This window comes from Sitophilus oryzae, unplaced genomic scaffold, assembly GCF_002938485.1.
Source record: "Sitophilus oryzae breed Bouriz unplaced genomic scaffold, Soryzae_2.0 scaffold_682_pilon_pilon, whole genome shotgun sequence".
Taxonomy (NCBI): domain Eukaryota; kingdom Metazoa; phylum Arthropoda; class Insecta; order Coleoptera; family Curculionidae; genus Sitophilus; species Sitophilus oryzae.
The window spans coordinates 2,223,033-2,295,121 of NW_022147287.1; the positions used below are offsets into that span (position 1 = coordinate 2,223,033).

Here is a 72,089-nt window from a genome sequence, read left to right on the forward strand (position 1 = left end):
GTATATTATTACATTTTTAGTTTCTACGATTAAAATAAAGGTAAATTTAATTATGGTTTACCGCACTTTATTTTTTACCGTTTTTTGAAATATTTACGATTTTGTGAAAACGCAGTAACAAAATTTTAATGCTTCATTACTCTAGACGTATTTAATTTTTTATAACCAAATATTGTACTGAAAGCTTTTCTATTTATTAAATTTTGTGTTGCAATAATAATAATAATTATTCTACCTTATACAGAGTCTCTAAAATTTTATGTTAAATAATTACTAGCTTTACACAATAATAACTTGTTTAATTTAAATGGAACACCCTGTATAATTTACGAGAATCAGATGCACAGTTTAATTGTCTATCAAATTGTATTATACCATTTTACCTATATCTTCAAGTTTTCGTAGAAAATGCATTTTCTTATAATTTAGACCTCATTTATCACTATACCCATGGAATATTGACATTTTAGATTTTCTAAAGCAACATATGTACAAAATGTACAGGGTGAGTCAAATTCGACGCTTTTAAATGGAAACACCCTTTTCTATAGGAGATAGACAGAAACTAATATCGCTGTCTGGAGCTCAATTTTTGTCAAAAACATGATGGTGAAAACCGCATATCGATATCTGTTACCGTTTCGGAGTTACGGGGTGTTTTTCAAAAATGTGCATTTTTAACAAATCGCTGTAACTTTTTTGCTATGGAAAATTTTGTATTTTTATGTAAACATTTCCAAAGCACCTTTTTACGTAGAATTTAATGGTTTAAGTATAATTTTTTTAAAATTAATAATTTAAGAATTATCAACAGAAAATTGGATTTTTTATATGGGACACCCTGTATATTTTTAATTTACTGAAAAGAATTTAAAATTATCTTTCCAAAAATATAGTACACTTGATATTTTGTTATAATCCCCTTTGATATACAGAATTTTTAAAAGTTCGCCACTTTTAACTAACAGGCTCTGGACCCCTTATTGATGATATGCCCTTAATGGAACTCGAAAACATATTTTTCCAGCAAGACGACGCACCGCCTCTGAACGCTGAAGTTATGAGCAAATTTTTGCAGCCAATTTCAAGAATAATTGAATAGCTAACCAAGATCCCAGCCGTTGGCCGTCGAGGCCGCCTGACTTAGTGCCCATGGATCTAATCTTATGGATATATTTGCGGAAGAATAAAGGTTCCTTATTCTTCCGTATAATCTAGACAAGAATTAGAAATACTTAGCAGTTATGAGAGGGTATCTTTCACCCCCACTGAGTTAATGAATTCCGCGAGAAATGTTCAAAAACTGCCCCGTCTGTCCATAACAGAATGTCGTACACCTGTAACAAAATCTCATGTCTTAGTTTGCTATTTATTTTTATTGTTATTAGATATAGTTTAAATGTGTTGATGTTGGTTAAATATATTTTAAATTGTTATAAAATGCTGCATCTCTCGCAAATATTATTTTCGTTTTAATTGATGCTCACAGTTAGATTTTTTGCATTACAGCCGGTGCCGTTCAAAGCCTACTTATTTAAAGCGGGCGAATTTTTATATACTCTATATCTCGAAGAGGAATCGAGCAAAATATCAAGTGTGTTATATTTTTGGAAAGGTAATTTTAAATTCTTTTCAATAAATTAAAAATATACAGGGTGTCCCATATAAAAAATCAAATTTTCTGTTGATAATTCTTAAATTATTAATTTTAAAACAATTATACCTAAACCATTAAATTCTACGTAAAAAGGTGCTTTGGAAATGTTTTCATAAAAATACAAAATTTTCCATAGCAAAAAAGTTAAAGCGATTTGTTAAAATTGCATATTTTTGGAAAACACCCCGTAACTCCGAAACGGTAACAGATATCGATATGCGGTTTTCACCATCATGTTTTTGACAAAAATTGAGCTCCAGACACTGATATTAGTTTTTGTCTATCTCCTATAGAAAAGGGTGTTTCCATTTAAAAGCGTCGAATTTGACCCACCCTGTACAGGTGGTAAAAATAATAATATTGCAAATTCATTTGTTTACAAAAAGAAAACTATTTAAATGTTTGTAAAAGAGTGTATGAATTAAATATACCACCATTATTTCCGCCCAAAAATTAGTTAATTACATACTAAATTGTTTTAATTAATAAATTATTCTAAATAAATATGCATTTTCACACATGCACTTTCTTATGATTTAGACCTCAATTATCAATATACCCATGGAATCCCATCATTCAAAATTTCTAAAAATATAATCATTTGGCTACAATACTTCGTCCGTGTTGAATGAGGTGAATAACCCTGTAGAAACGATCAGATCTTTACTTTTTTGTGGTATTATATATAATATATATATTTTTTTATCCTCTTATAAAAATGTCCTAAACAAGAAGGTCACACATTAACAACTAAATTATATAGTGAAAACGTTTAAATAATGAAATTTACACTATATACAAGTCTTTGCTGGATTAAACAAGTGTAGTAGTAAGCTATGAAAACATATTTTACTAGTTTATAATGTTCATGATAGGGCTAGTTGTATTGTAGTTATTCAGTTTACGGAAACAAGCATTTGAAAAATATAATTTACAGTACCTTTTTACATTCCTATACTAGTCTAAGAGCTACCAACGTTTTCGAGAAAGTATTTTAAGACGTCTGGCCCTTTGATATATCTTTTACTATGCTCTCTGGAACAGCATGCGGCCCAGACGGCTGCCGATACCCGTTGCGTTCACCAGGGGGGTGACAGTGAAATAGGAAAATTGGAAACAGTCATTAGTGTCATTCCTGTCATTCTCCTCACGACAAGTATGGCTGCCTAGACAAGGACAGCATTGTTTTTGTCTAACTATTGTCTAACTTCACAGTTTAGAATTGACAGATTTCAGTTTCAGAGACAACTTCAGATTTGTTCTAGAACAAATTCGAAAATATTCGACGCCATTTTAATTCATTCCGTTTAGTTTCGTTTTGGAAGTTCAGTTTAATATTTCGGCTGAAATTTATAAATACAAAGGTAATAAAGTATATAAAATATGTATTACATGAAGAATCCTGGAGAAAATGACGTTTATGCAGTATGTATGTCCCATGTATATGAAAAATAGGTAGTAAATAAGCACTTTTTACATTTTTTAGCAAGAAAATGGTGTTATAATCTCTTTGATCGGCGATTTTTTTGAAAATTGTAACAATTTACAGCAAGGTAAGATCAACTATAGCCAACATTAGTTATCTCCAGTATGTGCGATTTATTGTCAATAATGCAATAAATCGGACTGATAATCTGATTATGTTATCCGACTAAAAGTCTCTTTTTGCATCTTTTTGATTTATAAGCCAGGTTCTTTGGGAATAATGGACGCTTTTTTTAAACAGTATATTTATATTTTATACCTATTGATATTTTTACATTGTTAATTTTAGTATAAAAAATTGTTTTGCTGTTTTCAGGTTTTTGTATAAGGCTCCCGTTTTCATATTCCTGTGTCCGTTTTCTGTCCTTGAAGTTTGCGAATGCGTGTGTTTATTTACAAATTACTGTAAGTCATCATCAACTTAACTAATTTACGTTAAAAGTGCATATAATTAACTAATTGGTATTGAAACAATACAATCCTCTATATTTTTATATTTATTTAGTCACGTTGTTCCATATTTCAAATAAATATATGTGAATAAATTATTTTTTGGTTTTATTTATGAAAAGAAAAAATACAAAATACATTTGAACTGAAAGAGGGCCCGCCATTGAATAACCGGAAACGGAAATGAAAATTAAGCCATCATGTCCTTATCATGTCAACCTGTCAATTGGAAAGTTAGTTCTCCAGACGACAACGAAGGCTGTCGGTGGCGTATCGTGTTTCCACGATTTAACACAGAGTTGACACTTCTTTCTAGTTAATTATTTTATGGCGTTCACTACTGCGCATCGGAAGAAGATCCTATATTTTTTATTAATTTAGTCCTATACATTCTAGTATTGAATATAAATCGAACATGTCTCCAAAGGCGCAGTGCGTAGAGTTTCCGACCACGAACCGACGATTCAGAGTTCGAATCCGGGTCAGGTCAAAAACTTTTTTATTTTATTTTCGTTTATATTCTGATAGTAAAATTAGTAAAATAGTATTAAATAATTCTGGTAATTAAAAAAAAACAATATTTAATACTTTGCTATTAGAACTTAAACGAAAATAAAATAAAAAAGTCTTTGCCCGGACCCGGATTCGAACTCTGAATCATCGGTTCGTGGTCAGAGACTCTACGCACTGCGCTAAGGAGACATGTTCGATTTATATTCAATACTAGAATTTAAAGGACTAATAAAAATATAGGATCTTCTTTCAATGCGCAGTAGGGAACGCAACGTTTACCAGCAGCCAGACGGGCCGCATGCTGTTCTAGAGAGCATAGTAAAAGATATATCAAAGAGCCAGACGTCTTAAAATACTTGTTTGTCCGACGTTGCTAGCTCTTGTACTATACGAGAAGATAACAGAAATTTAGAAAGACATGAGATCAATAGCAAGTTATGATTAAAGGCAAAAATAAATAGTACCTATACATAGTATACATATCTAACGTCCAAAAGTATATTTTATCATACTATCCCTGTAATTTATTGATTGTCGTAAATAATAAAAAAAAACTATTGAAAATTAAGTCATTGTACTGTGTTATGCTATAGTCTGTCTAAGGAGAGGACACATGACAGTTGATGACAGTGAAAGTTGTTGTGTGTCATTTTAGTTCACAGATAAATTGTATTTTCTGTCATTTTTTGGATGTCGTCTTTTCCATGACTGGTTGGACAGACTTTAGTGGAGATTATGTATATAAATAACTACAAAACTGATGCCCTTTTCAGTGTCAATTTACAAAATTTATAATATTTCTAAGTTTCCAATTTGAAAAGGTGTTTTTAGTGAACAGACGTGTACATAACAAATTATAATAATATATAAATATATTTTTTGTTAAAAATTTGTTTGTCCGTTGAATTCGCCGGTATAGTCTGTCCAGCAAGAGAATATACAGGGTGTTTCAAAAAAATTGTGCCATCTCTCGTGGAGAGATTCCTCATGTAAAAATAAGATTTATTTTTCATATCAACATAGGTCCTATTCTGCTTTGTTTTCGTTTTTGTTAAATGACCTACACATTTTTGATGTCAAAAGAAAAAAGTCAGTGGCTTTCTTTATCTTTTTTTTAGAAAAATATTCCAGTAATAACCCATATGCACGTCCCTGATGCATTTATTGACACAGTTCAGAGAGAAACTAATAACTAAAGTGAGAGGGCTTGTAGAATAGGGCATTTCGTAGACAAGTTTATTTTGTCACCGCGCATCCCAGACGCGCATAGCGTTTAGGCGGTCAAAAAAGGAAGTTTTCAACTTTGCAAGTTAAACATTTGACAGGATTAATTAGATTGTCAGTAGCTTTTTCTATTTCTTAGTTCTAGAAGGAGATAACTAAAATCTGTTGATAATCGGAGCAAATCGGAGTAATAAATTGTTTTTGACTGAATGTGCCTGTTCTTTTAGCTTGTCAGAAGAGAAGATTATTGTCATTATTGATTATTTCAGATTTCACGATTATTCCGCATTTTGTAATTTTTGTTTTGTGGTTGAGACCCAGACAAAACGTTTCCTTTAAAGGTAAGTTTTATCTCGGTAATTATATTTTAACATACCTAATAGTAATAGTGAGTGCACATAATAATCGTACATTGCTAATTTATTTTTTTTAATTTAAAACATTACATTCTTTTCTGATACCTATGGAACGACTAGGTATTCTACCTGGTATTATTTCCAGTAATACAAATTATTTTCTTCAACTGCTTGGTTGCAGAAACAAAAAATCAGAAACATTGAATACCTACGGGATACCTACTGATACTCTGTGCGAGCTCCCAACCGTGCTTCCCTGTTCACTCCCAACCAAGTTAGATAAAAAAGATACTGAAGATTGCAACCTTGAGTTGGAGTATGGCAAGGAGTCTGGAGTTAAATAAATTATTATGTTCCTACACAGTATTTTATTTATAGGTTTTAATGCTTTAAAGTCTAATAATAAATTTTCGTTGTCAAGAAGATAATCTAAAAAAACTACGAAGATTTCTTATTATAAACTTGAAAGATTAAGATTCGGTTCAAATATACAAATTTTAAATTTCTGGCGCCTGTATATAGGTATGAATGCAACCTACTATATCGATAATACGCTCATAGTTCGGGTTAGACGCCAAAGGCCGCGCCACTAACACAGTCTTCAAAAATTAACGTTGATCGGTCTCTCTCACTTTAGTTATTAGTGTTCTCTCTGACACAGTTTTAGCATTAAAATTTGTAACACGTATAGTAACTTTTACCCTCAGAATTGAATTCAAATCACTAAAAGTACTTGGAAGAAAATTATAATAAATCGAAAGATTATTAAGACTTTAACACCCTGTAGCTAGGAAACAAAGCAGAATCGGACCTATGTTGATATGAAAAATAAGTCTTATTTGACTTGAGAAATCTCGCCATGCGCGATGGCACATGTTTTTTGAAACACCCTCTATAGGACAGTGACAGATGGTGTTTTTTGTAAAAAGTCGCCTATCATAATCTTATATTCTCTGGCTACACAGATTATACAGGTGCGTTAACACTATTTTTGAAGAAAATTTGAATATTTGCCATTTGGGCTCTTTTTAAATGTTCCAAAATACCGTTTAATTATTGCCATTTAATCGAAAATTGAAAAAACGACGTAAGTACGAAATAAATCTACGAATTACGTTTGAACGGTCTGCTGCTACAAGTATTAAAAGTTGGAAATATTTTATAAAATACCAACTACCCCCTCTTTTTGCAAAACCTAACTCTACGTTCGTCATCTAAAAATTATAAAAAATATTGTACTATATTCGTCAAATTTTATCTCTAACTAAACCTTTGTCAAACGAAAACTACACATGTAGGTAAATATCTTAATATAGGAAAAGTAACGGTTTCATTGCTTCTTATTTAGTTTTTAGTGATATGACTAGTTCTACGACCTAATAATTATTACATTCCTGTGGTGAAAAAACAAAAATAACGCGGATTGGAATATATTTGATAATAGAAATGACAGTTGTGTGTCATTTTCAATTCATAAGGAATAATTTTTTTTGTCATTTTTGAGAGTTTTGTCATTTTCTCGAGATTAACCTGGTAATGTCGATATTAACCGAATATCGGACCTTAACCGTAACATAATCACTTACCAGAGAAATTCCAGTTGATATAAAAATAAACTTATACAGTATGTATATACAGTATGTCCCCGGATTGTCTTTACAAGAGAAAAGACTTTTATTGTTGACATTTTGAGAAAACTGCATTCTTCATAAAAAAATTTGCTTGTTCTAAAATGATTAATCCCGTTTATACTTTTCCAAATTTTTAAAACGTTTTCGAGAAAATTAAGAAAAACATGAAAATATGGTTGAATTTTTTCCTAAAAATCAAAAGGCGTTTCTATGGTAATATCAATTCTATTTCATTCTTTGATATACTCTGTTTTTTTTCTCGGGTAAGATTTCGACAGACGATGACAGAAGAAAAGCAGATGACGTTCCATACCAATCTATTTATTTTACTAAAAAAAGTTTCTAATAATTTTTAAGTTAACTCTGGATGGGTTTAAATATAAATCCGTCATGCGTCGTCTCTTGTTGTTTTTAACCAGTTTTATTGGTTTATTTCAAAAATGACAGATCGTATTTCAATTTTATTGGTTTGACGGAACGATGAACGACAAACGGACGCCGATGCGTATGAACTCGCCTTTAGATTTTTGACGCTTGTCAAATTATAGGTTATAATTTTGTGTCAACTTTTGTCAAATACCCTGCGTTTTGGAAGATGATGCATTTTGATTCGTGTTATTACGTGTGTTTTGTGTCTTTTGAAGTCAAGTGAAGGAAAAATCGAGTGAAAATTAACTGTAGACCCAGAGCACAGTTTATGGTTAATACTTGCTGCCCAGAAAGTCTTATACACCAATAAAGTTACCATCAATAAAGTTCGTATACCATCTCGTCGTAGATAAGTGCATCTCAAATATGGTAGAAGGACCATACTAAACACATACTAAAAACTGGAGTAGCTGTAAAATATCGATATCACACGATAGGTAAATAATGGATTTTAGTACTGCAGAAAAATAATGTCAAAAGGTACTGATTTAAAAAGATTAAAGTTAATTAATCAATCTTTAAGGTATAAAATTTAGTAAGTGTTATTATTAATAAAATAATTTGTTTTATTTATGCTGTTTTATTTATTCCTGCGAAATATTACAAATTTGTATTTGTATATAAGTTACCTATATTGATAAATATAATCATAAATGCGGGTAGTTTCATAAAGCTTGAAAGTAAGAAATAGTTTCTTTTTATATTTATGTATATGGTGTCTTGTTTTTCTTTGTTTTGTATTAACACATACCGTTTTTTATTAAATAAAATAACTCGATTACATTTTTTCAGTTTTATACAGTTTGTTTCACAATATTTTGAAGTAATCACTTGTCAGTCAAATTTTAAATATATTAATTTCCTGCTATGCGTTCCAGTTGTACCAACTTATTTCTTTGTAAAATAAAATAAACTACTTTGAAATTAAAATGACAGACACATCTATCCACTTCCGTTCGGTCAGTCGTCGTGGCAACATTGAATACTGTCTGATGGTTGGTTGTTCGGGAGTCAATTTTTGTTTCTTGTTTTCTGTTAATATTCTTGTAATCGTTTTGTAAAAGCTTAATATTTTTTGGTATAAAAGTTTTAAAGTCGATTCGTGTCCCATTCAGATACATATTTTTGTGAAACATTTTTAAAGTTCGCCTACTATAAGTGCAATGAACATTTTTATACAAGTTCGCCTACTTTGAAGTGCCATGAGAAAATTTATTAAAGGACAACTCTTTTTTCACGTTGTCACGGGGTAACCAGGCCCTATGTAGCCGGATGCTACCAGCGTGGGAGAAGCTTTCGAAATGATCATATAAGGACCTTTTTTTTTTGTTTTGATTATTGTGGAATGGTAGATGGCCCCAATATGGTGTACAGCCAGACAACATTGAGGTCATCATGAAATTGAGCTGGCAATTGCCTAGTAGCAGAGCCAAAACCAGACGAGAGAGAGAGACACATCTATCACTGTCAAGGATCTTCTCGTTGGACAGACTATAGATGGTTATTATTAATTTTGATTATTGTGGTATTCGTTGCTGTTTTTAAAGTATTATATTTTCTGATAACTTATCATCGCCCTTTCCGTAGCATTGAACTAAATAAATTTTGTGCATCACATTTTGTGCACATTTTAAAACAACAAAAAACATTACGTCAATTAAAATTATATGAATAACAATCTACCAAAGAATGAAAACGAAGTTATATTACCACAGAAACGCGTTTTAATTTTTAGAGCTTCATTTTTTTCCAGGGCTTCAATTAGGACTTTAGGAAAAAATCAACCATATTTTCATGTTTTTCTTAATTTCCTCTAAAACGGTATGGAAATTTGGAAAATTATAAATGGGATTAACCATTTTAGAATAAGCAATTTTTTTATGAAGAATACATTTTTCTCAAAATGTCAATAATAAAAAAGGTTTTCCTCTTGTAAAGACAATCCGGGGATATACTGTATTTTGAAAAATTAAATACATGAAAGGATAAGGAAATTAAATAATATCCTTTACATTTTTTAAATAAATTTTGTATATGGCCACTTGTCGTTGTGGCCTGCTATAGAAAAAAAATACCTTGTCAGTATTAAGTAGTAACGTTACAGTTTTTTTTGACGTTGTGCAACTGTTACAAAATAGGAACTTTGGGTTTATATGTTAACAGGAGAAAAAAACAATAAAAAAATATTGATAGATTAAATATTTCATTCAAATGACCTATGTGACTTTGTTATAAGCATATTGCATCAGAGCCAATGTGCTTTGTCAGAGCACTGTTTTGGGTTCCTTTCTACAGAGTCTGCTGATATTCACTAAACAGGACTAATTTGTGTCTTTTTACCCATTCATGATAGAGAGTCGATGTTATTACTCGCTGTTATTTTACAACTGTTATTTCGGAATAACAGTTTGCAATACTTTCAAAAAATACGAGGGTTCCAACAGAGACTGCTCGCTATGTAGGATTTAACGATCTGTTATTTTACAACGAGTGTTACATAGAAATAACAGTTTGTTTGAAATTACAGATATAAAAATACCCGTGTTCCAACAGCAACTGCTCGCAATATAGGGATTTAACGATCTCTCGTTTTACTTAGAAATAACAGTTTGCAATAACTTTCAAAAAATAACTGCTAGCAATATGGGGATTTTGCTGTTATTTATAAACGAAATATCATCGTAACAACAGCTATTTTAGAAACGTCTTTTACTTATTTCACTGAGCTTTATGAAAAAAATGTCCTTTGCCTCGGTTACAGATACCGCTTCGTTTTGGAAATAGCTCAAAACGAAATAAAATTGAATGAGGCAACAACTCACGAGTAGTTTTCAGCCGCTTTTAAGAATCGAAAGTAGGTCGAGACTTTGAGTGGATCAAGACAACTGAAAATAAACCTAAATGCGACAAAGTTGGGCGACGAAAGGCGACCTTGACCTGCTTCGAAGAGTTCTCCGCATAGTGTGTAGCGTGTTTAATACTGGCCTAATTCCAGTGCTTATAATCCAGTCACATACATCATTTGGGTAAAATACAAGCTCTGATAATGGTTCTTAAGATATTTACCTCGAATGAAACCCCTTCTAACGTATAATTAAGTCTTCGAAACCACAACGAAAACATTCACTACAGTTATCTCTCGAGACCACTGTTCATTTGAGTTTTCGCTATCATGCCCCTACCCTGTAGGGATGATCGGAACTTTTGGACGAGCAAGGCTGCGCGTCGTCCACGTTGACAGCTGCCGGTTTTTTGGACTGGGGTTGCAGCTGATTGGCGTTGGTGGTCGCCACCGCAGCCGCCGACGCGGCCACCGGTTTGTAGTTGTGCATCGTTTGATTGGACGCTTTGTGCTCGGGACTGGGCGACGGCTGTCGCTCCTGCAGGTCGAGGTTCGGGTCCTCGCCTACGGGCTCGTAGATCCTGGACGAAGTGCCGCACCAATGGACTAGGCTGATGATGGCGGATTCTACGCAGCAGACGTAACCCAGACTCTGAAAACAGTAAACATTGTTATCTATAGAGAAATCGCAAACTGCGATTCAATCGCAGCGATTTTAAAATCGCATTCGCAACCTGCCATTGACTCTCATAGGAAACTGCGACAGCGATTTCTTCTATTTACGAGTTTCAATTTATGCAACCAATATTACTATAGTTGCGATTTTGCTGCGATTTGCGAGTTTCAATTTAGGCAACCAATATTACTATAGTTGCGAGTTGCGATTTGCGATGTTGCTGCTATTGTGATTTTGTAAACTAGGACCGTGATACCTAACCTAACCTTCTATCTGCGAGTTTGAATTTTAAGGAGTTGCGATTTGCGATTTTGTCGCGAATGTAATTTTGTGGTCCATTGAAGCATTTACTATACATTGCTTCAATTCCATTTTTTCTCTGATTTTATTTATTTATAGAAAAGTTATTATTTTCTAGAGCCAAGATCATAATATACCAGGTGTTTCTCAAGAGTGGTTCGCCCCTATAACTTTTTTATTTTTCCTGATAAAAAAACGAAATTTGGTATGTTTGTATATGACATAAATTAGGATTGATTGACGTATTAAATTGTTTATTTACGGTCACTTCCTGTTTCACCGGAAATTATTACAACTTTCGATTTTTAAATGGCACCATCGGTATTTGTTTTTCTTTATTCGATAGAAAATGACACTCTGAATAGAATAACATATCATATGTCAGCTTTTGACATTCCCGCTTGAAAAAAAAATGTATTTTAAATTTCAATCTAGAGTGTCATGGCTGTGTTAGAAAAAACTAATTTTTAATCAAGGAGCCTTGAAAAAATAGACTTGATCGTCTAATATTTTAGTGTCTTGTCCTGGCCGGTTAAAAGATGTACAAATCGTATTTTTAATCACATCTTAATTTTTTCAAATGGAACGAGGGTGGCTCATTAGCATATTTGGAAAAAGCATTTTTTGCGAATAATTTGGTACTTCCAGTCACATTGTCGCTATGAACAGCATGTTACAATTTCAAATAAACTATATGCAAAAATTTCAAAAGTTGACAAATGATATGTCATTCTATTCAGAATTTAATTTTCTCTCAAATAAAGTAAAAAAATACCAAGGGTACCATTTAAAAATGAAAATTTGTAGTAATTTCCGGTGAAACAGGAAGTGACCGAAAACAATTGAATACGTCAATGAATCCTAATTTATATCATATACTGACATACGAAATCTCGTTTTTTTATCTGAAAAAATAAAAAAGTTATAAGGCTGAGCCAACCATTTTCGAGACGCACCAGGTATACAGGGTGTTTCAAAAAGTACTCTTAACGATTCGAATGAAATTTTGAGGGTAAAAGGTACTATACGTGCAACAATGCTCAAAAAGTGTCGGCATATTTTTCTAAAAAAAAAAAAAAACACGTGCGCCACTCGCTTTTTTCTCTTGTTAGCAAAATTGTGTAGACCGTTTAATAACGATTAAAAGTTCTCTTGATATTTTGTCGATTTCGGTCTCCATGATGAAATAAATGCAATTTTATTAATCACAGTTAATAATTTTTGTTTAATCCACGTTAAACGAAATAAACGTTGATATAAGAAGTAGATGAAAGGAAAAAGTCATATTTACCCCAGTTACTAATAGTTGATGATGTGTCCATTTGGGGACCCATGCAAAGGCCTCTGATGAGAATATCATGTGGAATATCAATGATGAAGCTACGAGGAACAACACGCTAAGATTTACGTACAAATATGCATTCTGAAAAAAAGTGTATATTATTAGACAGAGACAAACAGTATAGTTGACTAATAACTGCTCTACCTATTCTTTTAATGTTACATTTTTATCTCTTTTATAGTATGCAAGGGTTGTTCACCACATACGACACGTTGTAATTGTAGCTAAACGATTAGATTTTTACAAATTGTAAGTTTTGGGTTTGTTGAAGGACTATTACTGCTACAATTTAAAAATATTTTTACAAGATACAAAGTGTCACAAATAAATAAAAAATATCAAAGTTGTATTTTTTTAAATGGAACACCCTGTATATTATTACATTTTTAGTTTCTACGATTAAAATAAAGGTAAATTTGATTAAGGTTTATCATACTTAAACCTTACCATTTTTGAAATATTTTCAATTTTGTGAAATTGCAGTAAAAAATTTAAGGCTTCATTTCTCCAAGGGTATTAAAGTTTTTAATACTAAATATTTATCAAAGTCTATTTATTGATCAGTTATTGTGTTGCAATAATAAAAATAATACTACCTGATACAGAGTGTTTAAAAATTTATTTTAAATAATTTCTAGCTTTAAACGGCAATAACTTGTTTAATTTAAATGGAACGTCCTGTATATTTTAGGAGAATCAGATGCACAATTTAATTGTCTATCAAATTGTGTAATACCTCTTTTTACCTATCCCTTCAAGTTTTCGTAGAAAATGCATTTTCTTATAATTTAGACCTCATTTATCAATATACCCATAGAATATTGATATTTTAGACTGTTTTAAAGCAACAAATGTACAAAATGTACAGGCTAGTAATTTATTTATTGATCAGTTATTGTATTGCAATAATAAAAATAATACTACCTCATACAGTGTCTAAAAATTTATTTTTCTAGCTTTAAACGGCAATAACTTGTTTAATTTAAATGGAACATCCTGTATAAAATCAGATTACAATTTAATTGTCTATCAAATTGTATTATACCATTTGTTACCTATCCCTTCTATTTTTCTTAGAAAATGAACTTTCTTATAATTTAGACCTCATTTATCAGTATACCCATGGAATATTGACATTTTAGATTGTTTTTAAAGCAACAAATGTGAAAAATGTACAGGTGCTAAAAACGATAATATCCCATTTGTATACAAAAAAACTATTTAAATCTTTATAAAAGAAAATACCATTAATTAAATATACCACCATTATTTCCGCCCAAATAATAATGAATTACATACTTAATTGTGTTCGTTAATAAGTTATTCTAAATAAATGTGGATTTGAATCAGAAACCAATATAATAATAAGTTATGAAAATGAACGTCTTTGTTGTTATAAATAAGCATTTTGTCAAATTATGAAATATAATTTTTAAGGTGTTACTTTTTACCACACTGTCTAATACACATACAAAATTCAATTTTTTAGTATTTGGAGCAATTATTACTAATCAACGCAAAGAGTCAATTAATATAGTTTGAATATTGGAATCATATTAATTGGTCCTCTTTAACAAATATTTAAACAGTTTTTTTCCTTTTTAATGAAATAAACGAACTGTATGGACAATATTAGTATCTGTACTCTTTAAAAATTTGGTATATTATGTATATTAGTATTAAAAATAATCTAAAATGTCAGTATTCCATGGATATATTGATAAAGGAGTTGTAAATTACAAGAAAATGCAATTTCCACGGAAACTTGAAGAGATAAGTAAAAAATGGTATAATACAATTTGATAGACAATTAAATTGTGCATCTGATGCTCATAAAATATACAGAGGGTTCCATTTAAATTAAACAAGTTATTGCCGTTTAAAGCTAGTAATTATTTAAAATAAATTATTAGATACTCTGTATAAGGTAGTATAATTTTTATTATTGCAACACAATAACTGATCAATAAATAAACTTCAGTATATATTTAGTATTAAAAACTTTGATACCCTTGGAGAAATGAAGCCTTAAATTTTTTACTGCAATTTCACAAAATTGAAAATATTTCAAAAATGGTAAGGTTTAAGTATGATAAACCTTAATCAAATTCACCTTTATTTTAATCGTAGAATCTAAAAATGTAATAATATACAGGGTGTTACATTTAAAAAAATACAACTTTGATATTTTTATTTACTTGGGACTCTGTATTTTGTAAAAATATTTTTAAATTGTAGCTCTAATAGTCCTTCAACGAATCCAAAACTTACAATTTCTAAAAATCTAATCGTTTAGCTACAATACTCCGTGTCGTATTTGGTGAATAACCCTGTATAACTATGACTTACCACTTTTCCCCAGTTAAAAGGAAACAAGTATACAGTGTGCGAAATATCAAGAAACAGCAATAGGCACGTGACAAATAGGCTTAACAGAGTGACGAACATCATGAATCGGATTCGTCCCACCAGAGGGAGCATGAACAGTCCCACTTTGACAGTTCCGGACGTACACAGGCATGCCAGACATGCTATAGTTGTTGCCTGAAAATTAAGAGATAACAATCTAGAATTTTTAATCACCATATTTTGTCTAATTAAAATTTTAAGCTATTTAAACCCACGGTAGGTACTCTAATATGAACAATATAATAAAAGCAACATAACGTTCATATATATATACAGGTGTGCAGGTACATAGGATACACATTTTTGTTCATTTTATTTTTGACTTGCTGTCAAAAATACAATATAAAGTTTATTATACTATAGATCTATTTTTCAATATACCTTTTGCAATGACATTTGATGTAATTACTACAGATAGATACTTTGTATATGTCCTAATTTTATATCCAACAAGTGTGTACTTCTAACCTATATTCTACCTGTCTTCGCTGTTCTCAAATATTTGTTCTGTTCATTATGACAAATGCAGGGTAAATATCATTATGTGAGTGGTCAGAACGAAAATAGATTATCTGATTTTTTAAGGCCAACATGGCGATCGATAACAGATTATCTTTCATATTTACTTTATATACAAAGAAGAACCATTTTATTTTTGATTATAGGAAAATATGTTTTGTAATAAATAATATGGAGAAAGAACCGGAGTTGTTGTCTGTCTTTTTAATGCAACAGTAGATGGCAACAATTTTTGTTTTCCGTTTGTAGCAATTCTTTACTCTCATAAATAAGTGATTATCATATATTTATGTGTTATATTGAATGTACAAGGTGTACAAGATTTGATTGTATTTAGAGGGCTGGATTTTATATTATATGCTACTAATGTATATTTTAGTGATAAAATTCAGAATTAAAGGTTTTACCGACTACCAGGTCTATACCCTACACCTTCTGCAAACTACTGTTACTTCTACAAATTTCTTTGTTATACCAATTGGGTATTTACTAGTGATGGGAATAATCGAATTATTTTCACCATCGAATAATTAGTAATAATTCATATTTCACAATCGAATTAATAATTCGAATTATTTAGTAGTATTATAAATTTAACCTAAAAATAAATTCGTCCCAGCTAGTGCTCGTCTAGGGGCTATTTTAAACAAATCTGAACCATTGCCATACCTATATTCTATCACTGAATAAAAAATTAAAAAAAATATTCTTTATTCAATGTATTCTATTAACTGTGCCGAAGCCGTTTAATAAATTAAACCATAATTTAAAGTTTTAAATTTAAAAGTGCCGAGTTTATGATTGTTTCAATTCCTATTGAAAAGCTCATATCTTAAATAAAAAGCTTCTTCTAAAACGATATAAGTATGTCCTTGTTTACGTGCGGTTCGTATTTCTTTTTATTTTATCAGTTGCAATCAATAATTATTTAGATAAAAGAAGAAAATTAATTTTAGTGTTCGGTGAAATTTGGGTGAGATGGAAATGAACCAAATAATAGTAGTATTCTTTCGTTCTGAACGAAATGAAAATTTTCACTTAAACTGATTTATTCCTACGTGGTATAGGAAATAACAATGATTTCTGGATTTTCCTATATCGGATCGTTCCTTTCTTTGCCGATTCCCTTTATAAATCAGTTTAAGTGAAAATTTTCAGTTCGTTCAGAACGAAAGAATACTACTAATAGTACTATACTAATTACTAATATTCGTATTTGTCCATAAGACTTTATGTTTTATGTTCATTTGTAATTCGGTTACCACAGATATAATATAAAATACTACTAATTTTTATCTCGATATATCGAAAAAGATAATTCGAATTAGTTAGTTTTAATTTACTATCGAATTAGTCGTATTATTTAATTCGAATTTTCCCAACACTAGTATTTACCCACCGCCCATCACTAGTTGCAGTAATCTCTATTCCAATATATCAATAATTTTTGTTTTCTGTGAGAATTCCTTACTTTATATAAATAAGTGGTCATCATATATTTATGTATTATGATAAGGCTTGTACAATGAGGATACACGACTCTGTTGCCTTTAGGGCGCTACTATCTTATTAATTTATATTGGTTGAACCAGCAATTTTTTTTTATCTGTAGCAATGTTAAAATAAGAGGAATTTTAATTTACAAAATTGAACATAAAAAACTGCCAACATATAAGCGATATCAATTAAACTTTTAGTTACATAATCGAGGGCGCGATTATTAAATTCATTGTTGCCAACCATGGAAATATTCGGCGCCGGGTCGACTAACTGGAATTTAAATTTCCTGCTGGAGATTCAGGTCGTAGCTCTACTGTAAAAAATGCCTACTTGCCACATTTATTTATTTGACCTGACATTGTCATTTCGTTTTGACACTTTAGTTTTGTATTACGAGTTTTTGGTTTAAATAAATTGCCTTGTGATACTTTAAACTTATAAATTTTACTACTAGCAGACCTTGCAGTTGAACATTGTTCTTTTTGGAACCTCTTTTTGTGCAAATTGTACTTAATGTAGTTAGCTTAATAGGTTCTGCAAAAAACTCATTGCAACCTTTAAAATAGCCCTTTATGTTCCTTAAGCGCTTAAGGAGGTCAGTTTTGTCGATATAAATAATAACTTATTATACAGGGTGTTTCAAAACAAATGCGAAAAACTTTAGGGGGTGATTCCTTGTTCAAAATAAAGGGTAGTTTGTTTTATAAACGTTGGGTCAAAAGTCAACCATTACGGAGATATCGCGGTACAAAGATGGCGGAAAAATAATGTTTTTATTTTTTATCTTGAAAACGAAAAGAGATAGACTAATGAAATTTTATGGAAGCATTACTGTTATGAAAACACACTTTCAGGTAATTTTTATACTTTTTTAAAATAAGTGGAAGGGGTTGAAATAAACTACCCCTATCATTCTTGTTAACGAAATTTAAAGAAAAATCTTATCAAACACATGCAAATGCTTTAATTTGGATAGTTTGGTTTGTTTAGAAACTTTTTTACCCCTTGTGTTTTTTTGATAAAACTCACCGATTGGAAATTAAAAAATAAAATGTAAAGCATTACATGTCAGGACAAAAAACATTTTTAGATTCAGAATCTGGTGATAATAACGATAATAATAATCATCTAGATAATAACGTATTGCAGTAGAGTAATGTCAAATAAAATAATATTAGGAACATCCTAAAAAGTAACAGCGGCCGACTAGATTTTTCCTAAAAAATTACAGCAGCCCACTAGATTCTTTATCAGAAAAATTTTTGTCCTGACATGTAATGCTTTACATTTTATTTTTTAATTTCAAATCGGTGAGTTTTATCAAAAAATACAAGAGATAAAAAGTTTCTAAACAAACTAAACTATCCAAATTAATTTTTTTGTGTGTTTGATAAAATTTTTCTTTAAATTTCGTTAACAAGAATGATAGGGGTAGTTTATTTCAACCCCTTCCACTCATTTTAAAAAGTGAAAAAATTACCAGAAAGTGTGTTTTCATAACAGTAATGCTTCCATAAAATTTTATTAGTCTATCTCTTTTCGTTTTCAAGATAAAAAATAAAAACATTATTTTTCCGCCATCTTTGTACCGCAATATCTCCCTAATGGTTGACTTTTGACCCAACGTTTATGAAGCAAACTACCCTTTATTTTGAACAAGGAATCACCCCCTGAAGTTTTTCGCATTTCTTTTTAAACACCCTGTATAAAGTAAAAATAATTTTTGTTTCCTAAAATATTTTAATTAAAAGAAAATATGTAAAAGTGGGCAACGCTGTGCCGGTCAAGCTTAATCACATGACTAAAGGTTTAATTGATATGAACTATATGTATATATTCTAGTAAGAAGAGCAACCATTTTGATCATATTGCGTGTCATAAAGTCACCATAAAAATGTCACTATTCTGCACCGCAGATTAAATTAACTTAACTCCATTAGTCGTTTTGACGTCATTTTCAAGATATACGGCTATATGTACAGTGCCTTGCCTAATGATACAGGAAAGTTCAGAAATTCAGTATTTTTAAGAGAGATTTTTTTATGCCGAATGCTTATTTTGCTACTTTTTCGGACTAGTGAAATGGACTCTTAAAATAAACCATCTTACCAACAAGAGCAGCCTCAGGAATCCCGTCGTCGTCTTCAAGTGCGCGTAGTCGCAGTACACGATCACCCCCGAGTACAGGGACAGGTCAGGCGACGCGGCTCTCCGCCTGTAGTGCGAGTGGGAATCCCAGGAGTTCACTGTGCCCAGCGGTGAGTCGAGGCACTCCTCGCAACCCTCCCCCGCCGTACACTCGGCGCTCAGCGCCCCCGTGCGGCTGCCGGCTATCTCAAAGTCCTGCAACACATAGAGCATGCCAGCCCTACTGGACGAAGCCTGAAAAACATGGAGGGCGAAGGCGTGCGTGTACAAAGCGTGTCGATGAGTGAGAAAGATATAGTGTGAGTGTGCATAGGGATGGCAAAGATATATCGATATATTCTTAGGATTTTTAAAATACCGTAAACTGGGGGGTCTTTGTGACTGCAGCATAACTTAGGTACATTCCTCATATTTCCACATAAAATCTTCTTCTTATCTCTAACTAAAATACAACCAAATAACCCAATCTGGCCATTCTGTATTATACACTGCATGTTTATTAACACTTCAAAAAGTCAACTACAAATACTTAGGTGCAGTGTATTTTACGAATTCTGTATACTTTCTACGCTACAAACAAAACTAAAGATCTATGAAAAACTAGTTAGTATTTCATAAAACACTGTTATTTCCCTCCTATTTGACGTAAAAACCGTTTTTTTAAATGACACTGGGAGAAAAATATGTTTGCTTCTAGACAAAATTTTATCTTTGCGGGTCAATTTTGCCCTACGAATTGTATAGTATGTATCCTAGCCTGAATATCAATTTGTACTAAATAAGTTGGATACGGTAATAGAAATATTCTTTTTAAAGCAGTTCTTTAGTCTATTTTATGTGTGAATTTTACTTATAAGGCTAGTGCTATATTTATATATCCTTGGGCTAGTGCTAAGCAAAGGTACATCAAATGTCAGTAACAGGATGTTTTTTAAAATATCGGCGTTTATCCAGATCACGGAATTACAAGCGATTAAAAGAGGAAACAAGGGATATTTTTATGGAGTTATTGGAACCCCAAAATTAGGGTGCACACACATTGACCTTTTTATTTAAGGATAATACATTTTTTTTTGTACCTATCTAAGAAAAATATTGTTTTATATTTATGATGGATATTTAATCGTTAGAATCTGTGAAACTATATCTATTTGCTGTCTATATTTGTTAGTTCTTTAATAAAAAAATATTGTCATCTTCTTATTCAGTTTTTTAAAAGAAACATACATCTACTGCCCTAATATTACGAAAATATATTTTCTCAAACTATTTTTTAGCTTTATTTATATATAGCTGTGTGTCCATTGGTACAAAATGCTTCTTTACGGCTATTATGGTGCGTTTAGACTTGAGCACGCACGAGCTGAGCGTGCGCGCACGGCATTCGTTCGCGCTCTCGGCTCCGTTCAAATTAAAAACTTATTTTTCGACGAATGAAGTGATCCATTTGTGCGCGCACAGCAGAGTTGTGCTGGCGAAAATAATGGACGACCAAGAAATAGTCGTCGAGGCTGCAGTCACACTATGCACAGCTTAATTATTAAAAAGAAGAAAAATCGAAAACATCGTCGCTGGTGGCAAACCCAAATTTTTATAAATCGATATAATTTACTGCAACAACTTAGTGTCTGAGGAGGGCTATGATCAGTTCAAAAACTTTACAAGAATGACCAGGCCCGACTTTGAATATTTACAAAATTTAATAACACCAAAAATTACGAACAAAAGATACAAATTTTAGAATAGCAATTTCATTAATATCGACATATTCGATATTAATTTTATTTACAAGGTTTTGCCATGCGTTATATTTTTTTTGATCTTTTAATAATACAAAGAATGTTTAACATCCCATAATATAGGCAACTTTTCATATTTTTCAATTAATAATAACGAAGATTCATATAGATCCACTCCATAATTTTAATAAAGAAAACGAAAAAAAAATCACACACGCACGCACGAACGCAGACCAAACAAATTGCCGGTGCAAATTGAGCGTTCGCGTACACATAAAATCCCTTTGAGCACGGACCAAAAACCCACACCAGACGGTTCACGTTCACGGCTGCTCGTGCACAGACAGATTCAGAGTGAGCGTGCGCGCACAGCCGTTTACACTTGAGCATTCGCGGAGGATCAGTGCGTGCGTGCTCAAGTCTAAACGCACCATTATACGTGTAAAATTTATCTGCCCTAAAGTTACCCCGACAGACGGGCAACTACTTTAGGACAGCTTTAAAGTGCAATAACTAAAGTACTGCTTAGAATTTTGATTTCATATTTTGGCTAATTTTTGTGTTATAATAAAGAGGTTAAATTAGATTGCTTAGGTTTAAATATTTCATATAACAAGGACTATATCAACGAAAAACACTAAAAATCGTACAAAAACTACCCAGTATTACGGTATGAATATTTTTACAAACCAACCCATACTAGGCTTGAGTATATCTGCGTACTATGCTCAAATAAACTGTAGGTCCTGTGTACTTAAATTTTGCCATCCCTAAGTGTACATATAATGCAAATGGTGTCTCAGAGAAATAAGTATAAACCTTGAGGATTTTTAATATCCTTGTTGGTCACGTTTTTGTTTACATCGTGTAACGTTACTTTCACATTTTACAGGAACATTATAGCTCCATCAATTTAAAAAAAAAACATAGCAGAAATTTAACTTGTAGTAATTGTTTATGACCATACTTACAAAAAACTTATAAATACCCTATATTGGCATCAGAGAGTATTGGGTCAGTATTTTACACACATTTTAATTAGTCTTTTTTATTTATAAAATATTATTACTAGACAAAGCAAAGGATAAAACTAGAAAATGTTGAATATACATATTGTGTATGCAAAATTTTTACAAATCTAGGTAAGGTTTTTAGGTTCTCCTTCATAGTCTGATGCTATCTTTCATCTCAATAAAATACACAGGTGTGTGCAATTGTTTACAAACCTATGGTTATTTATATATGTTAGGGCTGATTTATGTTTACTTATTTCTCTGAGGATTGTGTTTAATGGTAAAAAGAAATATAATAAACTGAACCAGTAGAAAACTGTAGTTGCTAGCTAATGAATGATTTTGCATGCTGTATACAAGACAAGAAATTAAAATAATTGCAATATTCCGGAAATATTATCGCAAATAAAATAAAACACTGATGAAAATGTCTGTTTTATCTGCCTTTTTAAGCCATTAGATTCAGACTTCACAGAGATATTTCTTAGTGCCTATTTTTTCATACATGTACAACTATATATATTATCTCTGTACAACACTGCAGTTAGTTTCACAGTAGTCACTACAGTGCTAAATCTGTTCAATTACAAAAAAAATATCCATCAAGAAATTTATCTGCGTGGATTATAAATCAAGTGAATCTTTATAAAAAAAACCGATACATATTTTGATTCATTATAATTGTAATGTTTCTAGGTAACTTATAACAGTTATGAATATCTGTGCCACAATTGCATATACAAACATTACTTATTTAGAATGGTTATTATTGCAGGGACTATCGATTTGAATATATTTTAACATGCAGCTAATTGTTTGGAACAATAATTACATGCATTCTATATGCGAAACAGAATGAAAATAACGAAAGGGTAGAATTAAAAATTAATTTAACTGGCAACTCAAAAAAAGACTTGTATTTTCTTTTTTTCAAAGTTTTTTTTACAAATTCCACACCTTAACTTTGACAGTTTGAGTTAGATTTACTTGAAAGTAATGTTAATTGATAGCTTTTTAATATAAAATACCGTATGATTGAATAAAGGATCGAATAAAAATGGCGTCAACGATGGCTATGAAATGCAGATCGCGGTCATTTTATATGTAAAATTATATGGGAAATGTGTCATCGACAGTCATTTCGTCATCGCTGACGTTTTTATTCGATCATACGGTATATATTTTTACTTTACGTCATAGTAGCAATAGTTATACAACATTGCAGAAGAATACTTCTTGAAATGCCAAATAAATAAGCGTCCTAAATCTGACTGGAAAGGTATAAGATTTGTGTTTTTTATAACTATAACCACTATAGGGACACTACTATACTGAATTCATTTAAAAATAATACTTATAGAAAAATATATTATTTTTATCCAGATGTTCCACACAGCGTTCTTCTTCTATATAATATTCATACCCTTCGTACCTTATAGCGAAAAATAGTTATTGGTAATATTTAAACAAATAGTAGGAATAATTCAAGTATTCATAATATAAAAATGTTATATTTTCTTGGGTTGAGGTTTGTTAATAAATAATAAATTTAGTTTTTTTTTATTAACGAACCTCAACCCAAGAAAATATGACATTTTTATAGTTAAGGAATGGTTCAAGAAAACTTACGCAAATAATATAAAAGATGTATGCATATTAACTTAGTGATGGGGATATCCCTATATAGGTATCTTCTTAAAGTACATTGGCTACCTAATTGCTGGAAATATATTTTTTGTTTTGTAATAGACTGTATGAAATCAGTTAGGTTTATTGTTTGCTCACATTAGTATTGCAAAAAATCTTTGTAAATATAAAAAAAACCTATCAACTGCAACTATACAGATACAATTGCAAGCAATAACATTGATTTTATTGTAACATTGATCTTGTGTTTAGATTGTCTCAGTTAAATTATTTTTTTATCTAGTAAAAATCACTAAAAATAAATCAAATACCTTTTCTAAATCACTTTTTGAAAATTTGTGATCTGTTATAGATTATTAATGTATTTATAGAAAATAAATCTTTACACACTGTATATAAGTATAGAAAATATAAAATAAGAAACACAACATTAAGCACTAAACTAAAAATAAAATAAAACTAAATCATATCAAATAAAACTGATTTATTTAACTGAAATAAATAAAATAAACATCAACTACATCCATGCAAAATATAGAAAGCCAAAATAAGTTTCTTTGTCCTTTTTTAGTCTACCTGAATTTCTTCAGGTTTAAAATTTGTCGGCTCCAGGTCTCTGATGTCTTCGAGCAGAAATTCGATTTCGTCTGGACTGTAGAGAAGATCTGATACCGAATTAATGTAGCGGCCTGGCTCAGACTGCATGTCACTCCAACATTAAACCTGAGGCTTTGCCCCTCTCCAGTCCATTTCTTCCTTCCTTAACAAACAAAATATGTTCAGAAAATAGCTGCTATTATCAACAAAAGAATATTAGGGGAGTCTATAAGTTTTTACTAACCTGAAAACCCTTCAAAACAATACACATCCCAATTGTAATCCAGCTTCAGTTTATACCTGAAAAAGATGGTAATTTTTTAAACTAAAGAGGAATTACGCTAGTTACTAAATTAATAACATGCCACAATATACTCTACTAATATATTTTATGCAGCTACCCTTCAAGATTTTCTTGACCTAAAAAACTACTTATACAATTTTTAATTACTACCGAAAAAATGTATTATATATCCACGTTTCACGACACACATTTAGCTTTAGTTTCGAAAAGAAACTATCCCTATTCACTTAGAAATTTAACTTTTTGAGAAATTGTTCAAAATTATGCTGAAAATAGGCGGACGCCACAAATTTACTGCCATGTTTTTATTGGAATACTGCTAAAGACATTTCAATTGGAGTACATATGGAGGGTTTCCTTTAATATATGACGTCATTGACTTTTGCACCATTCATTAAATAGAGCAGTTTTATTCTTGTTTTCTTGCAGCTGTGTAGTGTACAACAATTGTTTACTGAATCTAATAATTTAGGCATAATCTGTTCTTTTACAGACGAGTATTTTTAAGTTATAAAAATATCCTGCTGCATCCTGCTGTTTTTCGTTAGAAAGAGGTGTTTGGTTCCTTTGTTTGAACTAGCTTTGAACGTCATATGACGACAATGACTTTGACATTGACACTGACAAAATAGGTTAAGTACATCAAAATAATAATATAGTTTGTGAATTTTATAGATTATTTAATAATTATTTTATTATAATGTCGGACAAAGATTATGCACCTCTTAGTGCGGCCTGTGTTAAAGCTTTGAACGATAAAATATACGACAAGAGGAAAGCTGCAGCTTTAGAAATAGAAAAGTAGGTTTAAGTTAATCGCTTGATCATCTCCTAAAATTCATATTATTTCTAGAATGGTAAAAGATTTCGCTGCTTCAAATAATACCGGGCAGATTAAACGTCTTTTAAAGGTACTGGGACAAGATTTTGCAATGTCCCCAAATCCTCACTCGAAAAAAGGTGGACTTATAGGTTTGGCTGCGATTGCTATAGCTTTGGGAAAGGTGACTTTAACAATTTGATGATTTTTCATACAATTTATGTATTTTAAATTAATCAGGATACCGGAGGATATACTGATGGGTTAATTAAGCCTATTTTGGGTTGTCTAGCTGACCAAGACTTGCGTGTCCGTTATTATGCTTGTGAATCATTGTATAATGTTGTTAAGGTATCAAGAGGCGATGTCCTTCCCCATTTTACATCGATATTTAGTTCTTTAAGTCAGATTTCCACAGACTCTGACCAGAATATTAAAAATGCCTCTGAATTATTGGACAGGCTGTTAAAGGTAACATAATTTTTATTCTTTTGATTTTACACATTTCAAAGTACTCCTATGTTTTAGGACATTGTAGCAGAAAGTAATCTATTTGACTTAGATGGGTTCATTCCGCTTTTACGTGAAAGAATATACACCAGAAATCCGTTCACTCGCCATTTCGTTATATCCTGGATATCAGTATTAAATAGTGAACCTAGTCTTGATCTAATTAGTTACTTACCCGAAATATTAGATGGTTTATTTAAAATATTGGAGGACACGAATATAGAAATTAAGAAAATGTGTGAAACAACCCTGGGAGAGTTTCTAAGAAGTATTAAAAGTGATCCTTCCAGAGTTAATTTTGGAGCTATGATCAATATTTTGATCCATCATGCACAGGAAAAGAACGATGAATTAGTTCAAGTGAGTATATCATTTAGGGTGGGTTAAGAAAATTAACTATATATAACTGTTTAAAAGATATTCATCGTCAAACTTAAGTGCACAATAACTTTAATAGTTTTTGATTAGTAATTCGAACAATTCCCATTCAATTATACCTTAGTTGATAATAGTTAAATAAAAAAATACTTTTTTATAATTTTTTTTAATAAAAATATTTTTTTTTCTTCTAGATCAATACTTTTTATATAAAATTTGTCACAAAAACGTTATTTACTCGAAATTTAATGAATCATTGACTCTAAGTTAAGCCGCGTCCAAGCTACTCGAACAAAATGGTCGCGAACATATAAAATTAAACAGATACTAAATGAAAATTGTGAGATAGGTAGATTTATAAATAATAAAGCCAACAAGTACAGCTAGCCTAGGCCTATTAAGGAGCGCGGAGCGTCGAACGGCTAGCTTGTACGCCAGAGCGTGCGTCTGCCTATGCTAGAGCGCGCGCGTTCTTTTTCCGACGGGTGTCGGTAAATCAAAAGGAGCGAACGGCGTGCATTTCGGCGGACATTGTAGCGGACACTTGCAAGGGTCTCATTTAATTGCGGGCGTCCATCTGTGATTTTTATTTTTTACCGAGTATTCGACAATGGGAGACGCAGTTATTGAATAGGACTAGGGATCGTGAAAAACATTTACAATTAATTTGTTTACACAAAGAAAAGATTTTATAATTTTAATTTTATTGTGGGTTGAGTGTGAATAGCTAGACTTCGTCCATATAATTTCATTTTTGTTAATAAAGACCTTTATGATTATTTTTATTAAAAACCGGAATTATTATGGGATTCTGAAATTAAAAATTACTACTTAATAGGAAGTTTGACACCGGAAATGAAATTTTACCATTACATTTTTAGAAATAAATATATCGGGTGTTTCTGAAAAGTGGTTCACTTCTATAACTTTTTTATTTTTTTTAGATAAAAAACGAGATTTGGTATGTTAGTATAGGACATAAATCAGGATTGATCGACGTTTTCATTTATTTTCGGTCACTACCTATTTCACCGGAAATGACAACAACTTTTGATTTAAATGGTACCCTCGGTATTTTTTACCGTATATGATAGAAAATGACATTCTAAATAGAATGATATATTATATGTCAACTTTTGACATTTTCAATTAAAAATTGGCCATAAATAATAAACGTAACGACAATTTTACTCCAAATACCAAGTATGTGGTACCAAATTATTCGTAAAAAATGCTTTTTCCAAATATGCTGAGCCAGCCTTGTACCATTTGAAAAATTGGAGTTATCATTAAAAATACGATTTGGGCATCTTTTAAGCGGCCATGAAAGGATACGAAAAAAAATTACATGTTCAAATATATGTTTCCAAAGTTCTTTGATTACAAATTAATAGTTTTAACTCTTGGCACTCTAGATTGAAATTTAAAATGCTGTTTTTATTTAATTGGAAATGTCTAAAATTGACGTATGGCCTGTCATTCTATTCAGAATGTCATTTTCTATCAAATAAAGTAAAAAAGTACTTAGGAACACAATCTAAAAATCCAAAGTTGTAGTCATTTCCGGTGAAACAGGAAGCGACCGAAGGTAATTGAATACGTCAATCAATCCCGATTTATGTCATATACTAACAAACCAAATTTCGTTGTATTATCTGAAAAAATAAAAAAGTAAAAAAGGTGAGCCCCTTTTGAGAAACACCTGGTAGAATCGGCTGAAAATGAATACAGGTCTTAAAAATACACTATAACGAATAATCTACCAAAAGACCCCTGTAACCCCCCGCCTGCTAAATATTGATTCTTCAACGACAAAAGTTCTTAAACTGTTTACCGGTTAATTTATTTAATAAAATGCGCTAAGCGCATCCTAGATCTACAGAGCAAACTGGTTGTCGCATTCTTCCCCGCACCTCTGTCCGCGGGACCGATGCGATGGGCTGTACCGTCGTTTACGACCTGCTGCTATGTATATAGCGATAATTATAAAAGTTCGCGAACGTTTTGTTCGCTTAGCTTGGACGCGGCTTTACAAATATATGAGATATTTTTTCCAAATAGTAAATAGCGAGGTATGAATTTTTCTTTCTAATAAGAAGGAAAAAATAAAAAACTGAAAGGCGGAGTATCTTCCTATTAAAATTAAGAGCTCATACTTGGAGAGAACTTTTTTGAGGTGTTTACTAACCTTTTTTCAGAGTAAAAAGTGAAAAAAAATAGTCGATTTTTTTTGCCCATCCTAATATCACCGTGTTATTATAGTATAGCGTTTTAATGGTTTGAATTTTTAGTTTACGGCTATTACATGGATAAAAGAATTTGTACAGTTGTCTGGACCTGCCATGCTGCCTTACATGTCTGGAATATTCACGGCAATCCTGCCTTGCTTGGCTTATGAAGCGGAAGCTCGGAGAAGTATCCTTCGTTTTCTTTTTTATATGTTTGTTATGTATTTTTTTAACTTTCTGGTGATTTTTTTCTAATAAAATGGTATATAGGTAGTATATAAAAGTATGTTTGTGGTGGTATTGCATGATAACAAATTCTTATACATTTAATGTAGATTTTTCTTGGTTTAAGTTTACTATCATAATAACAAAATACTTATATGTTTCTGTCTGTTATATATTTACTTTAGATAAGAATTCTGAAAAATTGAAAATATGATAAGAATATCTTTTTTTGGTAACTCACAGAACTTACTATTACTATTACAATTTATCAATAATCTTCTTCATAGTTTATTGTATGATTGATATGAATTATACAAGATTTTCTAAAAGTAAGATATTTAAACTTGGGGGTCTTCTATTTTGTTTTTTGGTTTTACTGTATACTTAATTGTATTTCTCCTTAATTTAGCCACAGATATTAAAGAGACAGCCACTGCGGTGAATTTTACCTTAATGAAGCTTATTGCTTTGCAAGATGAGAACGAACCATCAGGTACCAATGAGGAGGTTAGGCAAAGTGGTAAGTTAACTTTAATTACTTATTTATTGTTAATTTTTAATTGAGAGTTTAAATTAAAAGTGAACATGTATGAGTAAAAAAAAATCTACTTAGTTGCTCAGAAACTGAAAATATCATTGAAGAAGGTCTGTGAATCCCAGTAAACTATAAATTAATTATCCAACAATTTTGTATATTTCATATACAGAGTAAAAGTATTTAAACGCAGAGTTCATGTGTAAAGTTTCATATATAGAGGTCAGAGTTATAAAAATAAATTTTCAAGCACAGCAGGGCTGTAAAAAGGCTTTAAACTGTGTTTAAAACAAAATTATATTAATTTAATTTATATACAGGGTGGTCCGAACTGTATTCCGGAAACTTCGGCAGTATATTCTGCAGATAAAAATAAATAAAAAGGTTTGTATAAATGTATCTTTTAAAATACTTTTTTTCGGTGATACAGGGTGTAGAAGTTTCATTTTTATTTCGATTTTTCCCAAATCATTTCTAAAGTAACGTCAATATTTAGTTGAAAATTGGTGGGAAGTTTTTTGACATGAGAAATTTGATTTTGATGTCAATATGACTCGTATTTGCAGGGGGAGCCACCTACATATGTTTTAACTTTTTTTAAGAGTAATAACTTTTCGACCGTACCTGTATAAAGCTACTGGGTGAAAAAATATACATTTCCGTGATTTTTTACGTAGAAAATATCTCTTAGTAAAAATCGCTACGAGTAATGGTTCTCGAGATATTTAGATGGAAACAGTCAATACGTCATTATTGACAAAAAATAAACATGTTGAGTAGATAGTTATTTGACTGAAATAGTAAATTCGGAAACTTTTTATTTTTTTAAATTATTCATACATTTTTCTTTGAAAAAATAGTGATAAAAAGTTTCTGTTGGACTTTTTACACAAAAACATTTCAAATTTATGATTTCAGTTTAATAACTATTTAGTCACAGGGCCTATTTTTCATCTAGTCGGGCCCTAAGGCCCAAGCAAAAATTCGGGGCCTCTTTTTCAATAAAATTCAAAAATTCTCTTGTTAGTTTGGGTTAAAAAAATAAAACAATTATTTTTATTTTTTTAATAATTTAAAAAAAAATAATTAACATTATTATATTCAACAAAATAAATAATGAAAAAAAACAATTAATTCTAATTTTAAAAAATAAACAATTTTTTTTAACAATAACAAATTTACATTTGAAATTATGAATATTTCACAACCTTTAACGGGCCCCACAGACCACCGGGCCCAAGGCCCGGGCCTTATCGGCCTTATGGTAAAATAGGCCCTGTTTAGTCAACATGTTTAATTTATGTCAATGATGACAGGTATTGATAATTTCGATTCCAAATATCTCGAGAACCATTACTCCTAGCGGTTTTTACCAAGAGATCTTTTTTCCTTAAAAACCATGTAAATGTATACTTTTTCACCCAGTAGTTTTATACAGGTACGGACGAAAAGTTATTACTCTTCAAACAAGTTAAAAAATATGTAGGTGGCGCCCTCTACTAGTAGGAGTCATATTGACATCAAAATCAAATTTGTCATGTGAAAAGGCTCCTAGACACCAATTTTCATCCAAATATTGACGTTACTGTAGAAATTATTTGGAAAAAATGAAAATAAAAACGAAACTTCTACACCCTGTATCTCCGAAATTAAGCGTTTTAGGACATAATTTATACGAACTTTTTTACTTAACTTTTCCGGACTACAGTTCGGACCACCCTGTATATTAATTTAACGTCAGTCACAACAATCTACTTGATGTTTTAAGATTTTCTTATTAAGTATGACTAAAAATAGTTTCGTTTACTACAAATGTCTAACAAATTCACCTATTTCCACATTGTTATTCAATTTGTGGTTTGATTAATCCTTATATTAATTTTTTATAGCATGTTGTTGTATAATTTTATTGATTTTATTTTGTATTGAACGTTAACAATATAAATCAGTAAATAAGTTTAAATGTAGTATAACACTTGATTTATAAATTGTATATTTTTAGACTTCGATCAAAGTATGGGTCATGATATAGATCTTCACTCCGTTGTGGACGTTTTAACACAATACCTTGCACACAACTCAATTCAAACCAAAGTAGCCGTATTAAAATGGATATATGATTTATATACGAAATTACCAAGCAAGGTAACGGTTTACTAACCATCGGTGTTTGTAAAAAACATATTTACATAAAACTATTTATATTTATACAGATGGTAGATTATATAGACGTACTGTTCCCAGCTTTACAAAGAACACTATCTGATGAAGCGGACCAAGTCGTTCAGCAGTGTTTGGTAGTGATAGCTGAAGTGATCTCTTCACCAAAGTCGACAAACTTAAGTGCCAAAAGTAATATTTTTTAAGGTTGATTCTTTTTTGGATATGCTAACAAGTAAATTTATTTTTAGAGAACAATACTTACTATAATAAATTTATTGTTAGTTTACTATCTTCATTTAGTACAGATAAACGCTTGTTAGATGAGCGGGGAGCTTTTATAATTCGGTAAGTGTATATAAAAATATTTCTTTCTACAGGGTGAGTCAGTGTTCTGAGAAAAAGTTCGATGATCAGGTTTTCTGTTTAGTTTTTTGATGACAATTTTTTTATCTGTAATAACGCCCTGTTTAAAAATATTTTCGTAGAAATACAGAGGGATTTAAGTACATTTTTACATGAAAATTGTGTTTTTATAAATGCAATGCTCTAGTATAATTTTAGGCCTAGTGGATTCTCAATAAAATTATTTTATTTATTTGATATCATTTTCTAGTTCTAGACATTTAAAGCAATCTCAAAATTATGAAGTTAATTAAAATTATGGGTTGAGCGATAACTCTGAGCGTCTGTGTAGGCCTTTATCCAGTATACAGGATGGTCCGAACTGTATTCCGGAAACTTTGGCAGCATATTCTGCAGATAAAAATAAATAAAAAACTTCATATAAATGTATGTCCTAAAATGCTTAGTTTCCGAGATACAGGGTGTAGAAGATTCATATTTATTTCGATTCTTTTCAAATAATTTATGAAGTAACGTTAATATTTGGATGAAAATTGGTGTGTGGGAGTTTTTTGACATGAGAAATTTAATTTTGATGTCAATATGACTCCTGTTTGAAGGGCGCGCCACCTACATGTGTTTTAACTGTTTTGAAGGGTAATAACTTTTCGTCCGTACCTGTATAAAACTACTAAGTGAAAAATATACATATCCGTGATTTTTTACGTAAAAAATGTTTCTTGGTAAAACTCTCTATGAGCAACCGTTCTCAAGATATTTACAATGGAAATAGTCAATACATGTCATTATTGACAAAAAATAAATATGTTGAGTAGATAGTTATTTGACTATAAAATTAATTAATTTAAATTAATTAATTTGGGAATTTTGAATTTTTTAAATTAATCATAAATTTTTCTTCAAAAAAATTAAGGAAAACAGATTTTTACGTAAAAAAACATTGTGAATGTATATTTTTTTACTCAGTGGTTTTATACAGGTACGGACAAAAAGTTATTACTCTTCAAACAAGTTAAAAAATATGTAGGTGGCGCCCTCTACATGTAGGAGTCATATTGACATCAAAATAAAATTTCTCATGTCAAAAAACTCCCAGACACTAATTTTCATCTAAATATTGACGTTAGTTCAGAGATTATTTGGAAAAAATCGAAATAAAAATAAAACTTCTACATCCTGTATCTCCGAAACTAAGCTTTTTTGACATCCATTTATACGAACTCTTTTACTTATTTTTATCTGCAGAATATGCTGCCAAAGTTTCCGGAATACAGTTCGGACCACCCTGTATTACTATTAGGGTTGTGGATTTGACCTGTCTGACCTTGTGTGTTGGTTTTTTCCTTGTTTTTTTTTCCGTCAATTGACCGGTCAATTGACCAAAATAATTTTAAAAGTACAATGAAACAAATAAAAACAAATTAATATTTTATTTCACATAATCATTTTGAAATAATTTATAAATAAAGAATATTTTCCTTTTAATATAAAAAACATAAAATTAAAAAATTAACAAAAATATGTTTCTATTTTAATTTAAAATAAACAGAGAACATTAAAAGTTATTTTAAAAATACTTTTATTCTAATTCAAAACAAACAATTAATTGACATAAGTAGACAGTGGTAAGTTCTCATTTTCATCTTCATAGTCGATGTCATGGATGTCGATGTCTGAAGACGAAGACATGTCAGCTTCAGAAGATGAACTTACATTGAGGTCAGTAACCCTTCCATTTTTGTTTAACATAAGTTTACCAGATCTTGTAGTGGTCAACCTGTTTCTTAATAATTTATTATGAACAATTCCCCAAGTTGACAAGTTTCGTTCACAAGAAGCTGAGGAGGCCGGCATTCTTAGTAATTTTGTTGCAACATTGTGAAGTACCGATTTATTCTGCCAATTGTCCCACCAAGTTGATGGTGTAATATCTAACGATGTTTTACATACTGATTTGATACTTTTTACGTCTGTCAATGTTATTCGATTATTGAATGCATTTGATGCTGTTCTAAAATTTGATATCTCTCTAAGTATTTCAATTTCAGATTCATTGATAACAAGTTGAACGATCAACGTAGTCGCGCGTTAGAGTTCTTCTGGGAATAGATTCTCTCCTTTTTATCTAGGATCGAGTCTTTTTCCGATATTTTTATTGATATTCTCCGAATCGCTAAGTATCGTATTCCTTGAAGACGGTTATAAGTAAATTGGACATTACAAACGCATAATAATTATATAATACCATATTATTATTAAATAATGATAGATAACATTCTACAATTGTAAGATGTTATTTAAGACATTTTGACCGAATTTGACTGGTCAAATAAGAAGTGGTCAATTGACCACTCAATGGACCAGCCCCAACACTAATTACTATTTATTAAAAATTTACATTTTTTAAAAGTAATATATATTAACATTATTATTTTGTTTAAGGCAATTATGTGTGTTACTTAATGCAGAAGATATTTACAAAACCCTGGCTGAAATACTTCTACACGAACCGAATTTAAAATTTTCAAGTCTGATGGTTGACCACTTAAATATGATATTACTGACATCGTCCGAACTATTGGACCTTAGAAATAGGTTAAAGGACCTCTCTGTTGAGGTAAATTATTACTAATCTTAGTATTTTTTCTACGAAGTTTTGTCATAGGATATTTAATACCCAGCTAGATATCTTGACATATTTTTTTTTAGTTTGTTCTTTTGTCTCCGATGAGAAAAGAGACGATTTCGATAGAAAACATCCAAAATTTGACAGAATAAACAATTCTCTTTCAATTAAAATGATAAATAATTGTCACTGTTAAAATCCAACCTTTGGCTGGATTATGGTGCATCTGTATATCATAGTAGTGATTAAACAAGCAAGCATATAAAAAGTGAAATGGGCTTTTTATAGTAAGCTACCACAAGATATCTAACGGGGTAGTGAACAAACTGTGAATATATTAGTGAATATATTTATTTTTATTCCAACAGGAAAATAGAACACTGTTTTTGTGTTTGTATAAAACATGGTGCCATAATCCTGTTGCAACTGTGGCGTTATGTTTACTCACTCAGAGCTACAGCCATGTGTGTGACCTGATTAAATTATTGTATCCTTTACTAGTTTTTCAAGATAGAAAATATTCAAAATTTTAATGGTTTAATTTTATTTTGAAACCTTTTGATTATGTAATAAAATAATTTTAATTGATTTCTTTGATTCACAGCTCCTGGATATTAAAAAAGAACGAAAACTAACAACATTTATAAAGCTAAAGTATATTCCTTAACTAATTTTTACAGTGGAACTGTAGAGGTAACAGTTGATTTTTTGATGGAAATAGACAAACTGGTCCAATTAATTGAATCTCCAATATTTGCGTGTAAGTACCGTTTAACATTTTTGTTAAACGTTTGTAAGCTATTTGACATTTCACGACAGATAGTTTATATTTTGCATCAAAATTTTAAACCGCACAAGTAGGCGTTTATGAAAAATATTGCATCTAGGGTTGGAACCTTATTTTGTTTCCTTTACTCCTTTTACTACAGCTGTAATAGATTATAATATTTAGCTTAGATATATTATCTTCATAAAACAAAAAAAAACAAAAAAAAAGCAAAACAAGTTGATGTCGCCCTCAATGAGACAAGCAGAATCATCACCGGATGCTTAAAGCCAACACCCCTGGACAAGATCCACCATCTAGCTGGCATCGCCCCTCCTGCCATCCGTAGAGAGGCAGCTGCACTCAAAGAACGATCCAAAGCAGCAGCAACTGAACGCCACCTACTCTACGGCATCCAATCCGCTCATCAGCTTCCTGCGATCGACAGAAGACTACGAGGAACCTAGAACCAATGTGGACCTTTGGGAGAAGACCTCAAATCAACATTGGATGGAGCCGAAGGAACAATTGGCACCAGGAAGCGACGAAAACTGGGAAACTTGGAGAGCTCTTAACAGACTGCGTACGGGCACAGCGAGATCGAGAGACATTCTTGCCAAGTGGGGCTACCATGTGGACTCCAACCTCTGCGAATGTGGAGCACTACAAACCACCCAACATATGTATACTTGCCCACTGTGCCCCGCCAAGTGCACTATAGAGGACCTTATGGCAGCAAAGTCGAACGCAATTGACCATTAAGAACAGTTTCTTAAACAAAAAAGAAATCCCGAGAGCAGTGAAGATGAGTGTATACAAGACAGTATTCATACCGACCTTGATTTTTGGCTGTGTTGGGTATTAACTAAAAGATTGAAGAGTAAGATCCAAAGAATGGAGATGTTATATCTACGAAGAGTACTTGGGGAAGCAAGGAAAGATAGACTAAGAAACAGCTTTATAAGAGAGGAACTAAAAGTAGACTCGATCCTGAATAAAATTGGGTAATGTCAGCTTAGGTGGTATGGACATTTGATCAGAATGAACAACGACATACCAGTAAAAGGCGTATGGGAAGCTAAAATGCAGGGAAAGAGACCAAGGGGAAGACCAACTAAAACATGGAATGACACTATAGAGAAGATAGTGCTATATAGTGGATAGTGGATATATGCAATAGTGGATAGAGGACTAACATTAATAGAAGCCAAAAGTTTAGCAAGAGACAAAAATAAATGGAAACAATTTGAGTATAGTGTAGCAATTAAGTGAATTTATTTTATTTAGTATACCTTACACCTTCGGGTAGAAAGGTTTTTGATTATATATACAGGGTGTTTCAAAACAAATGCGAAAAATTTTAGGGGGTGATTCCTTGTTCAAAATAAAGGGTAGTTTGCTTTATAAACGTTGGGTCAAAAGTCAACCATTAGGGAGATATCGCGGTACAAAGATTGCGGAAAAATAATGTTTTTATTTTTTATCTTGAAAACAAAAAGAGATAGACTAATGAAATTTTATGGAAGCATTGCTGTTATGAAAACACACTTTCAGGTAATTTTTTACTTTTTTAAAATGAGTAGAAGGGGTTGAAATAAACTACCCCTATCATTCTTGTTAACGAAATTTAAAGAAAAATCTTATCAAACACATGCAAATGCTTTAATTTGGATAGTTTAGTTTGTTTAGAAACTTTTTTATCTCTTGTGTTTTTTTGATAAAACTCACCGATTGGAAATTAAAAAATAAAATGTAAAGCATTACATGTCAGGACAAAAAACATTTTTAGATTAAGAATCTAGTGATAATAACGATAATAATAATCATCTAGATAATAACGTATTGCAGTAGAGTAATGTCAAATAAAATAATATTAGGAATATCCTAAAAAGTAACAGCAGCCCACTAGATTCTTTATCAGAAAATGTTTTTTGTCCTGACATGTAATGCTTTACATTTTATTTTTTAATTTCAAATCGGTGAGTTTTATCAAAAAAATACAAGAGATAAAAAAGTTTCTAAACAAACTAAACTATCCAAATTAATTTTTTTGTATGTGTTTCATAAGATTTTTCTTTAAATTTCGTTAACAAGATTGATAGGGGTAATTTATTTCAACCCCTTCCACTCATTTTAAAAAAGTGAAAAAATTACCAGAAAGTGTGTTTTCATAACAGTAATGCTTCCATAAAATTTTATTAGTCTATCTCTTTTCGTTTTCAATATAAAAAATAAAAACATTATTTTTCCGCCATATTTGGACCACAATATCTCCCTAATGGTTGACTTGTGACCCAACGTTTATGAAGCAAACTACCCTTTATTTTGAACAAGGAATCACCCCCTGAAGTTTTTCGCATTTGTTTTGAAACACCCAGTATATATATTTTTTTTTCTACAAACGTAAAATCCGGCGGCACTGTATACCGCTTTTGATTTTCTGATCTTTTTTTGATCTGACAGCCATCTGTCTTATCTGATTAGAAATCTTGTAGCTCTCCCCCTGAATTTAGTTATCTTCAAGATACCATAGAAAAATCTCATAATTCATTTTTCTCAAATAAAAACGATTTTATTTTTTTTTAGAAAATGTTAAATAATATGTGAATTGAAATATTATTATATGCTTGAATAATAGCGAATTTAAAAAAAATCTAATTAATAAAATAAATAATCTTAGTTTCCATCAAAAATAAGAATATAACAATTATTTCATGGATTTAAGAACACCGGTCATTAATATCTCATATTTTTTCTTTTTTTTTGGAAAAATTCTGATTCTGTTATTCTTTGTCTCTTTCTAGATTTGAGACTGGAATTGTTAGAGGTACCCTGTGACAGGCATTTAGTCAGGGCATTATACGGACTATTAATGCTGTTACCGCAAACTGAAGCCTTTGTTACACTGAAAACACGATTGAGTTGTATACCCAGTTTGCATCTGCAGCACACCGAATCGTGAGTACAATTATTTCATTAAGAATCTAGTCTTTCTACTTTACAGGGTATTATTATGTAACAAATTATTTTCCATTTCTTGCAGTGCAGTTTTGTTATTGAAATGATCTAGGATTGATGTCAAAATTATTTTTGTGAAAAATCTTCCAAATTTTCTTATAACTATCTTTTTTTTTATATTTTAGCACACCAGAGAAAAAAAAATCGAAATTGCCAATAGACTTTCCAAATATGCTCATCCATTTTTGTGCAGTACAAGACAAACACAAAGAGTACAAAAGACTATCTCACCTGAAAGACTTAAAGACATTTGACAGAGATACTGTCAACGAAGATACTTAGATTATTTAATGTATTATCATAGATAAAGAAAACGTTCAGATTGGAAAGTGCCCATAAGGATAATGTAAATACTATCTGGCGCTATTCTTACAACGGTCGCTCTCCAAAGCTTTTGATAATTTCGGAGCGGTTCGGCTTTTTCCGGAATTATGTCGCCAAATATTATTTACTCAAAAAGACATGTATGAAATACCTATGTAAGATTGGAAACCGACGTTTTGCCACGATCCACGATGGTTTTTGCAGTTCACAGTTCACAGTTCACAAGCCTTTTAAACGCGCCTTATCAACCGCTATAGCAGCGCCCTACAACGTATGCACCTCAAAACAATTAAAGTTTTGGCGGTAAGCCGAGCATTCCAATCTAAACTTGTTTCCTTTATCTATGTGTATTATACAGGGTGGTCCGAACTGTATTCCGGAAACTTCGGCAGCATACTCTGCCGATAAAAATAAATAAAAAAGTTCCTATAAATGTATGTGCTAAAATGCTTAGTTTCGGAGATACCTGTATCTGAGACACCCTCTGTATTTCCGAAACTAAGCATTTTAGCACATACATTTATACGAACTTTTTAACTTATTTTTATCTGCAGAATATCCTGATAAAATGTCCGGAATACAGTTCGGACCACCCTGTATATTGTTTGGTATAAATATAATATTTATTATGTCCAAGTGTACATTCCAAATAGTATTTGTTTGAATTTCTTAATAATGTTATTGTGTATATGTATTGTAATGTAAATAAGTTTAAAATTGTAAGAAACTACAAAATCTTAAGTATTTTGTATATTTATATTATCTTTGTATTGTTACCCTGACTTTTTTTTATTGTAAAAATGTGAAATATATGTTTTGAATTGTTCTTGGTTTTATTTTGAGAAGATAACAAAGTTATACAGGTTTTCTCACACAACTGGATATAATTTAAGGGTTAATGGTTTCAAGTATGGGGGTCTTGCAAGTATATTATACCTTTCAAATAATTCCACTTCCTGACAATTTTATTTTTGACGGCAAATAAACTAAAAATAAGAAAAAAAGATTTTTCCATTTAAAAAATCGACTTTTTATAGCTTTGTTTACGTAATATTTGTGAACACCTGTATAATATCTGATAAATTATTGTAAAAATTTAAATAGAGTAAAACCTTTCCTAAAAGACAGGCAACATAAATTTTTGAAAAAAATGCAACGATATTGAAAGGTATTTAATTATCTTTTGCTTTTTTTGTACATCTTGTATATTAATGTGGGTAGTTACCTCAATGTGAAATCTAGGTGTGAAATAAATATAAATAGAATCAAATAATATCACTGTCGTATATTATTTTTATTTGTTTTTAATTTTATTCCATGACAGTTTTTCTGGTTGCCTATGGTCGCATACTGTATTACTACATTTTTAAGAAAAAGTGGTTAAAGCAGTAATACAAAAGCGAATTATAATAAAACTCATTAACAGAATACACTTTTTTTATTTATTACTAAAAAAACTGTATTTACTTTTTTAAGATTTGAGTAGATTGTAAAAATACGATTTTTTTTTCATAAAAACCATAGAGCGCGGCTGGCGCGGTCTTCAGCGCGGCGTTTACACAACTGAAGGATTAAAAAAATAAATTAAGGCGGCTCTGGCTTCAAATAATACAACTTTTTTATAAATAACGCCATCATTAATTGTTTGTTACTGACTTGATGTGTTGTGTTTGTGCAAAATGGTGATAAAATTGGCCAGAAATACAGTAAAAATAGGTAGGTAAGTACCAGATATTTTCCTATATTAGGGTTTATTTGATCATTTAATTTTATATTTTTTCCGTAAATTTCGATTTTCTTGGCAAATTCATATCACTGCTTTTTTCTAAAACCTTTTCAGTAAATAAGTTTAGCTGAAGTCAACGCGATATTCAAGGCATTCATTTATGTTTGTAAAATTGAATTTTTGACGATGTGGGTAGTTAATTATTTTATAATGTTTTTATTACAAATGCAATGCAATCATTTTATATAATATATTATACCTATAACATAACATTAAACAATATTTAACCCCAATCATTGGATTCGAACAAAAGCTTTATCGAGACCTTTATATAGATTTTTGGGTTTTCTGGTAGTTCACAGGCATGTTGGGTTGAAATTAATCAAAAATAATATTATAATTTGCAAAATATTGCAAATAAATCGAATATTAAAATTTAAAATAGCACATAGCACGGCTATTTTTCTGTTTACTGGGTGTTACAAAAAAAGTAACACTGGGTTTCCTCTTTGAGGAATACCCATCGAAAAAAAAAATGGCGTCAATATGGCTGCCATTTCAAAATATGTAAAATTATAAAGTATGTCCCAAGATAGTCTTTACAAGAGGCAAAACGTATTGTAATTATGAACGCTTTGAGAACAATAATTCCTTGTTTTAAAATGGCTAATTCGGTTTATACTAATTTTCTCTAAATTTCCATATACCGTTTTAGAGGAAAATAAAAAATATGAAAATATGGGGGGCTGAATTTTATCTGAGTAAAAATCAAAACTCGTCTGGTAATGCCGTTTATTTTTTATTTTCTGAGAGATGATTATTATTAATTTTGATTATAATTGCCTGGAAACTTATATGGTGAAATTTTGATAAAATAATTAATTTAGTACTCACTAAAAACACGATATGTCGCTAGTGGTAGCAAAAATAATTTTTAGAGGTTACTAGTTTATTTGGTTGCCTGTGATATGTATATACAGGGTGTTTCCTAATTAATCTAAAAAATAAAAAATCGTTAGAAAACGGCTTAAGGCGGGCTCTTAATAAGTATATTTTTTTTCGGCAACCGTTTGATGAACAAGAAAAACTCAAAAGATCAATTTTGTTGAAAAAGGATGGCCAGTCAAGAAAAAAATATATTTTCTTTAAACAAGCAGTAGTGTACCGTTTATGTTAAGCAAAAAAATCGATTTTTTTAAATTTTTAACACCCTGTAGATCAGAAAGGAAGTACTTTAGACCTAATGGTTATATAAAAATTGTTTTAAGAACACATGAGGAATCACACCATAATTTTTTTAGACTAATTCGAAAACACCCTGTATATTGTCAACTTGACAATGACTGCTGATAAATCAACAAATACCTTTTCAGTGAAAAAAGCCTGATTTTCGCAGGAAAAATTTTGATTTTTATTGAATTTGGGCCTGCGTTTGCAAATACTTGTTTGTTTTTTAATTTTCTATCTATCTAAATTTTAAATATCATAGTCAGAAATAGTTTTATTATTTATTAACTGTAAAAATGGCGTTTTCTTGTTGTGTTGCATCTTGCAAAGAAACTAACAAAACTGCAAAAATGTACGTGTTTCCAAAAGACGATAAGGTATGTATCTTAGATAAAAGAAAATATATGGTATGTATTCGTTGTTTGATTTTTTTCGTTCGCTTTAAAATCTATAAATCCCAATCTATTCATTAGACAGCCAGTCGACTTACGATCATTTACATGAAACTCTGTAAAATAAATAAAAAAATAAATTGTAAAATATATATATTCTTATGTTTTATTAAAGTTACTCTGATATACTAATATATCAGTGTAACTTTAAAAATAAATCCTTTGAATTCAAATATAAACATAAAAAACATTTACAGCAGAAAAGGCGAAGGCGCTGGGTTAAACGTAGTCTCTACTAAAAACACGGAGGGGCGCTTTGACCCAAAATTTTACTATTAAGTTTCATATCTATCTTAATAGTAGATTATTTTCTTTTATCTATGACATAGAACTACGTATTTTTTCGAATTAAAATAAGTTAATTGCACATAATTCACCTTTATACAAAAGTGCTTAATTTGTCCGTTAGAGGGCAAAAATCAGAAATAAACCCGAACGTTAATTAATTTGAAATATTTTATTTTTTTAAAGCTTTTTATATGAAGCTTATCAAAAATACGCAGTAGTTTTATGTCCGCGGAATATTGGGACACCCTGTATATCACATATGCTTTTTATTTATAACAGTTTTATGTAAATTTGAAAAAATATATAAAGATAGTGGATGTGAAACAGTTAAGTCTAAATACATGGTTAATTTGAAATCAGGAATAAATTAAGTTTGGTAGGTATCTATATTTTATCGAATGTCGATAAGTTTTTTAAATTGGAAAAAAATGTGCTATCTAATACACTTATAATATACAGGGCGTCCCATTAAAAAATAGTTTATACCAATAACTGTGACATTTTACAGCGTAAACATTTTTGGTAATATGTTTATTTTTAATTCTTCACTTATTGAAAAAATAATATATACGGTGCGTTCTACACACACCGGAAAAATCTAGGGATATCATTTTATTAAAGTTAAAAATAAATGTTTTGAATAAACAACCACATATTACTAAACGAAGTAGTCACACTAGTTATTTCTAAATTTGGGATATTTGCAGAAGTGTTTGTGCATTTTTTGTCAAATGTATAAAAAGCACCTAGCATCAATTGTTCGAATTTAACCTGTACTGGCTATCTTTTAATGATAACTGGTCAGAATTCATTCAAATAACTCTGTTTAGTATTAAACGACATTATGGAGCGTAGACATCTTAACAGAGACGAAATGCTAAGGGCCATGGGTATGCTCGAAGCTGGAATGCGCCAAATCGACGTAGCTAGAGCATTAAATACAACGCAAAGTGTAATATCGCGATTAAGTGCACGCTACCGTGAAAGTGGTGATGTTGCTGAAAGGCACACAGGGCGACATCGCATTACTACCCCTCAGCAAGATCATTTTTGACAATTAAATGCTCGACGCCGACCGACTCTTACAGCACCAGAGCTTAGTTTAATTCTCCAGGAAACACATAATGTAACCGTTAGTACTGACACTGTTCGCAATATATTAAGAGAGGTCAACTTAAGAAGCAGACGCCCCTGGAGAGCTCAACCCTTAACGAAAGGAAATCGAGAGGTACGATATTTGTGGGCTCAATATCATGTTCAGTGGTCGAATGAACAATGGGCCAATGTTCTCTTCACGGATGAGTCATGCTTTGGAATTAATCCGGATTCGAGAAGGCTTAGGGTATGGAGAGAACCGGGAAATCTTATTCGGTTGGATCATGTTCAGGAAGTGCACCCTTATCAAGGTGGAACAGTTTTGGTCTGGGGAGGAGTCCAGTTAGGCCGAAAAACCGATCTCGTTTTTCTTGAAAGGTTTCTAATAGGAATCACATATCGTGATTTAATTCTTGAGCCTGTCGTGTTACCATATGCCAATGATTTTGGAAGAAACTTCATTCTCATGCATGACAATGCACGGCCTCATACAGCCAGAGTGGTAAGTGAGTTTACCAATGCTCATCAATTAAACATCTTACCTTGGCCGGCACAATCTCCTGACCTCAACCCCATCGAGCACGTATGGGACGCGGTCCATAGAAGAATTTTGAAAATGGGTATGCCTCGTGAAACTCGTAGGGATCTGGTTCGGGCCATGAATGCAGCGTGGCAAGCTGTACCTCAAGAAGAGATCGACAACCTGATCAGGAGCCTGGAGAGACGATGTAGGGCTGTAATGAACAGTAGAGGAGGCCATACCCTTTATTAAGTAAAAATGATTTTATCTTTTTTTTTTAATTCACAGTTTAGAATAAACAAAAATGTGTGTATTTTTTGAGTTCAATAAAAATCTATAATGTAAACTATTTGTTTATTTTAATTTTATTATATCAGAAATGCAAATAATAGAATTACTGACGATGGCTGGATAAAATTGTAATATCCCTAGACTTTTCCGGTGTGTGTATATAAAAAACGAAGAAAAATTATTTTATATTTTATAAAGTTTGGCGTAGAGTTTTGAACATTCTGCATTATTTACAATTACGATATTTAAAGTAAACTTAAAGTACAGACCATCTAAAGTAAATACCTAATATAGTTTTGATTTCAGGACAGTTCTTGTATTTTTAATATTTTTTTTAAGAAAGGCTTAAAAATATATATTTTTTATTTATTTTTTAATATATCTGAAAGTGTCAAAACATATTTAATAATATTTTAGGATTATATAAAGCGATCAGAAGGGAAGCCAAAAATGCAATAATATACAGGGTGTTCTATTTAAAAAAAATCTCTCGATCCGCTCATACTTTTTTGAGCCACCCTATAGAAGTTAAAATATTTTCCTGAAATAAATCCTAGTACATAGGTTTGCACTGAAACAAAATTCCCAGGTTTTTATTCTAGGAGCTACATATGCCCGACGCTCTATTGCCGGTCCCTGTATACAGGGTGGTCCAAATTGTATTTCGGAAACTTTGCAAACATATTCTGCACATTAAAATAAGTAAAAAAGTTCGTATAAATGTATGGCCTAAAATGCTTAGTTTCGGAGAATGGAAATAAAAATGAAACTTCTACACCCTGTATCTCCGAAACTAAGCATTTTAGGACATACATTCATATGTACTTTTTTACTTATTTTTATCTACATAATGCTGCCGAAGTTTTCGGAATACAGTTCGGACCACCCTGTATATTTAGTTTAGTGAAAAATACTTTTCTTCTGATATCTATTGTACTAAATCAATTTTACACTAATCCCAGCTACTCAAGAAAATAAATCTCGACAAATCCGTTGATAAATATTAATCAACCGAGATACTCATCTACTATAAATAATTCGTTTGTTTTTAAAAGTGCCCTTCCATAGGCTACTGATATTAAAAAAATCTCTAATACACTATTGCTTATCTTAAGGCTTTTGGTGGCGATTAATCCATAACGGTACCTAAACGAATATAGACGACAAATATTATTTATTTAAATTTTTATAATACGCATAACGTAAAATTATTTTAAACAAATATGGCCGAAGCGGGCATTCGAAGAAAAACGCAATTGTTACTTCAAACTATTTCTCCCGTTTATAACACTTATGATGAGTTAGTGAAAAAGAAATTGAAGAGGGGGAAGTTTCCACAGACGAAAACAGGGATTATAAAAATGGTTGGCATGGTAAGTATGTTAAAATATATTATTAGGCCAGTCATCTAAGACATTTAAAATGGCAAACATTGCAAACGGGATTGTATCTACCATTTTTTAATATATTGTTAGGACCCATGAGAATAAGTTATGCCCAATTTTGCAACCCTCAAAACCCTGTGCTACTCCCTTGATACTCAAAAAACCTCAAAATTTTGGTACTTATTTCAGTTTTTTTGAAAAAACTATGTTAAGGAAGCATTTTTCAAATTTAATTGTTCTATACTTTTATAAAGCCAACTAAATTTCCTACAATTTAAGCCCAACCCGAATACTCTAGGCTAATTCGTTGTCGAAATACAGCCAAACAAATATGGGCTATTTTTTGAAAAACTAAAAATGTTTGAGTACAGTCACGTTCCAAAGCATGTATCGCCTAAACTAATGGCTCTAGAGAAAAGGAGTGAGGAATGGTTGTAGAGAATTTATTCAGCTTTAATCTGATGTAAGAACAGGGCCGCTAGGTGTCGTATTTTCCTCAAAAACAAAAAGTGAAGACCTTGGCATCAGTCACCACCTCTGTGAAAGTGTTGAATAAAAAAGTTAATGTTGATCCTCTCACCATATTCCACAGGGGCATCACCAAACAATCCGATGAGCAATTGAAGCAGCATTTTGCTTATGAGCTAGCACCATATCCGTTGTCCTTGTTCACTGAAGAAGGAATGCGCAAGGGTACTAAATCTTTCTTCTATTCAGCATTTACACCGCTCGCTAAAAACATTATCCCAGGAAACAAGGCGTTTTGGTAGTCTGGCATCGAAATTATTCATCAGAGATATTGTGGCTGGATACGTCAGCTACGTTTTAAACAACTTTGGTAAAAATGTTGTAGTTGTTTTTGATGGATACCCAGAAGATGCGGCTATGAAAAACACTAAATCAGCTGAACGTCTGCGGCGATCTTCTTCTCTTTCCTGTGGTGACATTTTGTTTGATGAAGCGACACTCATCAAAGTGCCTCAAGCAAAAGTGCTCTCCTATGCAAACAAACGCCGACTGATCACCATGATGTGTACCGAATTTGAGAGACAGGGTATCGAGGTACATCAACCATCAGAATACGCCGATGCTGAGATAGTGAGAACTGCCCTCTCCAAGAGCTCATCGTACGAACAAGTTTTTATCATGGGGGAGGATATTGATTTACTGGTCTTCCTAAATGGCTTGAGCTGTGGACAAACAAACCTCCACTTCCAGAAAGGCGGTAGAAGTGGATCTGAGTGCGCTCAATATGAAGCAAATTCTTTTTAAGCGGAAAAATGCAGCTTCCAGGAGAGATGGTTTTGTTTCTGCATGCAATCAGTGGGTGTGACACCACTTCTGCTTTTTTCTGGCAAGGCAAAATGAAGTGGTGCGAATGTCTACAAAAAAAATCCCCATTGGATAGACCTCGCCACCATTTTCTTTGATCCAAACTCGACGCAGGAAGAAGTAGGAAATGCTGGCGAGGAGATTTTGTTGAACTTCTATGGAGGGGATCAGGGCACGCTGAACAGCGAGGGGGTCGAGAAAAATCCATCCGACTGGGGATGGACCACCAGTCAACAGGGTCTTATGCCAATAACTATCCGTACAGAGCCCGCCCCTCAAAACCTGCTTAAGATGGTTGCAAGCAGATGCAAGAAAGGCTGCTCCAATGCAGCCAACAGCAGTGCAAGTGCAGGATCCTTCCTGCACTTGCAGAAAAGCACAACTGAAGTGCTCCATCCTCTGTTCCTTTTACCAACGGTGAAGCTGCAACAACGTTGCTCCCATCATCTTGGATGACGAGGACGAGGAATTGAACGATTTAACATATGATGACCCATCTCCATAGTCAGAGAATGTCCTTCCTCCTCCTCTTCCCCCCTCTCCGACTGATCCGGAATGGATGGGACCCAGTCCTTCTAAGAGGACCAAGTAAAGTAGGGCTTTTATATATCTGGGGAGTTTTCCCCAGAGCCATTAGTTTAGCCGATACCTGCTTTGGAATGTGACCGTACTCACAAATTTTTAGTTTTTCAAAAAAATTGCCGATCTTTGATTGGCTGTATTTGAACAACGAATTAGCCTAGAGGGCTCGGGTTAGGCTTAATTTGTAGGAAATTTAGTTGACTTTATAAAAGTATAGAACAATTAAATTTGAAAAATGCTTTCTTAAGACAGTTTTTTCAAAAAAACTGAAATAAGTACCAAAATTTTGAGGTTTTTTGAGTATCACGGGAGTAGCACAGGGTTTTGAGGGTTGCAAAATTGGGCATAACTTAGTCTCATGGGTCCTAACAATATATAAAAAAATCATACATACAGTCCCGTTTGCAATGCGGGATGTCTTAAATGACTGGCCTATATATAGGGAAATTAAAATAACTTTGGTTGCACATCGTAATACGACCATCAGCAAACTCCATAAGACGACGCATGGTGTCATTGATGACGTCCACCCAAAGTTGTTTTAATTTCCCTTTATCGTGTGTTGCATTGCCATATTTATACAGGGTGGTCCGAACTGTATTCCGGAAACTTCGGAAGCATATTCTGCAGATAAAATAAGTAAAAAAGTTCTTAAAATGTATGCCCTAAAATGCTTAGTTTCGGAGATACAGGGTGGAGAAGTTTCATTTTTATTTCGGCTATTTCCAAAAAATTTCTGAAGTAACGTCACTATTTGGATGACAATTGATGTCTGGGAGTTTTATGACATCAGAAATTTGATTTTGATGTCAATATGACTCCTACTTGTAGAGGGCGCCTCCTACATGTTTTTAATTGGTTTGAAGAGTAATAACTTTTCATCCGTACCTGTATAAAGCCACTGAGTGAAAAAATATACCTTTCCATGATTTTTTACTTAAAAAATATATCTTTGTAAAAATCGCTACGGGCAACCCTCAAGATATTTAGAATGGAAATAGTCAATATAGGAATGTTATATCCAAAAAAATCCTTTATGGGTATTTCGCCACTGCACTGCAAGAAAAATCTACAAAATAAAATAGTTATTTTTTGCAAACACTTCTGCGTTAAACCTAAACGGACGCTGCTTGTCAGAAGTTGTGTTTACAGTAATAAAAATTTGCCTAACAAAGAAAAAAATGCTTAACGTTTCGGAAAGTTTTCTCTTTCCGATTTTTTTTTGGATAGATGAATCGGCCACATAGGTATAGACATTTTTTAGGAATGTCATTATTGACAAAAAATAAACATGTTGAGTAGAAAGTTATTTGACTGAAATAATAAATTTGGGAACTTTTTTTAAATTAATCATAAATTTTTCTTCGAAAAAATGACGATAAAACAGTTTCTGTTGAACTTTTAGCACAAAAAGATTTTAAATTTATGATTTCAGTCTAATAACTACCGTATGATCGAATAAAAATGGTGTCAACGATGGCTATAAAATGAAGATCGCTGTCATTTTATATCTAAAATTATATGGGAAATGTGTCATCGATCGTCATTTCATAGCCATCGCTGACGCCAGTTTATTCGATCATGCGGTATTTAGTCAACATGTATAATTTATGTCAATGATGACAGTTATTGATAATTTCGATTCTAAATATCTCGAGAACCATTACTAGTAGCGATTTTTATCAAGAGACCTTTTTACGTAAAAAGCATCGTAAATGTATATTTTTTACTCAGTAGTTTTATACAGGTACGGACAAAAAGTTATTACTCTTCAATCCAGTTAAAAATATGTAGGTAGCGCCCTCTACAAGTAGGAATCATATTGGTATCAAAATCATATTTTTCATATCAAAAAACTCGCAGACACCAAGTTTCATCCAAATATTGACGATACTTCAGGAATTATTTAGAATAAATCGAAATAAAAGTGAAACTTCTACACCCTGTATCTCCGAAACTAAGCATTTCAGGACACATAATATTTATACGAACTTTTTCACTTATTTTTATCTGAAGAATATGCTGCCGAAGTTTGCGGAGTACAATTCGGACCACTCTGTATGTTGGACATAGGAAATCCCATGTACATTTCCCCATTTTATTTTACAGAAAAATCTATTTGAAACTTTTTAGAGAACTCTTGAATGGTTTTTACGAATTCGTTCTTGAATTGTGAGATATACAATAATACTAAAATAGGCGGAAACTTAAAATAATGCGATCTTGATCAAACAAACATAACAATCACAAGTATACAGGGTGTCCCAGGCTGAGCGTGCATTAGAAGTTTCTAGAGAACTACAATAATATCTAGATTGGAGATTTTTTTCACATCATTGTTTTACAACAAAATCTATCAATTAAAAATGCTTATTTTCAATATGGCGGCTCTTCCGGAAAGACTGGAAGTTGACAGAAACTTTCTTATTTTAAATGGGTACCCCCATTTTTTATTACATAGTACTTAAATTCTCTGTAAAATTTTATGAATACTGATATTAAACACTCTATACCTAACATTAACCGTTTTTGAAAAAAATAATATTTAAAATTTTTGGATGAAAAAAAGTACCTGGCAAAAAAAAATGTATAGCCTATAAATCAAATATAATGATTATCATAGTCACTGTGACATAAAGAAAAGACATGTGACTATCTAATTCAAAAATTGAATTGTTTGAATGTCATATAATAATGGCGATAGCTGTCATGGAATTGAGCGAATAAAAAATTATCATAATTTTTTTTTTCAGATGGCAACCCACTTTTTTATTTCAATAGTGAAAAGGTTTTTCAATTCGTTACTTTTCGACTATACATGTTCCTATACCTAAAATAAATCGTTTTTAAGTTATTAAAGATTTAGTTTTAAAGCATACATTTTTCTTGATTTTACCCAGTAGCCTACGACTTTAAACGTCAAATGACGTAAAACAATAGATCTGGCCATGTCATATTGTGACAGTTTATTCAGAAAGCAGTATGTATAAGAAAGTTGCTGTCAACTTCCGGTATTTTCAGAAGTACCGCCATATAGAAAATATTTTTAATCGATAGATCTCGCTGTGAAACAATGATGTGCTAAAAATCTCCAATCTAGATATTGTAGTTCTCTAGAAATTTCTAATGCACGCTCAGCATGGGACATCCTGTATGTCACAATATGACAAATCTATTATGATGTTTTTTTTACAGAGATCTGTCAAAAATATTCTCAGTTTTTTTCTATGAATTGTACCTATGCGTTTACATACTTACAAAAAATACACTGTCTTTTTACTAATTATTAACTAACTGATTAATAAGCACCCTAACTAGACTTTTTATGTTTTGTATTAAACGCCAGTAATAAAACCACATAATATTTCTTCTAAATTTTACTTTTCTTTGGTATAAAACTTATATTTTAGTCTCTCGAGTTCAGTAGCCTAGCTTCTTGGATTGTGATTACACCGCAGTGTAACAACTGGACAATAGCTTACGTATTCTTGGTCAGCGACAGTATAGGATTTCTTGGTCAATTAATACTATTTTTACTATTTTCTTTGGGATTGACAATTAAAAACCCTGGACGCTGGATATCTGCGGTTTGTACTTTTGTAAAATTACTAATTTTTATTAATTTTCATTATATTTTTAGGATGTTGGTTTCAATTTCTTCGTATCGTTGTTAACGATTATAGACGCTATTTTAACACTTAAAATGTGTGTTAATAATAAGAGCCTAATATATAGATTGGCAGAGGTAAATAATAATTGTTAATAACAAATTCAGTTTTTAATTTTTACAGTTTTTGTTTTTTAGATATTAGGTATATGCGGTGCGGGAGTAGAGCTCTTAAGCTGTGTAGCTATTTTGTTGATGTACCGCTACGTAGAAGATGATGTTGAAGGAAGCACACAAACTCCCCCGAGATCTTTGGCCAATCAGAGAAAGTCTATATTCGCTTAGAATGTTTCGAAATTATACAGGGTGGTCCGAACTGTATTCCGGAAACTTCGGCAGCTTATTTTGCAGATAAAAATAAGTAAAAAAGTTCGTATAAATGTATGTCCTAAAATGCTTAGTTTCGGAGATACAGGGTGTAGAAGTTTAATTTTTTCCAAATAATTTCTGAACCAACGTCAATGTTTGGATGAAAATTGGTGTGTGGGAGTTTTTTGACATTTGATTTTGTTGTCAGTATGACTCCTACTTGTAGAGGGTGCTGCCTACATATTTTTTAACTGGTTTGAAGAGTAATAACTTTTTGTCCATGCCTGTATAAAATTACCGAGTAAAAAAATATACATTTGCGACGTTTTTTATGTAAAAAAGGTTTCTTGGTAAAAATCGCTACGAGTAATGGTTCCCGAGTTATTTTGAATTGAAATTATCAATACCTGTCATCATTGACATATAAATTAAACATATTGACTAAATAGTTATTAGACTGAAATCATAAATTTCAAAATGTTTTTGTGCTAAATGTCCAACAGAAAAACTGTTTTATCATTTTTTCGAAGAAAAATTTCCCAATTTTACAATTTCAGTCAAATAACTATATATCTACTCATCATATGCTTATTTTTTGTCAATAATAACATGTAATGACTATTACCATTCTAAATATCATGAGAACGGTTGCTCCTAGAGATTTCGACAAAGATACATTTTTTACGTAAAAAATCAGGTAAATGTATATTTTTCACTCAGTACAGGTACGGACAAAAAAAGTTATTACTCTTCAAAACAGTTAAAACACATGTCGGTGGTGCCCTCTACAAATAGGAGTCATGTTGATATCAACATCAAATTTCGAATATCAAAAAACTCACAGACACCAAATTTCGTCCAAATATTGACTTTATTTCATAAATTATTTGGAAAAAAACCGAAATAAAAATAAAACTTCTACACCCTGTATCTCCGAAACTAAGCATTTTAGGACATACATACAGTTATACGGACTTGTTTACTTATTTTTATCTGCAGAATATTCTGCCGAAGTTTCCGGAATACAGTTCGGACCATCCTGTATGCATGTATGTATAAACAAATATAAATTATTTTTATTTCATATTTTAGTTGTACCTGCAAGATATTTGTTTAAAACTCAAATAATTAGATAAATTAATATTGATTTATCATTTAAACATTTATATTTATCTAAGTTTATTATGTTTATATGGTATAAATAAATAATTTACTTGTTCTTGTACTTATTCCTTATTCTAGTATTAATGGCTAATCCACAGGGTGATCCAGTATTTCAAAAAAGGTCCATATCCGATCTCCTATTTGAGAATTACCTACACTCCAATCGTTTTGCATGTTAGCAAAAGTATCGCTCTTTTTAATGTTTTTGATCGCATATTTTAAAAACGTTCATTGAGGTGCTAGTTGTTAGAGTTTAAAATGACCAACTAATGGTTTAAGCAGCTTTTAAAACCGAAAAACCTTAACAACAATTTAAATAATTATTATTCAGTACACAAGGACTTGCTTAAGTAAGGAGAGGTTTCCAAGCTTCCCCAAGAGAAGAAAGAAACCGAAATTCTTCGTGGAATCGTTTACCGGAGCATCCATCTTCATTTGTTAGCGTCCCTATTTACAAACAAATTCTTAAACTGATATTCTTTATATAATTTAATGATGATTTATAGCCTGTTTTCTTGTCAGAGGCCTAGCGCCCTATTTAGAATCCGAACACCTGTAATTCGTGATTAATTTCCTTTTGGAAAACGCTTAGTTTTTGTTGGTCCTTTGTGAAATGATAAAGTTATAAGTTTTATAGAAAAAGCTGGATTTATCGTCAATGAAATAGAAAAATTAAAAATATATATTTACAGTAGAACTTCGGACTAGAGGTGTGTAGTTCGTGAACGAACTAGTTCCAATGAACTATTCCGGCCCCGGAATGAAAGGAACTAGTTCATCAGGACCTATTCCGGGATCGAGAGTGTGACCGATATTATATTATAATAATATGCGACGACGCCGGATCGGCCAGCGCCCCTAGCCCTATGCTAGGCCGCTAGGCAGGCGCGGGTAGTGCCAGCCGTATGTTATTGGATCCGGACCTAGAGGAACTGAATAAAATACTAGTTACGGACGGATCAACAAGCGCGATCGATGCTAGACAGGAGTGGGGAGTGCCAGCCGTATGTTATCGAATCCGAACCCAGAGGAACAAAATAAAAGACTAGTTTACGTACCGATCAACAAGCGCGATTAATGCTAGGCAGGCGTGGGGAGTGCCAACCGTATGTTATCCGATCCGGACCTAGAGGAACTAATTAAAAGACTAGTTCGCGGGAATCTCGGCAGATCCGAGACATAATACAAGGCGACGACGATGGATATACCTACAGAAAATTGTCGTGGATACTGTTTTTGATTTTTAGTTTCTTCTTTAAATATTTTATGGGAATGTTCCACTTTATGTCCCTAAAATTAAGATATATCTTATAAAACGAAGTAGATATTTTGAATTTATAGACAAAAACAAAAAGTTTGAAGTGAGGAAAAATGCAATTTTTCGTAAAGTTTTCGTAATATTTACTCCAATTGATTTGTGATATAGTTTTTTAAACTCTAATTTGAGTTTCTTTTTTTTATCTACAATAAATCTTACCTATATGTTTTTAACATACGCAATTACACGTCTCGTTATATTTCGTACATTATAAAAATTATACAGATCATACTGTGAATAGTTCTGACTGACAACGAAACCCATTAGCAAGCAACAGGGATGTCAATGTTAGTCGGGGACTATTGTGAACTAAAGACCTAGTTCAAGGAACTATTCCTCTGGAGGAACTAGAACTAAAGAACTAGTTCCTCCCAAGGAACTAGAATTCCCACCTCTAGTTCGGACACATATCGGAACAGCCACCGCCGAATTAACGAAGTATCCGGATTACTGAGGAATATTTTTATAATGTTATTGTTTCATACCTAGTTAAAAGTAGCGAACTTTTAAAGATTTTGTATTTCGAAGGGGATTATAACAAAATAACAAGTGTTTTATATTTTTGGAAAGGTAATTTTAAGTATGTTTCAGTTAATTTAAAATATATAGGGTGTCTCGAATAAAAAATCAATTTTTCTGTTGATCATTTTTAAATTATTAATTTTAAAAAAATTATACTTAAACCATTAAATTTTACGTAAAAAGGTGCTTTGGAAATGTTTTCACAAAAATACAAAATTTTCCATAGCAAAAAAGTTATAGCGATTTATTAAAAATGCATATTTTTGAAAACACCCTGTAACTCATAATCGGTAACAGATATCGATGTGCTATTTTCACCATCATGTTTTTAATAAAAATTGAGTTCCAGACACTGATATTAGTTTTCGTCGATCTCCTATAGAAAAGGGTGTTTCCCTTTAAAAGCGTCGAATTTGATCCACCCTGTATATGAACAATGCACCTGTTACCCAGTGTACAGTGAAGTCATGGTAGGCTTTGGAAAAAAGTTGCTTTTGACGTAATAGTATAAACGTCAAAATGTTATTAGATGAACATTTTGATAGTTTTAGCAGCGTTTTTTCTCTTTTGAAGAAAGGTATTTTTTAGAAAAGCAATCAAAAGATAAAAAAACGCTGCTGAGACTATCAAAATGTTGATATAATAATATTTTGATGTTTAAACTATTTCTTTAAAAGCAATTTTTTCTGGTACATTGTCGATTTTTTGAATAAAATAGTATTTTTTATCTTATTTTTTATTAGAATGGTCATAATCAAGAGGGTTACTGTTACCGCGTTCTAAAAATAAGTTAATTATGGGCATATTTTTTCGTATTTATTATAATCTTGCTAATATCTTTGGTTTGAAAGAGGATATCAAGATGCGGTTTTCGCTGACTTTTTAAGCTTTTATTACTCTTTACCATCAGCTAAAAATACATATACTATCGTATTTAACTATTTTGAAAAAACGCGAAATGTTTATTAAATTGTAAGACCGCGCCCCCTAACGTCTACATTCAAAAGCTTATTATTACTCTTTTTAAGGTATAATATAGAGTAAGAAATGCTCTTTTAAACGAGCCCTCGTTTAAAAGAGCGTTTCCAGTCCGAATATATTAATATTTAAATAAAAACAGATCGAACCTTCCCCCACCCGTTTATTTTGGCAGATAGGGGAAAATGGTTCTAACAAAAAAATTTAAAATTTTCTGAAGATTATGGAGCTATTATTTATAGTACTAGTTATCTAGGCAAAATTGTGTAAAAACTCCATTTACTTATTTTTTTATAGTAGTTGCGCCCTCTAGCGGCCGTTCTACAAACTTGAAAATAATTTCCAGCAATTTCTCATAGCCTCTTTAGTTATAAATATTTTTTTTTCCGCAAGCCCTACGGCTAATACTTTCCGAGATACAGCAGAGAGCTATTCTTAGTGGGACACCCTGTACATGAACAATGCACGTGTAACCCAGTGTATAAAAAATAATAAGTATTTTTATTGATAAATAGTGCACTAGGAGTAACCTACGTACCTCGATTTTTTATGCGAATGAAAAAGAGCGAAAATATGATAATACGAGGTTTTGCCATATTTTCGGCGGTGTGAAAATTGAAAATCAGCGACCGAACTGCGGCGTGTCGCGATTTTTCACGCGAACGCCGTTCTACTTTGTCGCTGTCAATGGCAGAGGCAAAAGGTCGTCTTCGATATATACATGAATGCGGTTGTGTTGAAAGCACTCTTGGCTTGTATGTGCATACGTAATACATCTATTTCTTCAACACTGCAGAAAGAAACCAACGTTTAAATTGTTTTACTAAATTATTGTTTCAAGGTAGAAGACTTTTTAAACTATTATGTCTTTAATTTTTAACATTTACACAATATTGAAGAATTAAGTTATCATGGAGTACATCGTCGGCTTTATGACGAAAAGGCGTATCTCGATTTTTGCTACTTTTCAATAGTATAATTTATAGAATATCATATACTTTATTTGGCCAATAAATGTAAAGTCTTTAATATTTTTATATAGTGTATTTATATTAGACACTTAAATAGTATCAAGACACTCTGTATAAGGTGGTATTATTTTTTATTATTGCAACACAATAACTGATCAATAAATAAACTTCATTAAATATTTAGTATTAAAAACATTGATACCCTTTTGGAGAAATGAAGCTTTTAAAATTTTTACTGCAATTTCACAAAATTGAAAATATTTCAAAAACGGTAAGGTTTAAGTTATAATAAACCTTAATCAAATTTTATCTTTATTTTAATCGTAGAAAACTAAAAATGTAATAATATACAGGGTGTTCCATTTAAAAAAATACAACTTTGATATTTTTTATTTATTTGGGTGGGACACTCTGTATCTTGTAAAAATATTTTTAAATTGTAGCTCTAATAGTCCTTCAACGAACCCCAAACTTACAATTTGTAAAAATCTCATCGTTTAGCTACAATACTCCGTGTCGTATGTGGTGAACAACCCTGTATATCGATCTATCGGAGTACCGTTTTCTAATATTAGGTAAGTTTGTTACTTTCAATCTGAATTTTCGAAGTCGTTTTTAAATTTTTCTAGTTGATGTGTCAAGACATGGCGTCGAACAAGCTAAGATCCGGGCAGTTGCTTGGTATTATATTTGAAACAATTATTTAGTAAAGTTGGTAGAAGACTTTTTAAACTATTATGTCTTTAATGTTTAATATTTATACAATGTTGAAGAATTAAGTTATCATGGAGTACATCGTCGGCTTTATGACGAAAAGGCGTATCTCGATTTTTGCTACTTTTCAAGAGAGCAATTTAAAGAAAATCGCTTACTTTAATTGGCCAATAAATGTAAAGTTTTTAATTTTTTAATAGTGTTGTTGTATTAACACTTAAACGGAGACATTGAGGAAACGTTCTGAAGATAAATTGTGCGTAAATTCTAATAAATAATTTCTTTTTAGTTGTTTAATAGAGATAGGCCTTTTTGTTATAATAATAATAAATTTATTTCCGAACGAATAGTATACATACGCCCATGTAAAATAAATTTTAAAATGATGGCAAAGTGTTCTTAATAAGGAAAAAAAATACAATATTCACATTATGGAATACATACAAGAAAATACAATACATACTTACAGAAAAATCTGAAAATCACCAAAAAATCAGAAACAAATATTTTTAAATACTTTTATTCGCGTTGGATTCGATCAACTGAAAGCAAAGACAATTTTCATTCCAGAAGCAAAGACAATAATGAATTAAAATACACTTATCTAGCTTATTTTAATAATATTGTTTTTTATACAAAAATACATTTTTTTAACTAATATATTTTTAGTAATTATTCAGTTAATTGAGGGCATTAATACAAGGCATTTAAACTCACGGTCCATTTAATAAAAACCAAACTAAACAAAAACAAAACATGTTTCTTCATTCGTGCCTTTTTGATACAAATAACTGTGGACTAATAGTTTCTGTTTTCCTTGTTCAATGATAATAAATTTGACTTCCAATCTACGTGTTAATGCAGGATGATGATAGGCACAATATATAAAATTTTCCAAAAATTGACAGGAATGACAATGCCAATGGCCTGACAATGATAATGAGATAAAAATTATTGTATTTTTCGGGCAAGTTTTTGGTTCGCTAAAATGTTCTTAGGGAAATTATAATTTCGGGAATATTTCCATTAGGGCAATTTTCGTTTCGTTGTTTTGCTTTCGATCAATTTTCCTTCGGCCATTTATTCTCGGACAATCTTTTGCATACCCGATACAGCTATGTGCAGATTCTAGCTCATTCTAACAATGGTTTTTGGCAAAGAAAACAGACTCAAAATCACACTGTAAAAGAGAGCTGGTGCCATGACAGAAGTTTTATTTTGTCCCAAGCAACCATCAGAAAATAATTAGGTAGAATGGTGTGATTTTCTCTAGCATGCATTTTCATAGCTTAAAACAAAAGGACCTATCTCAAATTCCATCTTTCTTGTAGTATAACAATTGATATAACAAAGAGCCCTATCTCAACATACGTCTCTTTGTCATAACGAAGAATTGTAGTATTTGAGATGGGGCAAATTTTTAAACGAATATAAAATGAAAAAGGTACAATATTGAGATGCGCAAATTCGCTATGTTAAATATGACCCATTGGGCATGTCATGACGTTGATATCTCAAAATCGCCAAAAATCGAGACACGCCTTCTCGTCATAAAGCCGACGATATGGAGGAAACTCAATCATATTCAAACCTTGAATGCCACTCTATCTAAAGAAGAAAACATTGGACCAATGTGTGCTACCAATCATGACCTATGCATGCGAAACCTGGACACTTAAGACAGGACATTATAAGGAAATTGCAGGTCGCACAACGCTCAATGCAGCGAAATATGCTGGGAATATCCAAGAGAGACTGTAAGAGAATAGAGTGCATATCAAAAAAGACCCAGGTAATAGATGTCATCCATAGAATCAAATCTCTCAAGTGGCAATGGGCAGGACACCTGGCAAAAAGAACGGACAACAGATGGACCACAAAAATTACAGCATGGTACCCACGAGGAATGAAGAGACCTAGAGAGAGGCCAAACCTTAGGTAGGACCATGATATTAGGAAATTAGCAGGAAAAACTTGGGCCCGCATGGCCAACAATAGACAACAATGGGCCCAACTACAAAGAGAGTATCTAAATATGGGAGAGGCTACACCATACTTGGAAATGACTGGAATAAGCTGAAAATTATGATAATGATTGCAGACCAGCTTTGGCCCATGCACTACAAAAAAAAATAACTCTCATTGGGAAAAGCGTAGTTTTAAAGAATCCGTTTTTATATTAAGCAATATTAACATCTTTGGCAATCCAAATATGAAAATTTCTAGAATTAAAAAAAACATTTATAGAACATACCAATGCTGGCATCCTCCTTGATTTATCTAGTAAGTCCTGAGAAGCTTTTTCGACTGCCTTAGACCGTTGTTGGAGGATTCCCATTCCAGAGATTTTCGTCTATTCCTCTTGTTCTGATGTCCCCTTTGGATGTCCCCGTCTATTCCTTCTCTCCAACTCCGTCTAGATCTCCCTCTCTTTTTTTACCTTGTGGTGTCCAATTGAGTAATTTCTTTGGGATTCTGTTCTCTTCCATTCTTTGCACGTGTCCGTCTTCTGTTATTCTGTGTTTAACACCCATGATGTTCGGAATTCTCTCATTTCTTATTCTATCCAGTTTCGATTTTAAGGTTCAAAGGCAATGGCTTCACTACCATAACTAAAGATGCTTTTAACTATCTATAATAATATTTGAAATCCTTAAGTGACTGACATACTGATTAATCACGATCCTGCTCAAACCACTCAACATAAAAAGCTTGAGCCAAATTATTCCAAAATTGATTTTGGAATACAGGTTGATTCTAGGGTGTAGAGGTTCGATAAGAAGGGATTTTTCGAAATTCCAGTTCCAAGAGAGTGAAACCACCCCTCAAATATTACAATATTTTTTATTTAAAAAACGGTTAAGTTTCCGAAAAAATGCTTAAACACATATATTTTATTTTGTTTTTTTACATATTTTACGATTTTTTAAAAATGTATACAGGGTGTTTCGAAAAATCTGGTTATTGATTAATCACGATCCTGCTTAAAGCGCTTGACGTAAAAAGCTGATTTTTGGAAAACAGATTGACTTTAGGGTGTAGAGGTTCGATAAGAAGGGATTTTTCGAAACTCAAATTCTAAGGGGGTGAAACTATCCCTCAAATATTAAAATATTATTTATTTAAACCGGTGAGTTTTTCGGAAAAACTCTTAAACACGTATATTTTATTTTGTTGTTTTACATATTTTAGGATTTTTATAAATTTATACAGGGTGTTTCATAAAATATGACCATTGAGTAATCACGATTCTGCTTAAACTGCTTGATGTTTAAAGCTGATTTTTGGCAAACGGATTGACTATGGGGTGTAGAGGTTCGACAAGGAGGGGTTTCTCGAATCTCAAATTCCAAGAGGGTGAAAACGCCCCTCAAATATTACAATCTTTCGAGAAAATGCTTGGACAAGCATAATTTATTTTTTTTTACATATTTTAAAATTTTTTAAAAATCATACAGGGTGTTCCAAAAAGTTGGGTAATTTCTTAACCACGATTCTGCTTAAACTGCTTGACGGAAAAAGCTTATTTTTGGCAAACGGATTTTTCGAAAGTCAAATTCCAACGAGATGAAACTACCCCTCAAATATTACCAGGTTATATAATATATATTGTTTTTTCTTATGCTGACATAAATGTGAGAAAATTTTATCCAGTTTGTATGTTAATGGAAATTCTTGCTTTGCTTTATCATCACCATTACAAATGATTAATTCGACGCGAACGAAGTCGCTGGTACACGCTAGTGCTGTTATAAATTTTGTGTTTGTTTTGTTTTGATACTGACTTATCCTGACTTATAGAATACTGTTGTCTAATTGCTTGTCTTTCCTGGTTGTTTCTGTACTTAATTTCTTCATCAAGGCTACCATCGTTGGTAATGTGCATGCCAACATATTTATATTTTTGGCACTATTTTAGTTAGTAAATTATTCATAATATATAATTTCAAAAATAATACAGTTTTTCGGAACTAAAATATTCATAAATAGCTCACGTTTGCTGTAGAGACTTTAAAAACGCCCTAAGCCTAAATGGGAAAGGCCAGGCGTTAAAAAATCATAAATTAAAAAAATCATAAATAAAGGTTAAAAACCATCCATCAGCTTAATTAATAGTGCATTACGGGAAAAAAAGGAAGCTTTATAAGCCTAATTATTTTTGCACGAGAGCGGGTTTAACAAATAGGGCACGTAGAGTCGAGCGAGAGCTTTGCTCCGTAAAACAAGCACGGCAATAAGCTCGGCAAAACAGGGCAGTTTTTTCAACGTTCTAGGCGAATATATATATTGGTCTTGGATTTTTAATTTATTAGAATACTGCAAATAGAGAAAATACGAGCTAAATGTGTGATTTAGTATCTTTTTTCCATAGCAACTGTTAAAATTGCCTTATATCTATCAAAAATAGTAGATAAAATAGTACTTTACCCGCAAGGGTAGATTAAATGATACTTTAACAGCGAGGATAGGTAAAAATCTTTATTTCTTCTCGCACGTTTTTTAATTGCTTCCATTTTTGAAAATTTTTGTATTCCTTTTCATAAGTTATTCGGGATTTAAATGGAAGTAGTTTGGATATGGCGTTTGTCGCCTCAGCCTGAATATCTGTTGGTAATTTACTTATTTCATTTTGAGCCATCTCTGGCTCCAACTCAATCAGCAATCGAGACGAAAGAGAATTAAAAAATATTGACTCAAAACTGACAACTAAAGAGACAGCTTTATTTATTTGTCAAATTACCTAGAAACCAACGCCAATCCAGCACAATATTTTTTCTACTCGTAATAAATTCTTTGAGATAATAATTTCTACTCGTAATAAATTCTTTGAGATAATAATTTCTGAATATTTTTTAAAACGTAACTCGCTATGGAAAAACATATTATTTTATACACGACGCGACGATAAAATACCATTTTATCGTTTTTATAAAAAATGACTATTTGTTACACCTTGGATTTTAGATTTTAATATATTTGGTCATTATTGAGACTATTTTTTAAGCAATGTGTAGCGAATTTATTTGACTTTTTAACCTATTATTAAATTAAAAATTAATATCCTCATTTGTTTATTATATGAGGATAAACAAAATGTTTATTGAAAAACAAGTCTGATCCGCCATGTAGAATGGTTTAACAAACAAACATTTTAAAAGCCACTTTAATCATCAAGGTGCTTCTTTTCTCGGTAGTTTGTTTTTTGATTCATGTCCGTAGCTTTATTTTTATTTGAGTTTTCTACAATCATGACTTGAGCACAAAAACGAAACTGGCAGTATACCGAGCAATAATAATCCTCACCAAGTTGCAACAGAGACTCGTTAGACTCTTAAGAACCGTGGCTCAAACGTATCGGTCCTCGAAAACCCAAACTGCGAGAGTATTTAAGTCATGATTACAAAACCTTGCTTAAGATGGGCTGGTCACGCATGTCATCACAACCAAACCGTATGCGGTTTTCTTGCATTCTGCATGCGTAGGGCATGATAGTAGGGCCGAAACAAGGGAGATTTTGGTATGCCAAAATCTCTGCTTTACGGTGAGCTTGTAGACGGTAAGAGACAGCTCAAAAGGTACAAGGATATTTTCCACGAAAACTTAAAGGGGATTAACATGCAGAATTAGTGGGGGGAAGCAGCTCACTATAGAACGAAATGTAGAAGAATTGTAAACTTAGTTAACAGCGGTGGTGGACAAAGACATCGCAATTGGGTGCGGTAAGGCTGTTAAGTTCCACACAAAGGCTTGCGTGCCTGTGTGTAACTGGGGCCATAAAAACCACTCCTTCAAATGCGATGGAAGTCTTGTTGACTTACCACCACTACATATTTTCATACAAGGTGAAGCCAGATCTGTCATGCACAGGTTAATTCACGGTCAGCAGCACATAAGCCAAACGCATAGTGCTGCTAACCAGAAGCTAATCGAAGAGCTCAAAGCAGACAAAGTATTGGGATTACCAATTGATGCAACAGCTACTAGGTACAAACAACAAATAAAATATAACACAATACAACAACAAATTTAATATAACCATACCAGGGGCGCTATTCTGTACAATCGCCGGTATCGATATGTTACCGACAGCTATCGGTACGTACGGCCAATGAGCGTCGTGTTGATTGTTGTTGTCATAGTTACCGATCGGCCCTATGGCAGATATCGCAAATTTGTACCGACGACTCTCGGTATCTCTACCGTGAGGTTGACAAGGGCACGGTAGAGATACCGATTTTCGTCGGTACAAATTTGCGATATCTGCCATAGGACCGATCGGTAACTATGACAACAACAATTAACACATTTTTACTATATACAAACACGTATCGAGAGCTGTCGTAACTTACCGATACCGACGATTTTACAGAATAGCGCCCCAGGAAGGGAAGACTGGAGTAAAGGTGTACCCATTCAAGCTGAGGCAACCTGGTATACAGACGGCTCAAAAACGTCAGAAGGCGTAGGAGCTGGGATAGTAGGGCCGAAACAAGGGAGATCCTTCCACGTAAGCCTATCCAAGGATGTCACAATTTTCCAGGCAGAAATAACGGCAATCCACTATTGTGTAGAAGAAATAATAAGGCAACAAAGAACAAATCGTTCTGTGGCCATCTTCACAGACAACCAAGCGGCGCTAAAGGCACTCAGCTCCGCGGAGGTCAATTCTAGACTAGTGTGGGACTGTGTGCGTGCTCTGAATACTTTGGGCGAACGTAGCACTATTACGTTGGCCTGGGTGCCAGGGCACGAGGGTCACAAGGGTAACGAAAAGGCAGATGAAAGGGCCAAGCAAGGCTAATCAATGCCATTTATAGGCCCAGAACCCTTCTGCGGCGTTGCAAAGGCGGTCACGAGAATGGCCACGGAACGATGGGTGGCCAACAAATTTCTAGAATGGTGGAGAAACTCCCCAGGGCAGAGACAGGCGAAAAGGTTCATTGTAGAACATTCGCCAAAATTCACGGTAGACTTGATAAGCAAGGAGAGAAAGGCAGTCAAAGCTGTAGTAGGTCTACTAACAGGGCATTGTAAGCTAAATAGGCATCTAAAGCTGATGTGATTCGCAGACGAAGCTATGTGTAGGTTCTGTCAATTTGAAGAAGAAACGTCAGAACACATTTTATGTCGGTGTGACAGCCTGGCAAATGTGCGGTTCCCGGTAATAGGCAATGATAGGCCATTGCCAAGGAGCTACATGGAGGGTTCAGTCTCCAAGTTGCTAAACTTTGTGAAAAGGATAGGACTGGAGAATGTAATCTAAGGATCAGTAGAGGACCACAATAGATCTGAGAAGGTCGCAGTGGATCAGGCCCAAAAGCGACCTCTAAGAATCTAATCTCTAATCTAATCTAGTTAACAGCGACAACCAAAAAGTAAGGTGGCAACAAAGCAATAAGTTTTTTGAATGTCCGGAGTGCGGTAGACAGATATAATCATCACGCGGGTCAAATACTCGTCGGCGAGTAATGGCAGTAGTAGTAGTAGTATTTTTATTGGAAGTATTCGTTTTCGAAGAAAAAAGTAACGATTTACAGTACTTATAGCATTAGCATCATGCCTTTGCTGTTGGTCCTTATCAATACACAATGTGGCTACTGCTTTTGAAATATATACTGTTACTGAAAAGACATATTTTTTGACAAATTTTTTCATTAAAAATTATTTAGGGTATTAAAACACCCCACGTAGAGAAACGAAAAGTTAAGTTAAAGCCAACATTCCTTGCTAAGACTTGTTAAAGTAGGTGAAAATATTTTTTAAAGATTCCGTTACATAGATACCTACAGAGGTATGTCAGGGCGTGAGACAAGGAGATACCATCTCTCCCAAGTTATTTACACTGGCACTGGAAAATGTCTTCAAGAAATTAGAATGGGAAAATAGAGGTCTAAACATCGATGGGGTACACCTTAGCCATCTGAGGTTCGCAGACGATATTGTCTTGCTGAGCACCGACATTCAAGAACTAAACACCATGCTAAATGAGCTAAATGACCAATCCCAAAAATTGGCCTTAAAATGAACTTGAAGAAGACCAAGATAATGAGCAACAATATCCATAACATTACCGTTGACAACGTTATTATTGAAAACGTAGACCATTATATATATTTAGGTCATAAAATCAAGCTGGGCAAGGAAAACCAAAATACGGAGATCCATTTGGCATGGGTAGCATTTGGAAATATGAGCAATATTTTCAAGGATAAAAAGGTGCCCATGAACCTAAAGAAAAAGGCTTACGACAGCTGCATTCTACCTGTGCTTACGTATGGCTTAGAGACTATGGCAATTACCCGAAAAACAGCAGAACAACTAGGAGTAGCACAAAGAGCCATGGAAAGAATCATGATGGGAGTCACCATTAGAGAAAAAATACGGAATACCCACATACGTCAAAAAACAAAATTATTAGATGTCGTTAAAAGAGTGGCAAGTCTGAAGTGGCAATGGATTGGACATGTGACAAGACAGGATCCAGACCGATGGCCCCAAAAAGTAATCCTATGGAGACCTAGGGGAACAACAAGAAGTGTGGGCCGACCAAAAAAGAGATGGGTCGATGACGTCAGGGCAGTGGCGGGAAGACAATGGATAAGATTGGCTAGAGATCGCGAAGCATGGAAAAACCTAGAAGAGGCCTATATCCAACACTGGATGGAACCAGGCTGAGAAAGAAGAAGAAGAAAGAAGATACCTACATTCAGATAAAGTGAATAAAAGCTCTTTAAAAAAGCTGGAAAATATTTTTATTATTTTCCTCAATTTATGACCAATAAATAAACGAAAGCCAAAAGTCAGTCAATCGACGCACCGAATAAAAAACCGCCCAAAATCTATTTTAACTGAAAATTCATCGGAGGACGCTAATCCGCGGGTTTTAACTTTTTAAATAACGACCGAATTGTTGCCCGCTGGTCGCTTTTTATTGAAAATTTTTATTATCGAACGTTGCTGCCGACAGCGCCCCGCTCACCCTTCCCGCCGCAACCGCCAATTCCCGCTTTAAAATAAGGCCAAAGTTACTCTCGTTAAAACCGTTTTGCATTTTTAGTTTGGCATAATGCTCTTTTTTACGTTCGGGAATTTTGTAAAAGTTTCGCGTAATTTATATTTTTCCAATAACTGTTTTGTTTTGTTTCATAGGAGAGAGTACTGTCCGTACCAGAGAAACAGTACTTTTGAAGTCAGGTTTGGATGAACTAACCGGCATACCGGGACATTCCCGGTGAGCCGATAGATTCGTGTTAGAGGTGGGAATTTTAGTTCTTTGGGAGGAACTAGTTCCTTAGTTCCAGTTCCTTCAGAGGAATAGTTCCTTGAACTATGTCTTTACGAGCCCTAACAACTATATGTTGGGACAAGGTCATATTATGGATTTATTGCCCTGGTTTTCCAAAATTACTGAAAAATATATGTTTAATTTTTTAAATATAAACATAGCTATCCTAAACAACTTGACAATATTTTTATGAATTTGTAAATCAATCCATATTTAAAGTAGCGGATTTTGTTCATAAAAGGACAAATTTGCTGACAACTAAATCTTGGGACAAGTATTTTTAAATAATTAATATCATCATAGGCGGCTTTGCTATAAACGTCACAAATGTCGCAAACTGTTTACTTCAGCATGGACAGCTTGTAAGTGACTCGATACTTTGAGTAGTGAGATTTACTGTAAGAAATTTTAATTTTTTTAATTTTCAATTTTGTTAATTTAATCCAAAGTAATGGTCCGTGGAAAAGCTACAAATCAAAAACTATGCGAAATTATCATTCGTCAATACAGTACGGGAAAAACAATTCGAAAAATTTCTGATGATTTCTGAAGTATTCCAAAAACCACGGTCTTTAATATAATAAAAAAAAATACGATGAATCTGCCAACGTAGACGTTAGAGGTAAAAGTTCGGGAAGGCCAAAAGTTGTATCTCAGAGAGATTCACGAAATTTAGTAAAAATTTGCAAGTCTGCGAGAAGAAGTACTCTTGGCGAAGTAACAGTTAAATGGAATACTGTAACTGGTTTAAATATATCAAGAGAATGTTGCCGAAAATATATCCACAAATGCGGTCTGAGGTTTTACAAGGTAAACTTTATTTTGTGTGGATAATCAATTACCTGAAGATTATTGATACAAATTCATATTTAGGCCAAAGAAAAACCGCTACTGACAGAAATTCAAAAGAAAAATCGCTACACTTGGGCAAAATCTAAATTATCGTGGACACAAAATGATTGGAATAAGGTCATATTTAGCGATGAGTCTAAATTTGATGTTTGCGTTGGAGATAATCGAAAACGAATAATATGAAATAAAGCAGAAGCCTTTCATAAAGATTGCTTAAAGAGGATTGTTAAATTTCCTAAGGAGATTATGGTTTGGGGTTGCATGTCAGCAAGAGGTTTGGGCAAATTATATTTTATAGATGGCACTGTTAACGCCCAAAAATATCAACATATTCTTGAGACCTCACTTTTGCCTAGTGCTCAAGAATTGTTTGTTTGTTAGACCTGTTCGGTGTAGAAATTTAAACACTGGTTTTAAGTGTTGACGTGAACCGGATTTTCAGTCAGTGTACTGGTGTCAACACGGTGTAGAACAGGCCTAGCTGGAGCTGGTATGATAATGCCTAATAGCTTTGTCTAATATAGTAGATAATCCAAAGGACAATAATTTACGTAAAAAATTAGTTCTAATCTATGTTCAACGAGAAATCAAAAGTTGTGGTAATTTCTGGTGAAACAGTGATAATCTTGATTTGTGTTATATACCGACATACCAAATCTCGCTTTTTTATCTGAAAAAGTAAAAAAGTTATAGGGCTTAGCAACTTTTGAAAAACACCTCTGGTTATACATCATCATCACAATCATTTTCAATTATGGTGTACCATCCCTTACATATTTAGATACTCTCTTTGCAGTTCGGCAAAAATGAACTATGTTTCATTTTTAACACAACGTCAACGATTTCTTGTAGACGTATCTGTTTTAAAAAGTAAAGTGTTCTCGAATAGTTCAATTTAAATATTTTAAATTGTTTTTTTCTTCATTCTTTATATTTTTTTTGCTTCCGACGACGGAAAGAAAAAACTTTCTGAAACGTTAAGCAATTTTTTCTTTGTTAGGCAAATTTTTATTACTGTAAACAGAACTTCTGACAAGCAGCGTCCGTTTAGGTTTAACGCAGAAGTGTTTACAAAAAAGAACTATTTTGTTTTGTAGATTTTTCTTGCAGTGCAGTGGCGAAATACCCATAAAGGATTTTTTTGGATAGATGAATCCGCCACATAGGTATAGACATTTTTTATATATATAGTAGTCTAAATAAAACTAATAATTACTCATTAAAATTACTACCTACAATAAGGGTAAAAATGCATATTTTTCCGACAAACTGAACAATATAAGGCATATCCCTCACTCTGTAAGGAACTGTGAGGAATCCACTCCAGTCCCTTTAACTCCACTGACACGTCTCCTTCCCTATTGTCGATATTTATTTCGGGAGTGATTTAGCGCGCGTTCCGCAGATGGAAAACTCGAGAGACGGCAAGTTGCCGTCAAGATAAAATAAAACTTCCGGATTTTCCGCTTTTTTCTTTGTGTTATTTTCTTTGTTCGCCGAAGAAGCTTTATTTTTGCTTGGAGCAGTTTCAGAATTGTCGAATGTTTTTTTAAACAGGTACTGGTGAAAATTAATAACGTATTGTCTACTATACAGGGTATCCCAGAAATAATTGCAAGTATTTCAAGGGGTTGTAGATCTCGATAAAAGAAACATATTTTCTCTTTGTCGTTTTTCAAATAAGACCAAAATGACGGAGTTATTTTACTTTGAAAATTTCAAAAAAATGATTTTTTCCTCAAATTTTGAGAACCACTGGATCTCTTCTTCTGGATTTTCTTTCTTGTAAATTTAATCTAATACCTATGTTGACATATTATCAAGAAATTATGTTTTTTTAACTAAAAACTAAAAAAAAATTCAAAATTTTTTTTTCGCGAAAAAAACCCCATATGCGTGTTTCTGGGGTTGAACTTTACTACCAGTTGCACTTATTTCTGGGACACCCTGTATACAGGGTGATCCGAACTGTATTCCGGAATCTTCGGCAGCATATTCTGCAAATAAAAATAAGTAAAAAAGTTCGTATATTTGTATATCTTAAAATGCTTAGTTTCGGAAATACAGGGTGTAGATGTTTCATTTTTATTTCGATTTTTTTCAAATATTTTGTGAAGTAACATCAATATTTGGATGAAAATTGGTGTCTGGGTTTTTTTTTGGCATGAGAAGTTTGATTTTGATGTCAATATGACTCCTACTACACAAGTCACAGAACAGCTATCTAGCAACTACCGCACTTGATCATTAAACCTTATGGCAAGTGAAAAATTGCGTAAACATCTAGAAATAATAAGAAAACAATAACAAAAACAGGTCGAAGGAATTTATCCTTATCATTTACTCTGATAAATGTTTAAATAAACTTTTCAAATTTCTATCCTTCATATTTTGTCAATGACTCGGCCGATTTTCAAAAACGAAGCGGGAAAGTATAGAAAATAGAAAGCCCTTTTCATTGCGGTACACTGTAAAAAATCAGCCTGAGTGAACACATATTTCTCAGGGAGTGATTTTTTTGAGTGAAATAATTGAGTACATTTTTATTTAAAATAGAGTAAATTCATCATTTTACTCAAATATGATCTCTATTTAATCAATAGCGATTGAATAAGCTCATGTTTGAGTTATTACCACTATATATAAGTAATGGAATAGAAAAATTCACTTAAAAACTCATGTTATAGTTTAACACAATAAAAATTTGAGTGAAATCACCCAGTTTAGAGTATTTTCGCTCATTACAATCATAGGTCATACGCGCTTCTTCGATACCGAATAAGCTATTCCCCTGTTCCTCAGTTTTTAATTATCTGTTCGAGACGTAAGTTGTCTTGTCCCTTCGAAGGGGTGCCAAGGTTACAAGGCCATAGTGTGTGTGTAAAGTGTGATGTAAAGTGTGTGTGTGACCGCGTGGCGTGGTGAAGAGAATACGAACTAATAACTCCTAAATATAGTACAGTTTTATGTTAAGAACATTTTTTTTCATATCGCAGAAATCCGCCCAACATGGCATATATTCAAATTCGACTGCGTCCACTGATTGCCGCAATGCTCGGATGTTTCCTCGGAACCAAACCAAACCAAACATTTTTTTTTAATTTTCAGGGGAAAAGTAGGTATCTGGATTTTCCGAGGGATTTTCGTTATTTAAAGTTAGTTTAGAAATTAGAAATATTCGAGAATGTTGGTAGCCGAGCTAACGAATGCTCTTAATAAAACGGATTTTTGCGATGTGATGCAACTTTTCTAGACATCTAGCTTAAAAAGTTACTGTATGTTTTCCAAAAAGAGTTGAAAAATTGTTAAAATGTTTTTGATATTATACTAACAGTGTTATATTTGTTTTTGTCAAATAAAAATGACAAATAAAAATATTTTTGAAGGTTCTACAGTTTTCCATTTGCTTTGTTATAAAAAACGAAATATTCTAAATGATTTTTTTAAAAACTATATATATGTAAGCTAACTTGTTATTTTATTACAAGTGAACAGATGCCTCTCAAAAGTGAATTTTATGAAATGGACATGTTCGAGACCATGTCCTAAACTGAAACTTACCTTTGAAAGGCACCTGCCCACCTTATAAAATAACAAGTTAACTTACATATAGCTTTTAAAAAAATCATTTAGAATATATTTCTCAATACTGAGTGAAATTAATACTCAGATATGAGTACTAATCGAGTTAAGTGTAACACAAATTTGAGTAAAAGTCACTCAATAAAAGGTGTACTTGAACTCAACACTTAGTGAGTTCACTCATTTTAAAGTGAATAAATTATCAAAATCCTACTCAAGGTAAACCATAATGAGTAAAAAAGGAGTCTTTCGTCTAATCTCGATTGAGTGAAAACACTCAGTGCTTTTCACTCTGAGAATTGAAGATTCACTCAGTTATGTAGAGTGGAAATTTCACTCAATCGGGTGTGGACAGAAATTGAGAAAGTATTGAGTGAAATCTGAGTGAAATTTGACTCATTTTTTTTTACAGTGTACCACTTGAGCCCCCTTCCCATTTGAAAACAATTGGGGAATGACACCCCCGCTTAGAGGGTTGAAGATTTTGCAATCATTTTTGGGGCACAAGTTGTCCCCCTCCCAAACAAAATTGAGGTGTTTTTGAATTTTCTGAAAAAAAATTACCCTGGCCGTTATGCCTTGCGGAACGTTTTCGATGGGCCACCCTGTATATGGTTATACTCTTGATGATGGTATTATATATTAATGTTTTGTTCCTATTGTTTATGCTTCTGTCCCACAGTATCCCATTTAATACCGTGATAGCTCTACTAACTAGGATAATTCCTTCCAAGTTGGTAATGTTTACTAATAATATAAAATAATGAAACTAAAAAATTTTGGACTTTATTACTTACATAACATTTCAAATAAAGATTCATATTCCTTTAGAAGATACTTCCATTTCTCTTTTGCCCTAATTTTAGTAGATATCATCGCAGAGAACAGAGCAAATTTAACCCAATTCTCGATACAGATCGTGACTAAATCACCGGACACGTTGAAACGTCTTAAATTATTCCTATACCGATAATATCGTCATATTTTACGACTCGATAAAATTTATTTAAAAGCACCGTTCGACAGTATCAATACCTCCTTAAATTTCAAGCCACAGCTCTTCCTGTTGACATTACTACAGGGTGTCCCAT

General features: G+C 32.3%; 3 protein-coding genes across 4 annotated transcripts; 2 read left to right on the forward strand and 1 right to left on the reverse strand.

The window, feature by feature from the left end:
* Nucleotides 1–10,915: 10,915 nt before the first annotated feature.
* LOC115888040 lies at nucleotides 10,916–25,141 on the reverse strand. The gene is made up of 7 exons (XM_030907608.1): nucleotides 24,839–25,141; nucleotides 24,722–24,777; nucleotides 24,457–24,640; nucleotides 19,443–19,715; nucleotides 15,255–15,449; nucleotides 12,855–12,986; nucleotides 10,916–11,239 (listed from the first exon to the last, which is right to left on the reverse strand). The coding sequence occupies exons 3-7, from the start codon at nucleotides 24,583–24,585 to the stop codon at nucleotides 10,916–10,918; spliced, it is 1,053 nt and encodes a 350-aa protein (XP_030763468.1). The 5' UTR covers nucleotides 24,586–24,640; nucleotides 24,722–24,777; nucleotides 24,839–25,141.
* Nucleotides 25,142–25,393: 252 nt separating this feature from the next.
* LOC115888018 (protein VAC14 homolog) lies at nucleotides 25,394–39,145 on the forward strand. 2 transcript variants are annotated; one of them, XM_030907583.1, is made up of 14 exons: nucleotides 25,394–25,582; nucleotides 25,635–25,785; nucleotides 25,842–26,072; nucleotides 26,130–26,471; nucleotides 28,781–28,904; nucleotides 29,352–29,462; nucleotides 31,480–31,622; nucleotides 31,691–31,829; nucleotides 31,889–31,985; nucleotides 34,446–34,620; nucleotides 34,998–35,116; nucleotides 35,310–35,389; nucleotides 38,200–38,353; nucleotides 38,539–39,145. In XM_030907583.1, the coding sequence occupies exons 1-14, from the start codon at nucleotides 25,482–25,484 to the stop codon at nucleotides 38,693–38,695; spliced, it is 2,124 nt and encodes a 707-aa protein (XP_030763443.1). In that variant the 5' UTR covers nucleotides 25,394–25,481; the 3' UTR covers nucleotides 38,696–39,145. The 2 variants fall into 2 exon arrangements, with proteins under 2 accessions (XP_030763443.1, XP_030763444.1); XM_030907584.1 differs by having other exon boundaries at nucleotides 29,358–29,462.
* A 6,255-nt stretch (nucleotides 39,146–45,400) lies between these two features.
* On the forward strand, nucleotides 45,401–51,640 carry LOC115888024. The gene is made up of 4 exons (XM_030907593.1): nucleotides 45,401–45,709; nucleotides 51,046–51,222; nucleotides 51,276–51,380; nucleotides 51,441–51,640. Exons 1-4 carry the CDS (start codon nucleotides 45,560–45,562, stop codon nucleotides 51,585–51,587), a joined length of 579 nt encoding a protein of 192 aa, XP_030763453.1. The 5' UTR covers nucleotides 45,401–45,559; the 3' UTR covers nucleotides 51,588–51,640.
* Nucleotides 51,641–72,089: the final 20,449 nt, after the last annotated feature.

What these genes read in the sequence shown, in the direction of transcription:
- LOC115888024 (XM_030907593.1), top strand. Translation starts at nt 45,560, where the DNA reads ATGGCCGAAGCGGGCATTCGAAGAAAAACGCAATTGTTACTTCAAACT. An exon ending in TTATAAAAATGGTTGGCATG is followed by an intron (nt 45,710 to 51,045) that starts GTAAGTATGTTA and finishes CTTATATTTTAG; the next exon opens with TCTCTCGAGTTCAGTAGCCT. An exon ending in CTGGACGCTGGATATCTGCG is followed by an intron (nt 51,223 to 51,275) that starts GTTTGTACTTTT and finishes TTATATTTTTAG; the next exon opens with GATGTTGGTTTCAATTTCTT.
- LOC115888018 (XM_030907583.1), top strand. Translation starts at nt 25,482, where the DNA reads ATGTCGGACAAAGATTATGCACCTCTTAGTGCGGCCTGTGTTAAAGCT. An exon ending in TTGCTATAGCTTTGGGAAAG is followed by an intron (nt 25,786 to 25,841) that starts GTGACTTTAACA and finishes TAAATTAATCAG; the next exon opens with GATACCGGAGGATATACTGA. An exon ending in TGAGGAGGTTAGGCAAAGTG is followed by an intron (nt 29,463 to 31,479) that starts GTAAGTTAACTT and finishes GTATATTTTTAG; the next exon opens with ACTTCGATCAAAGTATGGGT.
- LOC115888040 (XM_030907608.1), bottom strand. Translation starts at nt 24,585, where the DNA reads ATGCAGTCTGAGCCAGGCCGCTACATTAATTCGGTATCAGATCTTCTC. An exon ending in CTTTTAACTGGGGAAAAGTG is followed by an intron (nt 12,987 to 15,254) that starts GTAAGTCATAGT and finishes ACTTTTTTTCAG; the next exon opens with AATGCATATTTGTACGTAAA. An exon ending in ATCAACTATTAGTAACTGGG is followed by an intron (nt 11,240 to 12,854) that starts GTAAATATGACT and finishes TACTGTTTTCAG; the next exon opens with AGTCTGGGTTACGTCTGCTG.